This window comes from Lynx canadensis, chromosome D1 (genome assembly GCF_007474595.2).
Source record: "Lynx canadensis isolate LIC74 chromosome D1, mLynCan4.pri.v2, whole genome shotgun sequence".
Lineage (NCBI taxonomy): Eukaryota > Metazoa > Chordata > Mammalia > Carnivora > Felidae > Lynx > Lynx canadensis.
In genome coordinates this window covers 88,711,812-88,783,900 of record NC_044312.2, presented here as the reverse complement: position 1 = coordinate 88,783,900, position 72,089 = coordinate 88,711,812, and the positions used below count along the sequence as shown (strand labels likewise).

At 44.8% G+C, this 72,089-nt stretch overlaps 1 long non-coding RNA gene across 2 annotated transcripts; it reads right to left on the bottom strand.

The window, feature by feature from the left end:
- Window positions 1-21,368: 21,368 nt before the first annotated feature.
- Window positions 21,369-71,319, bottom strand: LOC115526136. Of its 2 annotated transcripts, none has more exons than XR_003972553.1 (3): window positions 70,926-71,319; window positions 48,469-48,588; window positions 21,369-21,951 (listed from the first exon to the last, which is right to left on the bottom strand). It is a non-coding gene; the product is annotated as an uncharacterized LOC115526136 (long non-coding RNA). The 2 variants fall into 2 exon arrangements; XR_003972554.1 differs by lacking the exon at window positions 21,369-21,951 and adding an exon at window positions 44,391-45,506.
- Between the last annotated feature and the right edge of the window lie 770 nt (window positions 71,320-72,089).

The window sequence follows — 72,089 nt, the reverse complement described above, 5'->3', positions numbered from 1 at the left end:
TAACTGTGATGGGTAATGAAGGGGATTAAGTTAGATAACACATGTAAAGGGCTACTTTTGCCCGTTATTTTATGCGTGATTCCTACAATGCTGAATTCTGCCTCCTTGTTGCCCAGGACTTAGCCATCTGTCTTTCACGACTTCCACTGATCACCATCTCCGTATTCCATTGGGCTTGACTCCCCCCCAAAATGCTTGTGGGAATTTTATTTTATTTTATTTTTTAATTTTTTTTTCAACGTTTTTTATTTATTTTGGGACAGAGAGAGACAGAGCATGAACGGGGGAGGGGCAGAGAGAGAGGGAGACACAGAATCGGAAACAGGCTCCAGGCTCCGAGCCATCAGCCCAGAGCCTGATGCGGGGCTCGAACTCACGGACCGCGAGATCGTGACCTGGCTGAAGTTGGATGCTTAACCGACTGCGCCACCCAGGCGCCCCATCTTGTGGGAATTTTAAAACAGAGCCAGTTGAATTGGGGATCAACCCGGTCTCGGGTTCCTGAGACATGCCAGCAGTGGGGATTGTCGTTAATCCAGTCCTGGAAATTTCCAGTGGCCCATTGTTTTAGGCATCACAGGCTAAAGATGCCCCCCTCCCTCCCCACTCTCACCCTCCTTCTCTTTCTGTGAGTGCTCAGTCTCTCACCTGCACACAGCACCTGAGGTCAAAGGCTCTTTCCATGGAAATGCTATTTGGTTACCTGCTGTTTTGCATTTCGTGACACCCAAGGCCTGGATGGGACCAGGACACGTGACCAGCACAGCTTGACAGAGTCACACTTTCCAAAATTAACACCTCAATCTCTTCGCATCTTCCTCTTCTAACTACTCTCCCTTCAAGCACAGCTAAGCTCTGTGAGCCAGAACTCTCTGTAGTAACAAAAACCATAACCATAGTAATATATTACTACTATGTGTTTAAAGTAGATTACTCTATTGCTTTAAAAAAAATTTTTTTTTACATTTATTTTATTTTTGAGAGGCAGAGAGAGTCAGAGCACAAGTGGGAGAGGGGCAGAGAGACAAGGAGACACGGAATGCGAAGCAGGCTGCAGGCTCCGAGCTGTCATCACAGACCCCGACGCGGGGCTCGAACTCACGAACCGTGAGATCACGATCTGAGCCAAAGTCGGACGCTCAACCGACTGAGCCACGCAGGCGCCCCTCTATTGCTTTTAGACTTTACGTTTAAAAATGTAGATACTCCATTTAACCGGAAGAGCCAGCTTTCCAGGTATCCTCAGGCCTGGTTCCTACCATTTTTGGGGGTAACCATGTCTCAGATGGCTCCTTCCCACAGCTGTCATAGAGCACTCTGCTTGTCAGATGAGCAGTGGAATACGGCCGGCCAGTGTTCCCCATGGGACAGTGTAATGAGGAGGAGGGTTTCATAGCTTTAAAAGCCCCAACACAACTGGTAACACCCATCGTTGATTCGGGCATGGGGAGCAGGAACACTGTTTGTGGGAGGGTATTTTTGTGCAATCTTTATGGAGAGCAATTTGGGGGTATCTATCAAAATTTTAATGCTTATATCCTTTGACTCAGCAACCCCAGTATTCAGAATTTCTCCCATAGAGATACCTACAAAAGACCACAGAAATATAGGATTCAGCAGTAGGAGGATATTTAAATACTCTGGTCCATTTACACCAGGAAGTAATATTAGGAAGACAGAGCTATATGCAGTGAAAAGCAAACTTAAGAATAAGGCTTATAATATGACTGCATTCTTTTTATTTAAGCACATGCATTTGATGTGTGGGAGAATATGTAACAAACACAGTAATAGTTGCTGCTGGAAGGGAAGGGAGTAGGACCCTGGAGAAATTCACATTCTTCTTTGTTTCAGTTTTGTGACAGGTGTATATTTACCTGTATTTGTGTCTGTATGACACAAATATCCCAACACAATGGATCTCAGTTTTTTCCCCTGCTGTCCCTCAGGTAGAATTTTTTCCCCTGCTGTCCCTCAGGTAGAATCTTCTACCAAAGCAATGCATGATCATCCAGAATAAACACTTACACAGGGCTTTGCGGTTCACCAAGCACTTTCACGAATAAAACCTCGCTTGAATCTCACACCATCCCCAGGAGACTATCCCCATCTTACAGACAAGGAAATAGGCTTTTAGAGGAGAAGTAGTTCTGCCCAGTGGCAAATGGCTGGTGGTGGTTGGGAGAGCCAGAACGAGAAGCCCAAGTTGTCCACCTCCCAGGCACTTTCCCAGCTGATACCTACAATGTTCCTTCCATGGCCCAAATCAGACAATGCTGGCCTCAGACCTTCTCTGGCACGAGGTAGAACACCAGAATACCCTGCCATTGCTAACAAAGCTGAGGGGGGACCAGGGAAGAGCAGAGAGGACGGGGGAGGGGAAGAGTATGATAGAGACAAGAGACTAAGAAGGTTTGAGAAGGACAGGAGGCTTGGCATCCTGTTTAATAATGACATGAGTAGTCCATCAGCAAACCAGGTAAGCGAGACCCTAACAGGTACCTCGTTCCCAGGACTGCTCTGTTGTTTGGGGATGAGTCATCTGTCCCCATCTTGCTCTTTGCTGGATGTGAGGCAAGCCTAAGCCCCAGTGTGGCAGTGGGACACTCCCCTCCTAGGTATGGCACGTGAAGTTCTGCTCAAGAGGCCCTTAGGGATCTGTCCTCAGAGGCACAAGCAGGAGAAGAGATCTCAGAGGCCTTTCTGTAATGCGCACCTGCTTGTTCAACATGCTTCAGTGGCTCCCATGCCCTTTGGAATGAAGTCCAGCCTCCCTAACATAATTCACAAGGCCTCTTGTGATCTGGCATCTATCTACTTGTGTTGTCAGCCACATCTCCACGTATTCTCACCTGGCATTCTGCACCTTGACTCCATTCAGTACCCTTAACAGGCAGGCCGTCCTCCCCCCCACCATCTGCTTCCCTCCCCCCACCCCCAATCTATTCCGTACGCTGTACCATCTGCCCAGAGCATATATTTACGGCCCGTCCCACTGGCTACCTTCTCCACGAGCTTCGGACTTCAGCCCTCTGGCGAAGCGTTCCAGATAGGCTCCCCCTGCCACCATCCCCCCACCACTGAGTTGCCGCCCCCATTCCTCCTGAGCCTTCGTCTCTCAAGTACTTGCCATACTGCATTGTAATGGCTTGTTTGCTTGTCTCTCTCCCTGGCTGGACCAGCACAGTTTGGCTGATGCATTATAAGGGATCCCTAAATACACAATTAATGAATGAAGAATGACAGGATATGGCTGTCACCCCATAGTAAATGACAGGTATCAGACTTCAGCGATGGAACTTCATCCCACAGCCCTGGCAGGTGTCACCTAAATCCTGCTGCCTTGATCCATATGGCCAGTTCCTCTTTGCCATTGTCTGGGAAATCTTAAGCCTCGAATGACAATGTATGTTATGATGGGTGGTGGATGTGAGGACGTGTGTTGTGAGGAATTGCCAGCAAGTTCTAACCACAAGTCCTTAGGGGGAAAAATGGAACACCCTCAGGTTTACAAGGTGGTAATGGAGCCAGAGGGCTGCAACCAGGCTCAGGAGGTCAAGAGTCCATTCCCCCGCCTGGACTGGTTCAATCACAGACAAATGGGTATCTCCTTACATTATTAACAGGAGTATGCTTATTATTATTATTATAGTTCCTCTAAAAATAAGCACTCACAGGGAAGGTGGTGTCACAATCTCTCAGTAGTCAGTAGAACATGGAATCGGGTCTCAACAGCGTGAGGTCTGACAGTGTCCCTGATGTTAGCGTGATTGCCCAATGCCAGGAGAAGGGAAGCAAGAGGGTTCTCCCTGAGAAGAGAGCAAAGAAAATGTTCTAGAGTCAGGCTTTAGAGTCATCGGAGTCAGGCATCCCCTCTGCCATTTATAATCAACTCAGCCCTCGTCCTGTGCTCAGGGCTGTAGGGCACCCAAGGTCCTTGGTCACCTGTGATCTCATTGGGTCCTCAAAACACCAGGATGGCACATGTAGCCTCAGAGTAGGAAATAGCTGAGGCTGGGCCAGGCTTTAGGTCAGTTTCCCACAGTTCCCTGTCCTGAGCGAGTGGCTAAGCTAGGATCAAAGAACCGGGACAACTGACTGCAGTCTGACACCCTCCACATCTTGACATTCTGCTTCTCCATCCAGAAGGAAGAGCAGGTGGAACCACCCAGCCCACATGCCCCCACGGTCCACGTTTTCAGTAAATACGTGAGCATTTACTATGCTCCGGGCAGTGTTCCCGGCTCCGAAACTAGGGCAGTGACTACAACAGATTTTTTAAAAAAAGAAGAAAGAGAAACCCAGCCCTCCTGGAGCTTAGATTCTGGTACTGCAGTTTGTACAAGTGGCTATAAATGATAGGATTTTAGATGATACACAGGCGTGGAGTTCAACATTATTGAATTACATAGCAAGAAATGTGTGCCCTTTCCAACTGTCTTTCAGTCCTTCCCAGACTTTGAAGGAGGCCTCAGTCGGCTGATACCCCTTTCAAAAAAAAGGGCGTGGCTGCAGGAACCAGTGAGAAGTTCATTCCATTGCGGGGTTTATGGTTAACATCTGGGCGTGGCAGGTGATGCTGATTTTCCATGAAAGGTAGTGATACAGTGACTTTTTTAAATAAAGGTAAATTCTTTGACCAGTGAGTCCTTTTAAAGACAGACCTAAGAGGGGGCCGGTGGTCAATGCACGAGATGAAGTGCTGGGGGTCTGGGAGGCTCGAAGCAGGCAGTGCAAACATGTGGCCAGGAGCCCTGCTGCATCTCAAGACCCACACACGCTCCTGGCCCCATGTTCTCCGGCTTGTAGGATCCAGACTCCGGGTAGCTCACAGGTTCACCGCTTCATGCTCTAATGAATCCCGCACCTGTCGTCGCGGTCCCCCCCCACCCCTCACCCTGCCACCACCCACCTCACTCCACATGGTCTCCAGGAGAGAGGCCAAGGGAGCCTAGCCTGGAGCCCGACAGCAAACACCCTGCCCTTCCCGTCACCCACGCCCACGCCGGTGATTTATCTCCGTTATCTCAATCTCCACACTTTCACTGAGGGCAAAGGTCACTCATTGGAAGCTCCCTGGAAATTAATCAGCCTTCATTCTCAGAAGTCAACAGGCTTCTCCTACTCTGCTGGCAGAAGAACTATGTCCCAAAAAAAAAAAAAAAACCTACGTCCCAGTGAAGCCAGCTTCTCCCCAGGTGGATGGGTCCCCCATAGGCTCAGTATCAGAAACACGTAAGGAGCCCGACCACAAGATTAAGGCACCTGGACCCCACACAGACCCATGGAGCCAGTCACCAAAGGGTGGGGGCTGCAAGGTGGCATTTTGTGCTCTTCTGAGTCAGATGTTAAGCTGGGTCTGGAAGCCCATGTCCTTGGTTGGAAACATCTGCTCCTTTCTGTGTGGCTGAGGAACAACCCACAGTTAGTTATCAAGGCAGCAAATGGAGAGATTTAGTATGTGGGCTTTGGACTTGAGCAAACCTAGATTCAAATCCTGCACTCAGCACAAGGAAGTGGCTGAATGTCCTCAGGCAAGCAGCTCAACCACTCTGAGCCCTCACTGTCTGGGCTACGAAGGGAGATAGCAATGGCTCCTGCTATCAGCCTCAGATTGTTTGAAGGATTCCGTGACGTTACGTGTGTAAAGCGTATTGGTGAGTGAGTGGCTCGGATAAGAGCTAACCAAATGCTGGCCAGTATTAACACAGGATTGGTTTTTTATCTTGGTAACCAAAAGGGAGTCGCAGCGGTCTGCAGAGAGGACAAGGGGGGGAAGAGGAAGAAGAGTGGGAAGGGGGTAAAGGGAGACCCCAAACCATCTGTGCTGTCCAGACGTCCTTTACTCCTTCCCTTCCACCTGTGAGGTCCCTAAAACCGGAGGTGGGCATTCTCGGTCATTCCTCACTTCCTGATCTCTGCTCACAGTGCATGTGTGGCCAACGTTACCCAGTGACCCACAGATGTGAGGCAGAATGTCACCAAGAGAAATACACTGAGGGGTCGAGGAGCATTGAGGGGGCAATCTAGGACCCCATGTCTTGGATGAGGGGTTTGGGACAGCCCCGCCTTTTTGCTGACAGAGGAAGCGCTCCTGTGTCTCTTACACTGAAGTACTTTTTTCTTCACTTGGAAATGGGGGGGTGGGAGACCAACAGAAAACCCATCACCATGCTGGTGATCGGCACATTCACTTACTCATTCCCTGCCTCCTGCAGCAGATGACCCACTGGCTACCCTGCGTCTAGAATTCAGCACAGGGCCAGGCATCTTCCGGTTCACCTGCCTTGTTTTGTACAACCCGGGACCCAGAGGAGCAACCTGGGACCCCGAAGGTTGAAATGACTCTGCCTTGCTCTCACCACCGGCCAGCACATAGTGGTGCCAGGATGTGGATCCAAGTCCCCTCGCACGGCCCCCGCCCCACGGCCCCCACTGTGCACATGTGAGACACAACCATCAGCTCCATGAGGACGTTTGTCTCTTGGACTCCATCAACTGCCTGGCACAACATCCACAGCCCGGGAACGCTCGGCCGATTGAGCGAATGAATGAATGAATGGTTTGGGAACCAAATCTACTACAGGGAGAAGAGTGTGTGATGTGGCGGGGACAACGCTTCTCAGGCTGCAGTGTGAACAGGCCTCCCTTGGGGACCGAGTGACAATGCAGATGTGGACTCAGGGAGCTTGGGGGGGCTGGTGTTCTACAATCCTGGCAGGCTCCCTCTCGGGTGATGCTGGCCTGGGGAGCCCCAGCCCCTAACCTGGACATCATAGAGCATCACACTCTGGGGCCGGATTGCCTGGACTCAAAGCCCAACTCTGCTACTCACCAGCCGTGTAGCCTTGGGCCACGTCCTGTGCCTTGGTTTTCTTGCCCGTAAAGGGGCGAGATGTAACACTACTACCTGCTTTGCAGGATCATTGAGAGATTTGACGAGTTAAGGTGTATTGAGCACTTTGCACCGTCTCTGGCACGTGTTAGCACTCAGAAACCATTGACTGTTCTCAGAAGGTAGAGGAGAACCTTTCTCCTAATAAGGCGGTCTTCCCGCTCCCTGTCCCGGACAGCCACCCCCAGAAGAGTCCAAACATTTTTCTCCGACATCCAGCTAGCCATATTCCAAATCACCCTTGAACAGGCCCGAGGCCACAAAGGATGAGACTACAGAACCCAGGTGATGGTCAGAACAGCCCAGGCCATCCCCCCACCCCCGCCTGTGTGAGCGGGACCGTGGAAAACGAGCCAGCAGGCAGATACAGCAGAGCCCCCACCCCCCACCCTTGCAGCTCTGAGGTTCCAGCTGGCAGTAGCTCGGATTTGTTTTCTTTAAAAGCCTCTCAGAGCTTTCAGGAGGCAGAGCATTTTTATCTCCAAGATCCTGAAGAGCCAGAAGCTAATAAAGACCGAATCCTGCTGATATCATCACTAAGAAAGCAGGCATGCTTATCGGCAGAGTTCTCAGAAGGCATAAATTAAAAGCCCTTGGGGTTATCAGGTCAGCAGGGGCTTGGGAAAAACTGGGAACCAGGTATCCAAAGCTTGGCTCCTCGTTCTCTGGCTGGGGGATCCTTTATCTCTACTCTTGACGCACCCCCCTCCCCAACTCTCCTGTCCACCAGCAACACGCCTCCCATCCACATCATTCATACTGAGGCATGAATGACGGCCAGAACCTTGCATGGAAGTCTGGGCTTTCGTTTTCCCCAGAATCCAAGTCTCTGACTGAAGAAGAAACACTCCACGGAGAACATTTTCCACATTAGCCAGGGGGCAGAGGTAGGTGGAAGGAAAGTGATGTGGTTTCAAGGTCGGAAAGCCCTGAGTTGGAATCCCAGCTCCAGCATTTACCAACTGTGTATCCTTGGGAAAGTCACCAAGTTCCTCGTCTGTAAAGTGGGGTTAGTACCTCCCATTCGAGGTGGTTGTGGGATTAGAGATAATGTACAGGAAGTACCCAGGATAATGCCAGACACTGGCAAACCCTCCATTAATGTCGTGAATATGACCTCCCCTGGTAGGCCTGACCCTGCCCTCCTAGATCCCAGCCTGTCACCGGCTCTGCCATTGTCCCGGGTAGGCGGCTGGAAGTCATTCTCTTTGTGTCTGTTTCTTTCTTCCCTGTTGCTCACTGTGAGCTCATGGAGGGCAGGGACCCTGTCTGATTGATCTTGGATCTCTGCATCGTGAACAGTACTGGCATAATAAACGGGCCGATCTGAATTCCAGACCCTGAACTTGGAGATAAAGAGAGCCCTCCCTGGCTACCTGCCCACACTTGTCCTTGGGGCTGAGGCTTGGCTAAAGGGAAAGGGTCTAGTGAAGGAGGGACAGCGGCCACTATCAGACTCTCAGGCCTGGGTGCTGCAGCACCCCAAGACTGGCATGTCGCCTCTCCCCAGTGAACCACCTCAGTCTGATCCCGGCTCCTCGGGGAGGCCAGGTCTTGGCGTGTGCAAGCAGGGAAGCACTAAACTCTGGGTTGGGCATTTCTCCATTGTTTCATTCTCTCTCTTATCTCCAGCTAGTTAGTGATTAACTACTCTTTGAAGGTTTCCCAGCCCCCGAAGCTCCCCAGGAGCACAGGTGGCCACTGGGTTGGAGCAGGAGAGCCTGACTCAGGGCCCAGTTCTCTCTGCAAGACTGGGAGGACCCAGAGGTGCAGCCCTTGGGTCATGAGCCTACTGGGGCAAAGCCAAGAGGGTTGGTGTTGCACTAAGTGCCAGGGATTGCTGGAAGGGGCACCGGGGGGCGGGGGTTGGTGTCTGAGAGTTCTGGTTGTGTGTGTGTGTGTGTGTGTGTGTGTGTGTGTGTGTTTGGGGGAAAGGGGGGTGACAACCAGAACCCGGGGGAGAGGCTTGACTTTCTCTCACCACCCCTGCCTCCACCCACCCCATTGAGCTTTCTGTACAAATCTTAACTGAGTGGCTTCTATCAGATAAGAACTACCCTTACAGACGGCCCCCAAAGTTTGGAGCAACCCCCCTCCCAACCCTTTTTAGCAAGCCTTATCTCAGATGAGCCACCAAAGAGACCAGGCTGACTTGGATGAGCACTGTCCAGAACTTTCCAGAAGACACAAAGACCATTTCCTTTCCAGGATGAGGGTCTCTCCTCCACCTTTTCCTTTCGTTTTTATTTTAACATTTTTTATTTTTTTTACATTTTATTTATTTTTGAGAGAGACAGAGAGACAGAGCACAAGTGGGGGAGAGGCAGAGGGAGACACAGAATCCGAAGCAGGCTCCAGGCTCCCAGCTGTCAGCACAGAGCCCGACGTGGGGCTTGAACCCACAAACCGTGAGATCATGACTTGAGCCCGAGTCAGACACTTAACTGACTGAGCCATCCAGGCACCCCCCCCCTTTTCCTTTCTTTAATGCCAGGATTTGTTTTAAAATTTTTTTTTAACATTTATTAAATTTGGAGGGACAGAGAGAGACAGAGCGTGAGCAGGGGAGGGGCAGAGAGAGGGGGAGACACAGAATCCAAAGCAGGCTCCAGGCTCTGAGCCATCAGCACAGAGCCTGATGCAGGGCTCGTACTCACGAACCCTGAGATCATGACCTGAGCTGAAATCGGACGCTCAACCCACTGAGCCACCCAGGCGCCCTAAGGCCAGGATTGTTTGACTTGAGGTTTGTACTTCCATAGGGGGACTTTCAGGGAGATCTATGAAGCCCTAAAAATACACACAGCAAGCAAAATTATTGGGAGGACACAGTTAAGCACATTTTTCTAGGAAAGGGCTCTGACACTCAGCCAAAGTGGTATGAATCAGACCTTATCACATCTCACCCCAAAACCCTTTACTCACTTCCGGTTTTCTCCATTGTTTTTATTGGAAGTTGGGGCAAGCCCTTTCCCTGACTAGGTGGCCCTGCCTGCCCATGCTGGATTATGTGCTCAGGCCCCACCAGCCACCTCTCTGCCCAGGTGTCAGGCCTTTGCTCTTACTGTTCCCTCTCTCTGCAGCCAGCTTCCCTCCAGTGGCTGCCCAGTCTCAGAGTTCAGGTTCAGCTCCACATCTCACCTTCAGAGAGGACTGCCCTGACTGCCCGCACTGAACCCGCATCATCCCCACCCACGCCCCCAGGCCCCCACAGCCCCCAGCCCCCTACTGTGTCTCCATAACACATATTAGGTCTTGCTTTGTTTATTTAGTGTTTAGAATATAAGCTCCCTGGGGCGCCTGGGTGGCGCAGTCGGTTAAGCGTCCGACTTCAGCCAGGTCACGATCTCGCGGTCCGTGAGTTCGAGCCCCGCGTCGGGCTCTGGGCTGATGGCTCAGAGCCTGGAGCCTGTTTCCGATTCTGTGTCTCCCTCTCTCTCTGCCCCTCCCCTGTTCATGCTCTGTCTCTCTCTGTCCCAAAAATAAATAAACGTTGAAAAAAAAAATTAAAAAAAAAAAAAAGAATATAAGCTCCCTGAGGACAGGACTTTGTGGGGCTCACTGCTGTAACTCCAGTGACTGGTTGAGTTCAAAACATTTGCAGCACGAATGAATGAAGGTGAAGCTCTCCTCGAGTTCTCAAAGGAGTTAGTTGTAAGTCCCCCCACCAGTTAACAATTATTGCTTTAAATCAGAGATCAGCGCACTACAGCCTTCGAGGCAAACTAAATCTGCAGCCTGTTTTGGGACAGCCTCTAAGTTGTTTTTTCACATTTTTAAATGACTGGGGGAAAAAAATCAAAAGAATCATATTTAGTAACCCATAAAAAATATATGAAATTCACATTTCAGTGCCATTAACTGAAGTTATATTGGAACACGGCCACACGCACCCATTGATGTATTCTCTGTGGCTGCAACAGCAGAGCTGAGGAATTGTGACAGACTGGCTAGCCTGAAAAGCCTGAAATATTTGCTGCCCGGGGCCTTTACAGAAAAAGTTTGCCACCCCCTACTTTAACTAATACTAAGAAGGGAGGTAGAGGTGGAATCCAATTAGATACAAGAAAGGATGGAGGAAAGGAAATGAATAAAAACAAAAAAGGAGAAAAGAAAAGAAAAACAATAAGGAGAAGAGATAGATTTTATTTAGCACCTACTATGTGCCATGTACTGTGTTTGGTGCTTTACCTACCTGATTTTTCAGCTCTAGACAAAACTTCAAGTAGAGGCAGAATCTGTGGTCAAGAAGCCTTCATCCCCAGACACGGGGCTTCCTCTGAGCACCTGTTGCCCGTTGACCATCCTGCCCCTTCTCCTGCCATCAAGGCCCTTAGCTCTGACCCTTCCCCATAGCATTTTCTCTTTTAGATATTTCTCTCTGCAAAAGTTCCCTCTTATTCCCTTAAAGTGCAAAGTGACTACAGAACTGAAGACGGGTTTTCTCTGCATTACGTCCACCCCCACCCATACTACCCAGCAAGACACATGGCACATAGTAGGAACTCGATAAACATGTGCTAAGTGACTAAATGAGACAGACAGACAGACACGCAGAGCCTCAGTTCAGCTTAACAATCATTTCTCAAGACAAAGGATGCCAGTGGAGGGCAATTCCATAAGAAAGATGGCCAGCAACAGATTCTTCTCGACAATGCTACAACCCACTCAAAGGCCAATCCACAGAGGCCTGAGGGTTCTCAGCTCACTCCCACAATTCCCTGCCTTGTTGTGCCCCTTCTGTGGAGCTGCCCACCTCTCATCCCACAGCCCCTGTCCCTTCTACTTGTCTGATCACCATGTTAGGCTCTTGCCTGGTCTCGGGGAAAGCAAGTAATTGAATGAGGGCTGGTGAAAATGGACAACTGACAATAGAGAGGTTATATTTGGAAACCGCACTGCCCCTGTGGTTGCTCCAAGACAGCAGTAGGTAAAACCAAGCTAGGAGGCCCAATCAGAAACGAGTTCCAGATGATCTCCCTGTGTGATAAGGAGGGGATACCACATCTCTCTGGTATTTCCTGTGAGAGTGATGACTCTTGCTTTGGTGGCTGGTTTGAGAAAGGGGACAAGTCTCCTTATAAAAGAGAAGGAAGAGATGAACTCATGAGCACTAGCCTTGGGAATGCAAGGAGAGAAGGGGAGGGTAAAGGGATGGGAACGGAAGTATGACTGATGTCTTAGTGAAGCCAATCAGAAGAGGGCTATGCAGTGTGGCTCTGGTTCTTTCGTTTTTGATGACACCACCAACTGAAGGCTCTGAGCCTCCTTGTGCCTTCCCCGCATCTGTTAGAGTGGCTTCTAGCGGCAACTACCAGTAACTCCTGGGGGACCCCGAGATTGGAAGTGAGGCAAAGACTCTGGGTCACAAAGTCCGTCTTTTCAGACAACAGGAAGTACCCAAGGAAGAAAACCAGACGGCAGCAGCAGAGAAATCCATAGAAATCATAGTAGAAGAAAGTCGGATTGAGTAGATTGCCCTGACTTCCAGATGTGACCCATCGCTTCCAGGGCAGAACGGGACCCTTCTAAGGACTGCCTCCTTTGCACCTTCAGTTTGCAAAGTGCCATTGTCTCTTCCAGGGTGAGTGGCGGTTTTTTGCCCAGATGAAATTCAGAAAGAAGATACAAATGTTTATACAACGTATTGTCTTTTTCGTTCAAATAAAAATCACTTTATTGACAGGAGTCCCAGGTTGTAAGAAATATATATTCTTACAACTTAAATTCACTGTTATAAAAAAAAGGTAGAAGAAAGTCCATTTAGAAACAAGCATCGTTCAACATGTGAAAAGTGCTTATCCTCAGCAATAATCAGAGGAACAAACTAATATTAGAAGCCACCGCCTATCTTTCAAATTGACAGAACTAAAAATTCACATGATAATAAATGTTGTCCAGGGGCTCCTGGGTGGCTCAGTCGGTTAAGCATCTGACTCTTGGTTTCAGCTCAGGTCATGATCCCATGGTTTGTGGGATGGAGTCCTGCATCAGGCTCTGTGCTGTCAGCACAGAGCCTGCTTGAGATTCTCTCTCTCCCTCTCTCTCTCTGCCCCTCCCCCACGCATGCAGGCACGCACAGGTGCATGATTTCTCTCTCTCTCTCTCAAAAATAAATAAATAAACTTTTTAAAAAAATGTTGGCTTGGGGCACCTGGGTGGCTCAGTTGGATAAACGTCCAACTTCGGCTCAGGTCATGATCTCACGGTTTGTGGTTTGAACCCCGTGTCAGGCTCTGTGCTGATAGCTCAGAGCCCGGAGCCTGCTTCGGAATCTGTGTCTCCCTCTCTTTCTGCCCCTCCCCTGCTCAAGCTCTGTCTCTGTCTCAAAAATAAATAAACATTTAAAAAAACATGTTGGCCAGAAGGTAACAAGGAAGGAATTCTAAGTGGCTTGTTAATTCTAGTAAAGAGGAAGGTATACGTGCCCACAACCTAGCAAATCCCAGATGCAAGCCCTGGGAAACCTTAGCACCTGCTCACAAGGGGACAGTACAGAGATATTCATTGCATCACTGTTAGTAAAACGAACAATTGGGAAACCCAGATGTACTTCCGTAGGAGAACGGTTAAATACTTGACAAATAAATCCCCAGGTGAGCCACATTTGTTGTTTTATTCATTTTTTTTTTCATTCAACAAATCTTCTTTTCTTATTAATATCTGTAAGAATCACCTGGGAAGCTTGTTTAAAAAGCAGAATTTTTAAAAATATAATTTATTGTCAAGTTAGCTAACACACAGCGTATGCAGTGTGCTCTTGGTTTCGAGAGTAGAGTCCCGTGATTCATCGTTTACATACAACACCCAGTGCTCATCCCAACAAGTGCCCCTGCTGAGATAAAAGGCGGAATTTCTGTCCCCACACTCAGAGTCTGAGTCTTAGGTCCAGGAAGGTGTCGAAGGAGAGGACTTCTTGTGAGGACAACATGTGATACCAATGCAGGCAGCGTTTGAGTCACATTGTATCTGATCACTTATCGTGAGGTTTGATTTCAAGCTGGATTACAAAACTCTGTGGGTCACATGTGGTCCCTGGTTACTCATCACTTACTAGGCAAAGAGTTCGGGATGGCCTGGATTGGCAGGATCCGTGGACGAGGGAGCTGGGGGCATTTCTCCTCCACAGAACTCAGTCATCTCATGTACCAGAAAGCCAAACCAGAGGATCGCTCCTTTCGTCCTTCTATTTGTCCCTTCTGTGCTTCTCTCCCTGGATGGGCATGTTGCCTAATAGGTCAGAAAGGTTTTCCAAAGGAGCCCACAGCCCTACTTCTGTATACAGCAGCCTCTCTATTCACTAGCAGTCTGTAACCAGAACTCTCTGTGAATGACGAATCCTGGCTCCTTAAAATCCTCATGTGGACCCTGCAGACTCCCAGAGCATCTTCCCCAAGGAAGTGTTGAGTATGTTTGGAGACCATTCCCCAAGTGAATGTGGATAATGAGATTCTAATGGCTTGAAAAAGTCAACACACGCATGGGGGATTATCAAAACTAGAAGACCCAGAATATCTGATTAATTATTTGACTGCTCTTGAACTGGGTAGGGTTCAGGCAAATGTTGGCAAAATTCCCTATGCATACTTACTGCCTCTGTGGACAAGGAAAAATAATATTGACTGAAGGTTCAAATAAAACTTTGATTCCGTGCCATCTTTTTTCGCATGAATCTTGGCCATTGTGGAGGCAATCTTTAAATCTTTGCCTCTGAGACTTTTTTAACTTCTGAATTTAGTCATTAATTGCCGCCGAGGTACAGGAGGTATTATGGTAGCTTTCTTAGCTCCAAGATAAATTCCATTAACACAGATCTGTGGGTAGACCTGTGTCCAGGCAAAAGATCGGAAGATATGCTTGTTCTGGCCTGTTTGCCTCAGAACCATTCCCTACCCTTTTCCCCACTGAGGCTTCCTGCCCTTCTGCTCTCTTCCTCCAGGTCTGATGCTCGATAGTGTAGGGGTTTCTCAGGCTCCCACGTCAACCAGCTTCCGTCCAAATGAGGGCACCAGTGAGAGACTGGAGGGAGGAAGTGAGAGGCCAGGGTATTTCTTCCCTCCCTCTCTGCCTTGGGCATGCCTCCAGCAGCCACTTCGTTTCCTCCATGGCTCCAGCTCCCTCCAGACAAGCCCATCAGGGAGCCTGGTGACACAACTCCCACCCCTTCTCTCTTCAGCCTGTGTATACTAGTGACTTTCAGCTCGTTCACCTTTGAGTTACTTCACCATGCTCTGTTTGGCTTCACAGATCTTCCGACACTGGTGTGACCCATTCCCTGCATTAAATTCCCTCTATTGAAAACACTTGAGCTCCTTCCTGCTTTCCTGGTTAGACTCCACTGATACAGGAGATAATGGGCCTCTTCTCTCGGCCCAGTCGATATTATAACTCTTTGGTTTCCATGCTCATCAAGGAGCTTGTCCTTTTCAAAGCCTGTTCATCTCACCGAAGCCCACAGCATCCCTGAGACATAGACAGGGCAGGGATCACCACTTTTATTTTACAGAAGAGGGAACACATCTAGAGATGCTAAAGTGATATGCCGAAGTTGCACAGCTAGTGAACTACAGAGCAAACCTAAGATCCAGGGGTCTCGTGGGCTGGTGTTAATTTCCCTGTGGCATTCAGCCTCTTGTGTCTCTCCCCAGCCGATTCTTCGAGGGTCAAAATGCAGATTCATTTGGATCTCATTTGCACCTGATGAAGAGGGGCTGTAACTATGCAAATTGCCCATCCAAAGGAGTTCGAGGGAGTCTGCGTTTCTATGTTGGTCTTTAGAAACATATTTTGCATTTAAGTCAACTAATCAGGCTTTGTCAGCATTCTGTAAATCCTAGAGCTGTGTTTTCCAAGGTCAGAATTGCATGAGGAGGAAGTGGGGGGAATGTCTGGTAAAAACTCAGATTCCTGGGCCTCACACCACCTACTGAAACAGAAAATCTTGGGGCTCCTGGGTGGCTCAGTCGGTTAAGCGTCCCACTTCAGCTCAGGTCACGATCTCGTGGTCCATGGGTTCGAGCCCCGCGTCGGGCTCTGTGCTGACAGCTCAGAGCCTGGAGCCTGTTTCCGATTCTGTGTCTCCCTCTTTCTCTGACCCTCCCCTGTTCATGTTCTCTCTCTGTCTCAAAAATAAATAAATGTTAAAAAAAATTAAAAAGAAACAGAAAATCTGAGGAATGGCACTGGGAAAATGTCTTCCTAACTAGCATTCCAGATGATTCTTATGAAAAAGAAATTTTGAGAGCCACCGTTCTATGAGATAGAAAACAGTTGTCATCTACCACAGAGAGGGAGAGGTTGGCAAGAAGATGAGAGGGCTGGTTTGGGGCCCGTCAGGTAAAGACTTCTGTCCCAATAAGACGTACCACTGATGACACCCTACTATGTGTCAGCCTTATTCTCAGACAGTGCATGTACATGTTTCCATTTACTCTTCACAAGAAACCCTATAAAAAGCAGCTATTATCATTCTCATTATAGACATAAGAAATCTAAGACTCAGATTGAATTCTTGCCACCAGCTCATCCAGCTGTCCTCCAAATTCCAATCAAGTTCTGCATGACTCCACCGTTGGGCTTTTGTTTGTCCCTGTCACCCTTCCCAGAAGGGAGCCCACTTCATCTCCAAATGATCACGGGGACAATTATATGCTGTTCTGGTTCTGGGGGGGCAGGGTGCACCCTAACCCTGTTCTCTGGAGGGTCTGGGTTTTCTTACTGCTTGCTCGCGAATGAGGTGCCAGTACGGCTGCAAAGGGGGCAAGTGAATGGCATCCAATCCCCCTCCTAACCCACCCGGTGAGAGGAAGGGATCCTGGCAGGTGAGACTCCCAGTGGTCTCTTCATTGTCCTTCTCAATTTTTCCGAGGGGCTCTTGGAAGGCCTCCCCTGCACTTGGTTCAGAAGTTTCCGCTTTTGCCCCAAACCAGTAGGAACCAATCAGAAAACCTGAAGCAGCAGATGTCTGCATTCATCCATCCAGGGAGGCTTACGGGGAAGCAGCCCAACTGTTGTTCTTATCACAAATGTTTAAAAACTTAATAACATGAATGGGCAAGTGTGCAAGCACGGGCTGCTTGACATCTGGACGGTCTTGCATCATCTGAGCTGCCTTTTCCTTTTGTCTGATACATTGCTTTACATGTCTGGTCACCATTCTGTTGACACTGCTCTTTGGATCAGCCAGGCTAACAAAACTGCCAGACACTGAGTGAGGCAGGGCAGGGGTGGGAGATTACCAGGTGATCATTTGAAGGGTGTAAGGAAGGCTGCTAACCCATAAGGAAATGTCTAGTGCTCCCTCACATCCTCAGTGTTTTTCTTTTTCCCAACAGCTGTTGGATCCCACCCTGTGCCGTTTAATTACACGTGCATGTCTCAGTAGGCATTTATCACATATGTCAGGCTTCCCCCGCGAGCTTTAGAAAGCAAAGGCCTGGGTTCAAATTCCAAGTCAATCACTCACTAGCTGTGTCTCCTCAGACATGTTAAATAACTTCTCTGAGCCTCAGTCCGCTCATCAGCAAAACAGAAGCAGTAATAGCATATTAAACTTTCAGAACTGCTAGAGGAGAACGTTTTTTTAAATTGTTTTTTAGTGTTTATTTATTTTTGAAAGAGAGAGACGGGGAGGGGCAGGGAGAAAGGGAGACACGGAATCCAAAGCAGGCTCCAGGCTCCCGGCTGTCAGCACAGAGCCCAACATGGGGCTCGAACTCACCATGAGATCATGATCTGAGCCGAAGTTGGATGATTAACTGGCTGAGCCACCCAGGAGCCCCCAGAGAAGAACGTGTTAAAAATTTTTTATATAAATCAGTTATCACAGCACCTAGCTCAGTAAACGCTTCTTGAGGGCCTTCTACATGCCAGATACTATTTAAGGACCTGGAGATAATTATAGTGGACAAAAAACATAGTCCCTTCTCCCATGAGGTTTATAAAATAGTGGTAGAGACAGACGATAAACACATACATTTACAACCATGCTGTCAGGAAAAAGTGCCATGGAGCAAAATAAAGCAGGGTGAGGGGATAGAGAATGGCAGAGGGAAGAGCAAATGCTGTTACTGATAAGGTGGTCAGAGGAGATCTCTCTGCAGAAGTGACCTTGGAAAAGAGGTGTGAATGAGGTGAGGGAATAATAAAACAGACGGATATCTGGGGCAAGAGCATTTCAGACAGAAGGAAGATCAAGGGCAAGGGGTCTGAGGCTGGCTCATGTTTTTTCATTCAGAGAATAGCACAGAAGCCCCTGTGGCTTAGTAGTAGTTGAGGTTAGGGAAGGAGCCAAAGGAAAAAGTAAGGGAGACATAGGTAAGCAGACGAGTAAATACGATGACATTCATTCATGTGTTCATAACATCTTCGTATCTTGAGTGAACTCCACTAGATACTGTGACAAATACAAGGATAAACCAGAAGGAGAATTTCTCTTTGATGAACCTTGAATCATCAGTCTGGTAAGGATAAAAATATATAAATAATTAGATAAGAAAATAATAGATGTCACAAATGAAATGTGGCTCTCATAGCTACTCCCACTACCAGAAACTTGGAAAGATTAATAAAAGACACATATTTACATAAGGACTCTAAAACAACTGTGCTTACCATGCTCAAAGAGGTAAAAATTGAACTTAAAATATTTCAACAATCAACTGAAGTTAAATAATTATAAATTTGAGGGGCACCTGGGTGGCTCAGTCGGTTAAGCGTCCGACTTCAGCTCAGGTCATGATCTCATGGCTCGTGAGTTCGAGCCCCGCGTCGGGCTCTGTGCTGACAGCTCAGAGCCTGGAGCCTGTTTCAGATTCTGTGCCTCCCTCTCTCTCTCTGACCCTCCCCTGTTCATGCTCTGTCTCTCTCTGTCTCAAAAGTAAATAAATGTTAAAAAAAAATTTTTTTAAAAAATTATAAATTTGATACAAGAATCAAATAGACAGTCTAACATTTAAAAAATCCAATAATGAAAGTGAAAATTTCAACAGATGGGTTTAATAACAGATTCAACACAGAAAGAAAGAGAATTAGTGAACCGATAGACAGGTCAGAAGAAATTACCCAGAATAAAAGAGAGAGAGACAAAATGATGGAAAATACAAAGATGAGCAGAATACAGTGAGCAGACTTAGCATATTTTTGTCAGGGATACTAGAAGGGGAAGTTAGAAAAAGAACAGCAAAATAATCTCCCAAATACATGGAAGGAAGGAAATAAAAGAGATAAGAGCAAAAATTAATGAGACAAAAACAAAATAGACAGTATTAAAAGGGCAAAATTTGAATCTTGGAAATGACCAATAAAATTGATAAACCTCTGTTGAGACAGATCCAGACAAAAAAGGGGAAGATGCAAAAAATTAATGTCAGTGTTGAAACAAAAGTCATTACAGATGTTGCAGACATTAGCAAGATAATAAGGGAATATTGTAAACAACTCTGTCGATAAGTTTGAAAATTTAGATGAAATAGACAAATCCTTTGGAAAACATTACTTACTGAAACCAACAAAAAAGAAATTTAAAAATCTGAATAATCCTATAGCTATTAAAAGAATTACCTTTTAAATTAAAAATAAACTCATCAGGGCACCTGGGTGGCTCAGCGGTTGGGCATTCGACTTTGGCTCTGGTCATGATCTCACGGTTGACGAGTTTGAGCCTCACGTTGGGCTCTGTGCTGACATCTTGGATCCTGGAGCCTCCTTTGGATTCTGTGTCTCCCTCTCTCTCTGCCCCTCCCCGCCTCACGCGCTCTCTCTCTCTCTCTCTCTCTCTCTCTCTCAAAAATGAATAAACATTTTGGGGCGCCTGGGTGGCGCAGTCGGTTAAGCGTCCGACTTCAGCCAGGTCACGATCTCGCGGTCCGTGAGTTCGAGCCCCGCGTCGGGCTCTGGGCTGATGGCTCAGAGCCTGGAGACTGTTTCCGATTCTGTGTCTCCCTCTCTCTCTGCCCCTCCCCCGTTCATGCTCTGTCTCTCTCTGTCCCACAAATAAAATAAACGTTGAAAAAAAAAATTAAAAAAAAATGAATAAACATTTAAAAAATTTAAAAACATATAGAAATAAACCTCTCACAAATAAAATATCTTTGATGGCTTCAGGCAAATTTTAAAGATGTTTAAAGATATAATGCTAATCTTATACAAACTCTTCCAGAAAATAGAAAAAGTGAGAACACTCTCCATTTTATTGTGTGAGGCTAAAGTCATCTTCATATTGAAACCCAACAAGAACAGCATAGCAAAGAAAATTACAGGCCAATTTTACTCACGAACATGTGGAAAAATCCTAAACAGAATATTAACGAGTCAAAGCTAACAATATATAAAAAGGAAAACACAACATGTTCAAATTTGGCTTATTCCAGGATGCTGGTATAAATGTTGCTTTATCGTGAGAAATCAATGTAATTTGCCACCTGTTAAGATCAAAGGGGAGAAAATCATCTATTCATCTCAATACATACAGGAAAAAAAGCATTTGCTAAAATTCAATATCCATTTGTTATTCAAAATCTTAAAAACTAGAAAAAAGCAAACACTGAAGTAATCTGGTAAAGAATAGCTACAAAAGACCTATAACAACCAATACATTTAAAATCAAAACTTCGAAAATGTTCCCTTTGAGATTGTGGAGAGTACAAATATGGTTACTCTCACAACATCCATTCTGCAGTATTTTGGAGGTCCCCTACAGGCAAGGAAAGAAAATAAAAGAAAACGCTTAAGATCAAAAAGGAAGGAATGCAATTATCATTATCTGTGGATTACATTATTAACTACATAGAAAATCCATGGGAATCTGCAGATAGTTTTTAGAATTTAAGCAAGTTTCAGAAGGTTGCTAGATATAAGGTCAACACCAAAATATGAATTAAATTTTTATCTACCAACCACAAATTCTAAACTTCTTTTTTTAACTGTGTTTTTAGTGTTTTATTTATTTTTGAGAGAGAGAGAGAGAGAGAGAGACAGGTGCGAGTGGGGGAGAGGCAGATTGGCAGACACAGAATCTGAAACAGGCTTCAGGCTCTGAGCCTGACGTGGGGCTCGAACTAGTGAACTGCAAGATCATTGCCTGAGCCGAAGTTGGATGGTTAAAACCAACTGAGCCACCCAGGTGCCCCTATCAACCACAGATTTTATAAAATGGAAAAAACTTTGAAAATAACATTTACACTAGGATTTAAACATATCCAAATTTTAGGGGAAAATCTAACAAAAGGTGTATAAGACCTCTGTGCAAAACATTCTAAAACATTGGGGCACCCAGGTGGCTCAGTCCATTAAGTGTCCAACTTCAGCTCAAGTCATGATCCTGTGGTCCGTGATTTCAAGCCCTGCCTCTGGTTCTGTGCTGATGGCTCGGAGCCTGGACCCTGCTTTGGATTCTGTGTCTCCCCCTCTCTCTGCCCCTCCCCCACTCACACTCTGTCTCTGTCTCTCAAAAATGAATAAATGTTAAAAAAAATTTTTTTAAACATTATAAAACATTATTGAAAGAAACTAAAGAAGACCTGGATTAAAGGAGAGAAATTCTGTTACTGAATTAGAACACTTGATATTTTCAGTGTCGATTCTCCCTTGATTCAGCTGTGAATTCGGGATCTTTTTCAGAACTTCACAAACACTTTCTACAATTTGTATGGAATTGCCAAGGTCTAAGACGAGCCAAGGCCTTCTTGAAGTCGAAACACAGCATCGGAGTCTTTCGTCTGTTAGGTACGGAGTCTTACTATAAAAATGATTAAGACCAGCGCTTTCAGTCAATGGTATAGATGAAGGTAGGCATAACTCGTGTTTTCCAATATCTGGTAGCCTCCCCTTCCAGGCATATGGCGGACAGCACTTCACAGCCCTTTGCTCATGAGTCTAACTCTTACTGAGAGAGTCACTGGCTAATGGGTTGTAAGAGGAAGTGAATGATGAGTGCCGTTGAGATGATGAGAGACCCAAGTCTCTCTTCTTGGGATAGAGAGTGCTCCCGATGATGCAGAGACTTCATTCATGAAGGACAGTTGCCCTGACGCATATTCTGTATCACCAGTGATCTGCTAGTAAAGAAAAACAATAACTTTAGTATGTTAATCCATGACATGTTGGGGTTATTCGTTACCCAAAACAAAGCATAGCCCACCCTGTCTTGTCCAACATACAGACAGTCCGATGGAACACAGGAGCGCCCAGAAAGAGAGCCACCGTGCGTGGACCATTGATTTTTCAACAAAAAGTGAAATTGCAGAGTAGTAGGGAAAGAATGGTCTCGATACACACCTGGATATCCATTTGGGGCAAAAAATAGAACTTGTCCCTACCTTATGCCATCCACAGATGTCAATCTAGGTATATTGCTAACTTTATCTGAAAGGCAACAACTGTATAAAACTACAAATTATTAACATTTAGAAGAAAATATAGGAGAATTTTTCATAACGCAGGAAAAGGTTTTCTAAGTAAGAAATAAGGAATGTTAAATATAAAGGAAAAGAGAGGTACATTGTATTCTATTAAATTTCATAGGAAAAAAAGTTTCATTAAGAAAGAAAATGGCAGAAGGGAATACCTAAATTTTAATAATCACTATCCCTGGGAAATTACATTATAGGCTGAATTCATTTCCTTAATTTTGCTTATCTCTTTTTGCAAATATTTTATGATGAATGTGGATCTCTTTTGTAATAAGAAGGAAAAAACAGTAAGAAGTTACTTGCTATTGTTTGTCTTTATGATCTAGAAGAGAAAATCCAAAAGTTGAGGATGTAAAATAAGAATTTTCCAGAATTACTCTTACTTGTTAACTCAAAACTCAAAGGAAACCCAAAGGAAAAGAATCCTAATGGTAACATTTCAGGCAATGTGGTGGGTGGATGGAGGTGAGATATGATGGTCTTTGTGGCCGTCCTCATGGCTCCTTTCTATTTAGCTACTAGAACATCATCAAGACAGACTGACACGACTTTTTTAAAGCCTTCCTGTTGTAGATTCATAGTCCCTAGTGTTGGAGTGAGGTGCCCTTGGGAGGTCTCCTCCCTGTCTCCCTCTTCCATTTCTGGTCTTCTTCCACTGATAGGAAATATACTTTGGCCTGAATGTATTTCCTGGAGTTTATCAGACCTGGAGACGCAAGGCCACCGGCCCCGCCCTGGGTGGCTGTTCATCCGGCCAGGGATGGATATTGGAACCTCCCCCTTCCTTTGGTGGTGCAACTCCAGACCCTTTGTAAAATCTTTATTGGATACAAGTTTGACTCCGAGCAGCCGAATATAAAGACCTTTTAAGATCTAAAGTGCTTATAAGGATACTCATTTTTATTCTTGCTTTTACAGTTTTATTGGCTCTTATTTATTCATTGAACATTTATTGGGCACAGGTAGTAAACTCCTCATAGACCATAGCTCCTACAGCCCTGAGAATTCACTGCCTAAATGCTGGATTCTGGCAAACCATGGAATGGGAATGTGGAGGATGAAGGTCATCCCCAAGACAAATGAGCCATCAGCAGGCAGAAATGGCAAGGCCCTCTGGATAAGCAGGGTTTCGGTGGGTTCAGAGATTCTAAAGTCCCCAGCAGTGGTCACAAAGGATCTGGAATAAGGGTGGGCAGCTCGCTGGAAGGGCATTAACAGTAACCACCTTCATCGTCATCATTAGTATTTACTGAACACTTATGACGTTGCACAAAATACACCAGGCAGTTCACATACATCATCTCATTGACTATCACTGTAACCCTGGGATGTATGCAATATTGCCCCCTTTTAGAAAATGAGGAAACTGAGACTCAAAGAGGTTAGGTAATTTGCCCAAGGTCCCGTGGTTATTGAGCCGGGGAATCTAAATCTGTCAGGCTGGAAATCCTCGTCCCTTTTTCTATAACAGTAACTGCAGCTCCGGGATAACTGGTTGTTATCCCACAACTTAATAAAGCATTTCAATTTTGTGCCCTTTTGAGAGAACACGCAAACCTGGATTTCTGAAGGCTGTCTGTATCTGGCATCAGTTTGTTGAGGAGAACTTCCTGTATTTGAGATATTGCCCCTGGTAAGGTGGGGACAAAGTGGTCCCTGGGGCAACACGCCGCCAGGAGTCCCAGGTGAGGTGATGCGTACTAAATGCCACACTCTGAGCCCAGCACGGAGGAGGATGGTCCCTAGAGCAGCCTCCGGTGTCATGTGGCTGTTCCTCAGGCACCACACTGCCGACTATCCCTGCCTTCACGGGTAGTGGGAACACCTCCAAACAAACACAGATTCTCGCTGCTTCTTGGATCCTGGTGCCAACAGCCTCCTTTGGGAGCATCTCTCCTCATGTCGTGCGTTCGCGTTCTGAGTGTCCTGCAGATGTGACACTGATGTCACCAAGTCTCTAGGCCCTAAGCTGGCTTGCTACCACGGAGCCCTCATGTCACAACAGGAACATGATGAGATAGTGACTGGTCCTCCAGAAACTCCGGTTAAGTTTCTGTATCAGATCCTAAAAATGGGGGACAGCGTCCTGAAGCACAATGTGGAGGCTAAAAGACCAAAGCTTGACTTAGGGAAATTAGGGTGTGACTATTGGCTCTGCTCCTTCCGTCTGTGTGACTTTAAGCTAGTTACTCAACCTTTCTGAACCTCTATAATAAATAGACAGCAGGGGCGCCTGGGTGGCTCAGTCGGTTAAGCGTCTGACTTCAGCTCAGGTCAGGATCTCGCGGTCTGTGAGTTCGAGCCCCGCGTTGGGCTCTGTGCTGACCGCTCAGAGCCTGGAGCCTGCTTCCCATTCTGTGTCTCCCTCTCTCTGCCCCTCCCCCACTCTCGCCTTCTCTCAAAAGTACATAAACATTAAAAAGAATTTAAATAGATAGCGATAGCTGCCTCACAGATTTGCTGACATTGCTATAGGATAGATACAATGATGCTAAGTGCTTAGCACAGGGCCCAGTCCATAGGAACCACTGAATAAAAGTTCGCTATTATTACGTTATTATTAAACGCAAATAAACAAATGGACCCTACTATGAGATCTGTTCTACGGGTTAATAAGCAGTTGCTTTAAATGAGTTGTCTCCCCCACTGGATTGGTGTTCCGTTTGAGGTCTTTGAGCAAATCACCCCAACTCTTCCGGTGCAGTATGTCCTGATGTGCACGGTGCAAGGGCTCGGCGGGCGGGAGGCTCGCAGGCTTAATTAACTACTAGATGCGCTAGCTGCACGCTCAAGATGAGACAGTTGGCAAGTCTATTTGAAATGTGTAAGGACAAAGTAATTTGGCTGGGAGGTAGCATTAGGAGAACTGACCCGCTCTGGGCCTCAGCTTCCCCATCTGCATGAGAAGGAGGCTGGGCTTCATGCTGCCCTCGTGCATCTCTGACCTTCATGAGCAAAGCAGTCCGATTCTGGGAGGACCGTCCTAGCCCCTGGTGGGAGCATCTGGCAATGCCTACTCCTGCGGAGCCCGGAAAAGTTGGCGTCCAGTGCGCTTCTCCGGGCAGAGTCTTGCAGGGCTCACGCGGGCCCAGAGCTCGTGCCTACCGTCCACCGCCCCCTAACCTCCCTAGGACCCAGCGTTTCCAACGTCTCCCAGCCCCCGCCTCTTCCCCTCCCTCCGCCGCCCCCAGCCCTTGTGCAATCACAGAATGCAAAACTCTAGCCTGAGTTCCCACTCCCAGCAGAGAGGAGGAATCTCTAAACAGAGGCCCTGTTTCCAGCATAAACTGCCTGAGGTGTTCAGAAGGAAAGTTCCTTCTTTCGTCCCCAGCTTTGGAGAATCATTCTTATATTTTAAATTTTTTTTTTCAACGTTTATTTATTTTTGGGACAGAGAGAGACAGAGCATGAACGGGGGAGGGGCAGAGAGAGAGGGAGACACAGAATCAGAAACAGGCTCCAGGCTCTGAGCCATCAGCCCAGAGCCTGACGCGGGGCTCGAACTCACGGACGGCGAGATCGTGACCTGGCTGAAGTCGGACGCTCAACCGACTGTGCCACCCAGGCTCCCCTCTTATATTTTAAAAAAGAGAGAGAGAGAGAGAGGGAGGGAGAGAGAGAGAGAGAGAGAGAGAGAGAGAGAGAGAGAGAATCATTCTTTCGCACTTTCACGGGAGAAAAAAAAAACTGGCTACGAAACTCGGCTTTTTTCCCAGAATGAAAACTTGCTTGGGGGTTAAGGAAACATCGCCACCTAGTGGAACGATGCTGAAATAAGTAGACTGAGTCTCCAAACAAGTGAAGTCAGAGTCCCAAAGAGAAAAGAGCTAGAAGAGCTGGGATCCAATTCCTTTCCTTCGACTAATGGAAATGCTGTAGAGAGACGGTTTGTGAATGTCACGGCTAGAACGCAGATCTCCTGACCCTTTATGTAATTCAGCCCTCACCCTCCCTACACCCCCTCCGCCAGGCTTATGCTCACCCCACACTTGAGCTTAAACTGACTCCATAATTGAGGCCAGCACAGACAGGATCACCTTCACCCTGCATGCTGCCTCTTGCTTTTTATTGATTTCACAGAATTCAGAAGAGGAAGACCAGAGGCACTTTCAACCGGCAATCGGCATAGAAAGGAGGCAGATTGGACACCAGAGGTAAGAGCATGGACAGATAGATGAGGGAGCTGAGAATTCTTTATATTTCCAACTCAGGAGTCGGTGATGGCAACAGGGCATGACTAGTAAGCTCATCTTCTCTCTCTGAGCCCACAAGAAATATATGACATAATAGTGGAGAGTGCTTCCATGTCTAATTGGAATACTTGCGTGCTGAAGAAGGCCAGCTCTGGTGACCTGAGTATGGAAATCCTGTATTTATGCAAAGGGTGAGAATCTATTATTGTGTAAATTGAGCTATTTTCTTATAGGCACAGCCGCTTCTGCCTCGTATTTGTATATAACTTTGCAGTTCACTACAGGCTTCAATCTATTTAAAATTACTTAATCTTGGGGCGCCTGGGTGGCTCAGGCAGTTGAGCGTCCAACTTCGGCTCAGGTCATAATCTAGCAGTTCGTGGGTTTCACCTCCACATCAGGCTCTGTACTGACAGCTCAGAGCCTGGAGCCTGCTTCAGATTCTCTCTCTCTCTCTCTCTCTCTCTCTCTCTGCCTCTCCCCTGCTGTGTGCTCTCTCTCTCTCTCTTTCTCTCAAAAATAAATAAATATTTTAAAACAATAAAATAAAAAAATAAAATTATTCAATCTTTACAAACACCTTTTGGGGGAATAGTCATTACCAATGAGGAAACAGAGGCTCTGAGAAGTTAAGCAATTTTCCTGAGGTCACACAGCTACCAGTCAGCAGAGACTTGGAAGGAGAAAACGATATTTAACCCAGTGTGGGCCAGGCAAGGTACAAAGTGCTCCCAACACAGCCCTCTGTGGCTTCTCTACTTAGGGAGTAGCAAGACGGCATTCACCCGCTCCTTGTTCTTCCAGCCTGACAACTTCAGAAGCACCCAGTCTTTTCGTGGCTACCACATCCTATTGTTATTTGCTCCACTGTAGAACACACTGGAAAGCCGTATGACGTGCCTTTTAATTTCAAATTGACTTCAAGAGAAAAATAAATCAATAAAATTGACTTAGAGAAATTTTGCCAGGTGTCACCATCTCTGAGAAAGTGGGGTGAAGCAGAGCTCCTCGCTATAGCTCAGGCCACCAGCCTGGGTCCAGGGGACTGTCAGGAGGACCTTTTATCTCCCCACCCCCTAGGCCATTTCCAGGTAACCCTTGGGTAAATGCCCTGACAAAGAGGATTCTTCATGCCTTCTCATTTTAGAAATACAGGATCTCCTTTGCTGGGTCCTCACCTCTGAACATCAAGACCCAAAGCCCCATCCTCAGACCCGTTCTCTTCTGTATCGAATCTCCCTCGACACTTGGGTTAGTTAACCTAGCCTCGTGCCTTTAAATGATTCCTTGACTTATACCAACAGCATCGTCCTCTCCCTCTGCATTCCAGATTCATAGATGCAGCCATCGACTCAACATCTGCACCTCATCCACTAAGCCATCAAAACTATCATGCCCACCCCCAAACTCCTGATCCTCCCTAACCCCCACCCCACCCTCCCTATGCCTTGCACCTCAGTAAATGGAAGTCCTATGCATCTACTTCCTCAGGCCAAAACCTTTGGAGTCTTTCCAGGATTCCTCTGCTTCTCTTCACAGCCCATGACCCATCTGTCCTCACCGCATGTCCAGAATTTGTGGATTCGCACCACCTCCTTGTGACCCAACCACCTGTACCTGGACTTTGCAGCGGCCTCTTACCTGGGCTTTCTGAAAAGCAATCAACTCAGAGTTGCCATTTTGACATACAAGTCAGAATGTAACACCCCCTGCTCAAAACCTTCCAAGAGATTCTTATCTCGCCCCCATGGTCGCTCCACAATCTCGCTCCTCACCTGATCTCTCATCCTGTTCTTCTGAGGCTACCTTCTGCCATGTTTCTGTCCCACCCCACTAGAAATGTCAGCGACCTAGAACAGGGGCTTCCTTTTATTCCCTGGCTGTAGTCCGGGGCCTAGACAAGCCCTGAAACATGGAAGATACTCAATAAATATGTGTTGACACACAAATGCCTTTTTCCTCCATCTGGTTTGTTTGTTAATGTCATCATTCCAGAGCCTGACCTAACTCCCTCCTCCTGCATTTTCACCCCACTTCTTATACTCTGTGCCGTGACTTCCCATGTCCTCCCACTCCAGCTTAAGGGCTGTATGGGAGCGCCCCCTCACCCCCCATCTCCTAGACTCACTCAAGCTCCTACTTCTCAATGGCTATGTTGTCTTCCCATTGGCAGTTCTACCCGTCACAACACGCCAAGGTGCCAGACGGCAGAGCTGGCCAGAACAGAGAACACACTAATTCTGACGAAACACCAGATATGTCAAGTATCAGCCACGACCACACAAGGCAGGAGCCGAAGGTTCTAGATAAGCACAAACAGCTGTAGTTTTCTTGATCCTCTCCCCACCTAGTCTATATAACACCTGCCTCACCTCAGCCACAACAGTGAGGTTTAAACAGAGGACAAGTGGGAGAGAGGGTAAGGGCTAAAGCCAAGAGAGAAGAGGAAAAGGTTGTCTAGAGAAATGAGAGCCATCAGGTGCACGTCTGGGCCAGTGCTTCCCTGTAGAGAAGATGATGACCTCCTGCCCAGGACTGAGAGATGTTGGCACCCCAGAATTCCAAAGATACTTCCTACACCTGCAGTGTGACCAGACATTCAGATTCTAGAACCTTTGGGTCGACAAGAATCTTTTTTTTTAAATGCAGCCATTTCCAGGCCTATTGAAACAACCAACTTTTTAAATGTGTATTTATTTTGAGAGAGAGAGACAGTCAGAGTGCGAATGGGGGAGGGACAGAGAAAGAGACACACACAGAATCCGAAGCAGGCTCCAGGCTCCGAGCTGTCAGCACAGAGCCCGACACAGGGCTCAGACCCACGAACCGTGAGATCATGACCTGAGCTGAAGTCGGACGCTTAACCAGCTGAGCCACCCAGGCGCCCCAACCACCAAGATTTGATCAGCTATCCCTTGTTGTGAATTTCTGTCAGCTATCTGAGACCAGTTCTCCTACAGAACTCAAAGTATTGTGAATGCAGATGAGAGGGAATGGGGCGGTGTGAGAGCAAGATATCAAAGACAGGAAAAACGGGGGTCCCTGGACAGCCAGAGGGTCATTAAAAGGGCACAGGACACTTCAGGAGCCAGGTGTGCTGGGAAGACGGGGATGTCCCCCAGAGATGGGGGAGAAAAAGATGGCTGGGCACTACAGGAAAGCAATCGAACCAGCTCATGCCGAGGGATCGTTACGTGCTCCGAAACTTTGAGGACCACTTGTCGTTAAACACAACCATTACTAAAAATTCAATGATATAAATCATAACTAAATAGATTATATTTAGAAACAAAGATAAATACTCAAAGCTCTTCAGCTCTTCATTATTTTACCGTGATGGATGCTCTTGAAGTTATGTACTATGTACTGTGGCCGTACAGCTAGAGCCGCTGTTGGGTGTTCAATCTTCCCGACTCTGTGGCTGGTGATGGCGCCTTGCAAGAGTGGAATTAGCCACCGTGGGAGTAGTTATACCACAGAAATCAGCAAACAGCACCGGATCAAGGCCTGATTTCCTGTTTTATTGACTATCCAAACCTGGAGTCGGCAAACTCTATTCAGTAAAGGGCCAGAGAGTAAATATTTTGGGCTTTGTGGCCAGTCTCTGCCTAACCTACTCACTTCTGCCACTGTAGGACAAAAACAGCCACGGACGATATGTGAAACCATGGGGCATGGCCATGTTCCCATAAACTTTATTTACAGAGAGAGGTTGGGGGGATCGGATTTGGCCTGCAGGCCATAGTTTACTGGTCCCTGGTCAAGACTTTTAAGAAAGGGATGGAAAAAAATGTTAATAATGCTGATTAAATTTTCAAATGTGTTTATGGAGATCTACGGGTTCCTGCCCCCCTTTTCAAAATGAACTCCAGAGGTTCCACTGGAAACACATACAGTTGGCCCTTGAACTACAACGGGGGTTAGGGGTGCCGACCCCCTGCACAGTCAAAAATCCACATATAACTTTGACTCCCCAAAAACATCGCTAAAAGCCTACTACTGACCAGAAGCCATAATAACATAAACAGGCCATGAACACATATTTTGTAAGTTATATGTATCATATACTGTATTCTTACAATAAAGCAAGCTAAACAAAAGAAAACATTAAGAAAATGATTAAGAAGAGAAGTGCATTTACAGTACTTTACTGTAAAGGTTGAATACATTCAATACATTATGAATGGTGCAAAAAAACCTGAGGAAGTATTCCTCCAATATTTGAAAAGTATCATTTCGTTCAGCAAAGAACTTGCTCTTATCATTGACAAATGATTGAACACCCGACATACAGCTTTGTTGTTATATCAACCCACATTCATGTGGGTACTGAGTTTGTTCATCAAGTGAAATAATAGATTGGCTACACTCTGGATATAGGAGCCCAGAGCAAAAATCAGAAGCATTCTGTGGGAATCCACTAGCTATAAGGAATTTACAATAAAGATTATTGTATCATTTGTGATCTATAAATTACATTTGCACATTCTTTAGGTCAATAAATATTTACCAGCTTGCCACTGAACTTCATGTGTACTTTCTTCGTGTTCTTCAAACTATTTCATTAAGGCCTGGGCCAGGTAACACGGAGTTTTACAACCTTTGAAAATAAATCATGTTCCATAAACAATACTTTTTTTCACTCAGCCCTGCCCCATCCATATGGCAGCTAGGAGAGTGTCCCCAAAGGGCACAACCTGAATTCTCAAGGCATCTGCAAGAGACTTCCTAGTCTAGGAACTTAGGTCCATGGGTTTCTGCCTCCCTTTTGAAACTGAACTCCAGAGTTTCCATTGGAAACACACACAGTTGACCCATGAACAACAATGGGGGTTAGGGGTGCTGACCTCCTGCACAGTCAAAAATTCACATATAACTTTGACTCCCCCCAAAACATTACTAAAAGCCTACTATTGACCAGAAGCCATAATAACATAAACAGCTGATGAACACATATTTTCTAGTTTATATGTATTACATACTGTGTTTTTTTTTTTTTTTAGTTTATTTATTTATTTGGAGAGGGAGAGAGAGACAGTGGGAGGGACAGAGAGAGAAGGAAAGAGACAATCCCAAGCAGGGTCTGCACTGTCAGCATGGAGCCCTATGTGGGTCTCAATCCCACGATCATGACCTGAGCTGAAATCAAGAGCTGGGCATTTAACCAACTGAGTCACCCAGGCATCCTTTATATGCTGTATTCTTATAATAAAGCAAGCTACAGACAAGAAAATATTAAGATTATTAAGAAGAGAAATACATTCACAGTGCTTTACTGTATTTATCGGGAAAAAAATCCACATATAAGTGGACCCATGCAGTTCAAACTCCTATTTTTCAAAGGTTAGCTGTACTCTTAAGTTCCTACACACTTTGCCTGGGAGGTGAATTCTATTTTCAAGCTTAAATTTGGTACATGTTCTAAAGATGGTTTTTATGTATGGAAACTAAGAATGTTGCAGGGAATTTAGGTCATATGGTTGGTTAAATTCTCAAACTTCACACCTACTGGTCCTGTGACCAAGAAGTTCATTAATGAGGTTTTTAAGCATTGATCAATAAATCCGTGAAGATCAATTATTTAGGAGAATAGTGAGACTTAAAACATAATAAAATAATTTCAAAATATGTCACCATTGTTTCCGAGAAACACAATTTCTGGCCAGGATTGAGAATCAGGGTAAGGCCAAGAGTGATGTTATTTTAAGTCTGTTTAGGAGGATGTATGGTTCCAGGACCACAAAGATATTGCTGGGTGTAGTGTAGTCAAAGAGTCAAAAAGTGTAGCACTGGGATTGTGATCTTAAGAGCTGTGTGAGATTCTAGAGCTTCTACAACTCCCTCGTGTTTAGTATTGTTTGAGGACCCTGTTTACATTCCTATAGCCTTTATTAGGATGTGCACGCTCTTAAAAGCAGTGACTGTTTTCTTCTTCTATCCCAGATGACGGACATATTACACAGCCTAATTTAGGAGCTCTATCATTGCACAAGGAAGAGATTCTTCACGACTATTGGGTTATAACTTGGCATCCCCAACCAGTGCCCAGGGAGAGAATCTGCGTGTGTACCCTCTCACCCTTGCACAGAATAAGAAGCGGTTCTCATGTATCAGAAAGAGTGCTGGCCTTTCCACCACAAGGGCTGGGTTTAGCTCCCGACTCTGCTTCATGTGACCTTGAACAAGCCTCTTGCCACAGACGTCCTGGGTCCCTCCCTTGTCCTCATCTCCACCGGCACCCCCTTTAATGCAAGCAGCTGTCAGCACGGTTGTGACATCTGGAGCAGCCTTTCCTTGGCTCTCCCCATGTCCACTCTTGTCTCCTCCAATGTAGTGTCCCCATAACAACCACAAGGAGTTTTTATAGAATAAATCTCATCATTTCATGCCCATTGATCAAAACTCTTCATTGCCTCCCTTTGTCCTCAAGAGAGAGTGTTCAGGTCCCTCAGAGAGAGTGTTCAGGTCCCAGCACACAAACCCTTCACCATCTGCTCTTTGACGTGTCCCCACTGAGCTTTATGCCACATCATTCCGCTCGGTTCTGGTCACACTGGCCTGTTAGTTCCTCACTTCTGCAAACCCCTTCTCACCCCTGAGGCTTAGCTCCTGCTCTTCCCTCCCTCTCTCTCTTCCTGACATCTCATTTCATTTGGCCAACTCTCACTAATCTTACAGACCTACTATGCTGCCTCCAGGAAACAGCCTCCAATTCCCCAGATTAGGGGACACGGCACTTCATACTTCTGTCTCATGGCACTTGTCTCGAATGTATTTAATAAACTATTTGTAAAATTATTTGCTTGATGTCTGTCTCCTTTGGCTCACCTAGACTCTCCGAGAGGCCAGAGACATGTGGGCCTGCCCCTCACAGTATCCTCCTCACCCAGCACATAGTAAGTTCTCAGTAAATGTGGTGAATGACTAGCTGAAGAAGCTTTATTCTCTGAAACTGTTCCCTCACTTAGAATTGGCAATAATGCCCACTTCGCAGGATTGCCATGAGGACTAAATGTTAAAGCTCTATCATGGTGTCCTGTATATGGTAGACATTTAATAAACGTTTGTTAAGTGACTGTCAGCACGACAGCTTCTAAAATGGCACCTCTTTAAATGGGCCTCATATGAAGACTAGACTAGTAATTAGCACTTGTGAAGGTTTCTTTATTAGGTGATTAATACAACTGAAACCTTGGGTGTTGAGGCTAAGGTATTATTAAGACAGGTGCTGTTGATTGGCACTTACTGGGCATGGGCAGTGGCCTCGTGCCAAACGAGGACACTCAACACTGTTGTCCTGGGGGATGGGTGCACGGCGAGCTGGGGACATAGAAGGGGGACTATCTACAGTGCAAGGGGAATCGTGGTGTAGCAATAAAGGCTTCTGGGCTGGTGACTTCAAAATTCAGTCCAGAATTCAAAAAACTTATCTTTCAGTCTTTCTTAGGAAGTTCGTAGGTGGTGAATTAGACCCAACGAAGGGAATAAACTCAAGAGACAGAAAAACATGGGATCCAGGACACAAGTGATCGAACACAGGAACAGTGAGACCAGAATTCCTGGGATGATGGAGGCAAGGTCAGAAATCCCAGGAAGACAGTGGAGCAGCCAGTAGGGATGACCACCAAGTGGAAGGTTCTGGGAGAGACGTCTACAGGGAAAAAGGTGGAACTGGTAGGCTACCCGATGAGATAATCTTATTGAGAGGGAAAAAAAAAGTCTTACTGAGATTTGGAGAAAGGAGTTGAGAGAAAAATTAGTGACAGGTACTTGGAAGATCAAGCAAAGGAAAAATGTAATTGTGCATGCTGGGGGAGGTGGAGGGCGGGGGTAGAGGATGAGGACTGGTGAAAGAAATAATATCTCCTCCTAGTACATTAAGTGGCTCAGCTGTGAACATTCTGCGTAGTTATCGCATAAATAGTGACTCTTGACTACTCGACATGGTGATATTACTCCCTGGCAGACGGGCAGGACTGTGAATACAGATGGGGAAAGTGGGCACAGCGAGAGGAAGGCGCCATAAGTGATTGATCCAAGTCCTCATTTTGAATGGCAATAAACTCAATCAATCAATAAGAAAAGTCATTTAAACATGTTGGGAACAATGGAGATAATGACCAGAAGCAGCACCCGAAAAAACTGGAGTGCTGAGCTGGGAAGGACTATGCTTGGCCGTTATAACCCTGGGGCACTATTTGAATGTTTAAGCTATAAATGTGTATTTGTTTGATTAAAAAACAAATAAAAATGAATTTTAAAGAAACAAAGGGGAAATGTGGCCAAGTGTTTGAGTGATTTATTTTTGCTTTTCTGTATTTCTCAATTAAAAGTAAGTCCACCTAGGGGCGCCTGGGTGGCGCAGTCGGTTAAGCGTCCGACTTCAGCCAGGTCACGATCTCGTGGTCCGTGAGTTCGAGCCCCGCGTCAGGCTCTGGGCTGATGGCTCAGAGCCTGGAGCCTGTTTCCGATTCTGTGTCTCCCTCTCTCTCTGCCCCTCCCCCGTTCATGCTCTGTCTCTCTCTGTCCCAAAAATAAATAAACGTTGAAAAAAAAATTAAAAAAATAAAAAATAAAAGTAAGTCCATCTTTATATTTTATACAGGAGGAAAATGAAATCAACTCCTCGAAAAAGAACATCAGATTTGAACACAAAGAGAAACTGGAAAGTGGGTCTTGGAGGGAGATTGTAGAAGGGGAAAGGGGAGTTCCATGGTGATGGATTAAGTGATGAGGGATAGGTTTGGCCCAGAAGAGCAGCTTTCTTTCTCTCACGTCCCTGCCCACCAGTACCCCACCCCTGAATCACAGCCGGGTCCCCCAAATTACAGGCCCCCAGGCGCTCTCTGCACCACCCCCTCACTGTGTTCCAGCACCGAGTCAATGGGCAATGGGTGTGCATTTCCATGATTTCTGACCTGTTACACTCAACAGGAGTCATGGTGCGTTGTGCCCACCGTGATTCACCTTTACAGCATTCAGCACAGGGCGCAGACAATTAGGCCCTAAGAGCACTTCGCGAAGATTCAGAGGACAAGGCCAGGTGGCAAAACTGCAATGGCGAGCACACGGGCCGAGGGGTCTCCTAGACCTGGTTTGAATCCTAGTTGCACACCTCCAGGCTGCTGGCCGCAGGGCCCTGGGCAAGTCACTTCCCTCCCTGGGTTTACTCATCTGGGAAAGAAGAGAGGAAAAGAGCCTCCTTCACAGGGTTGTGGTAAACATTCATGGAGACGGTGCGGAGAGGCTAGTATATTATAAATGTCCAGTAAATGCCACTCATTTTTATCTGGGCTCATTCGGGGTGCGAATACAGGGAAGTCACCAAAACTGTCTAGTCTTGGCATTCATCCATTGACACCCTCCACCATGGCAAATATTTTAAACTAGTTTTTATTTTCTACAAATACATGTTTTTAACATTTTCAACATTATTGAAAACCTGGTTGATGGCACCAAAAGGGTCACGATAACAACAAGGAAACAGCAAGTTCCCGTTCCCCCCGCCATCACCTGCTAAATTCTGTTTGCAGAGGCAAGCACTTTTGCCTCTCTTGGCTTTTCTTCTGGTATTTGCAACCCCATCTCGAAATAATGTCCCTGTGCTGCCATCATTCGACGTCAATTTTAGACATTATCACCAATGAAGGTTTAGATTTAGCTCTTTTATACCCCACTGTCCCTGCCCTTTCCTCCAAAATGTCACAACTTGGGGTCAAACCAAACTCAGTGACTATGCACATTATTATCCACCAATTAGTCAGGTGGTATACCATGACTGCATTTCCTTTCTTTTTTTTTTTTTTTTTAATGTTTATTTACCTATTTTGAGAAAGAGAGAGAGAGAGAGCATTAGCAGGGGAGGGGCAGAGAGAGGGAGAGAGAGACAATCCCAAGCAGGTTCCACACGCCACACAGAGCCCAACGTGGAGCTCAATCCTGTGACCCCAGGATCATGACCTGAGCAGAAATCAAGAGTCAGACACGTAACTGATTGAGCCAACCAAGAAGCCTGCATTTCCTTTCTTGAAAGCTTTTTTTATTTTTGTTTTTCCGGGAGTTAAGCATTGCCTTGTTTACTCTTCATTTGTCTGACTTTCTTTGTGTCTTCTGTTTTTATACAAATGTTGTGACATATCTGTTATACAGATTTTGAATATTATTTCCAAATGCTTAAGGTGGTCAAATATCCCTTTTGTTTCTTCCTCTGGTGCTGTCCATTCAAGAACCATTCATCCTTGCCATGTTCTTGGGAACCCACCCCCACACCCTGGCTGTGCCCTGTATTGTGTGGCATCCCTGGTTCCCAGATCCCACTTCTACTTTGTTGATACACGTCCTTGTTTTGGCGAAGTAGATTTTCCAATACCTTCTGAGATCAGGTGCATAGGAGGTAAAATTTTAGACTCCTTCTATGTCTGATAATATTTTAATTCCTCCCTTACATCAGGATTTTGGTTGAACTGGATATAGAATTCCGGTTAAAAATCTTTTTTTTTTTCTTGGAAATTTTAAGGCATTGCTTCTTTTCTTTCAGCATTCAGTATTGTCCAAGAGAAGTCTGATGCCATTCTGGGTCCATGTCCTTTGTATATGACCCACTTTACCCTCTGAAAAATTTTGGGTCTTCTTGTCCTAAACTTTCACAGGAATGGGTTTCAATGGAGTTTTTTTACTCCGTTTTTTTCTGAATACAAGGTGAATCTTTTCGATCTGGAAACCTCATGGCCTTTTGTTCCAGAAACTTTTCTTAGTCAGTTAAACATCCAACTCTTGACCTCAGCTCAGGTCTTAATCTCACGGTTGTGAGTTCAAGCCCCATGTTGGGTTGAGTATGAAGCCTACTTTAAAAACAGATAGATAGATAGATAGATAGATAGACACATAGACACGTAGACTCATAGACACATAATAGATCCCTCCCTTTCCTCTAGTCTCCAGAAATTTCTTCTGGTTGCACACCACCTCCCAAGTTGATTCTGCATTGTTTTTGAAATCTGAAGTTTTATTCTTTCAACATTATCTTCCAATCTTATGTCTAATTTTTCACTTTTATTTTGTTGTTCACTCTTTAAATTTCCAGGAGCTCTTTTCTCTCGTCTAATTTATCTGTTTCCATAGCAACTTTTACTTCTTTCAGGGATGCAATATTCTCTTTATGTCTCCAAAGGGTATTAATTATATAAAAGTTTCTGTTTTTTAACTTATTTTCTTTTCCTGCCAAGTTTCTTTTCTGTTTATACTACCAAGGTTTTTTTTTTCCTCTTTATTTTATTCTCTCTTTCATATTAGAAGCTTCATCAAAAGTGAGCCTGTCTTTCCATAATTAAAACTAAAGTATCATACAACCAATTAGAAGGTCTGGGTTCATGGTGGACCCTGACCAGAAGCATCCCCAGGAGCTGATGTAGTGAGCTGCCTTTTTACTGAGGAAGTCCCCCAAATAAGGGTCTTATTAAGAAAATGGGTGTGTTCTTTTGGACTAGTCAGTTTCTTTGGAAAGGAATATTCCAGTCTTCTTCTTGGGGCAGGAAAATCTAAGGGGCTGGTTCAATCCTGGCTGTGGGCATTCTAAAGACAGCTGGTGTCTCACCTGTCAACTTGAACTTCTCCCTTGTTTTTAAGATGGGATCCCACCCTGCGCTTGACTGTCGCTAGGTCTTTCCAACTCAGAGAAAGGGGCAGGAAAGGATCTCCTGGCTGCTTGGCATAGGGGAAAAAAAAGACCTTAGCATCCAAATTCTCTATATCTTGAATTTCAAGAAATCTCCCTGTTTATTGCTACCTACTGTAGCACCTGGTATCTCCAAGCCTCAGCCTTTCTATGGTTCTGACCAGTAATGTGGCTCATTTCTCATTGGTACCAACCCCCTATCCTCCTCCCTTAGTCACTTAGGTTATTGCTTCCTCCACTCTGTTAAGTCAATTGCCATCTCTTCAAATGTCTTTCATATTCCAAAATTTGGGAAATGTCTGCAGTGATGTCTCCTCTTGCCCCTTTACCTGTTTTTATCAAGGTAAAATGTACACAACATAAAATTCATTTTAACCATTTTAAATTATACAATTCAGTGGCAATTAGTGCATTCACAATGTTGTGCAACCATCACCTCTATCTAGTTCCAAACATTTTCATCACCCCAAGAGGAAACCTCATACCTATTAAGCAGTCACTCCCTGCTTCTCCTCGGTCCCATCCCCTGGAAACCACCAATCTGCTTTCTATTCCTATGGATTTGCCTATTTGGGGCTTTTCAAATAAACAGAATCGTACAATATGTGACCTTTTGTGACTGGTCTCTTTCACTTCGTGTAACATTTTCAGGATTCATCCATTTTGTAGACGTAGACTTCATGTCTTTTTATGGCTGGATAATATTCCATTGTGTGGATGTACCATATTTTGTGTATCTGTTCATCAGTGGATGGACATATTTCTTCTCTTTTATTCTTTCCTATCATCAGGGGTTGGATTTGGAAAAGGGAGATGATACATGTGACTGGCAAGTCCGCCATGTTTAGCCCAAACAATGCTCCTAAGTATGGACGCAAGCTCCATCTCTCCAACCACACAGCAGCCTGGCTTTCATTTTCACCTCTGCTTGAGAAATCAGTCCCGTGACCAGTGCTCGTTCGAGTGACTATCCAAAGGATGCAGTCCACTTCATCAGAGTCACAAATAGAAATATATTTCTCTTCCCTGGCCTAGAGTCTCCCAGCCAAGGAAACTTCCAAAACCGTGGATGGGAAGGCAATCCCAAACTGTTTGGAATAGCATGACTGTTTGGTTATTAGATAAGTGTATTTTAACCCCAAGAATATTTAGAATTAAGTATCAAACTGATAAAGTATTTGAAATCATTAGAATATTTGTATTAAAGAGCAATTCCCCCCTAGCTAGTGTTTTAGGAGCACATAATCTCATTCTACAGAATCACATACTCCATACTCTAGTCATTTTGAGACACGACCAACATCCCAGTTGAAGAATTAGTATGAAGAGATAAACATATATTCTTAGGTGTCAGTACTCATTTTCAGAATATTAGAGGTAGATACCACATGGTCTATAGACAAAGATTAAAAATGGAAGGGTATGAGGTGCCACTCTATTTGGAATTCCTTAAAGAGATTAATTCCCAAGTCAATATCTAGAATGAAAGAGTTCAGGGTGCTTCCAATGAAATGTCAACCTCAGACCTTTGAATTTCTTAAACATCTAAAATCTGAACCACTCCTGGAGGGGGTGGGGCATATCTCCCAAAAGCCCAGCCAACGAGGTTCATGGGAAAAACACAAGCCCCCAGAAAAAGAGCCTAAGGCAAATTTTTATTGTAATTACCCTTACTTTTGGCACCACTGGGCACAACCCTAGCCTTCCTTTGTCCTGATTTTGGAAAGGAGAAAGTCCTTCCTCAAGAGCTTTCTTGAGATCTCATGCCAGTGGGGATCCCGCCCTTCTCAGGAGCCCTCTTCCCTCCCTTGGGAAGCAGAGGCACAGAGCTGGATGGCAGACTTCCTGAACAAGAGCATTCCAGGAACCTCTGCCTGATCAGGTTTGGGCATTTGCAGATAAGCAGATGAGTTTACTTCTTACCACATCTGCCCTTTTTCACACCTGAAAAGACACAGACCATAAAGGCCATGTGGTCTTGCATAAGGCCATAAAGGGCCACACTTCATAGGTTCTAGCACTACCCATAGTCCTCAGGGGCTGATAGGCAGGTTCTTTGACATGAGAACCAAATAGCCACTGGCAAAGAAATGGCCCTGCACTGAACAGGGGCTGGTTCGTCTCCTGGACCTGTGTGTGGGCAAGCGGAACAGCAGGCTCTACAGAGAGATGGAGACACGAGAGCACAAGAGGAGGGCAGAGCAGCACAACAGATCAACAGGGCAGAGAGGCCAGGAAGGGAGACAGCAAAACAAGTTAGTCAACATATTTGTCAGATGGGTAAATTCTTAGGAAAGACAAACGCAAACACTGATGATGTAGTTCCAGTAGGGAATGCAAAAGGGCTTCTGCTGTTGGTCATATTCACCACTCTCAATGTGACCGTCCCTGTAACCGTCATCATACTGTCACCATCATCATCAATGCAAATAAAATCGAGCGAGTGACGATACGTACGCTGTGTTTTTGATCATCAGTATGACCATCCCCGTAACTGTCATCACCCACACCACCATCAGCACACCGAACACTGAAATAAGTGCCAATAAGTGTGTGCCAGGCACTTTGTAAAAAGAGGAAGCCAAACCTTGGTCCAGCCCTCTAGGACTGCATTATCATCGTCATCATTATTAGCTAAAATGTATTGAATGCTTACCACACAATGGGCACTGTGCAAGGATTAAACCTTACGATACCCTATAAGGCATGAATGCCTTCGTATTACAAATGAGAGGACAGATTTAGAGGAGCTAAGTGATGTGTACAAAATCACACAGCTAAGGAGCAGTGGCACCAGGATTCAAACCCAGGCAGTCCTGCTTGACAACTGATACCTCGCTATGATGTATATTGCCTAGCACTGCCTTCTCCAGTTGTCTTCAAATTGGGGCACGCACAAGAATATCCACTGAGGGCAGGAAGAAAATATTAGACCTGCTGTACCTATTAGACCTGCAGATAACCTATTTATCAGTTAATTCTTTAGTTTCTATTTTATATGTGGTTTACAATATACTTCACTTACCACCATAATAGAGTATACAGACGATTTCTAAATAATAATTCATACTATGGATACACGCTTAATTCTTTACTGATAGAAGTATGCAGTCAAAAATGCTTGGAGACATCTAGACAAAGCTAACATGACTAACCCACCGTCACGCAAATGGAAAAGTCAATCAGTTGGACCTGAGCTTACCTCTGGTGAGATACATTCAACGTATAGAATTCTGAACCAAGTGAATAATTGTGTCTGCAGAATAAAGCCTTGATTTTAACAAGTGACTAAAAAATTACAACATATCCTTCTGAATGACTTCTCTTTAATTGTATCTATTCCCATTCCTATTCCTAATACGTCTGTCCTAGTAACAATTAATGTGGCTTAGTTTAATCAATTTTTAATTAAAGAGAGAATCACCCTTCTCTCAATCCTCTCTGAAAATGTTCCACATGTTTCTCCATTTAAAAAGTAGAGATAGACTTTTCAAGGGAATGTTTATCTTCTAGAGCCACATAGTACAAAACTTAGGTGTGAAATGACAGGATGTCTAAGATATGCTCCAAAGGAATCTGGAGTCAGCTAGTGGATGGAGATCAGAAGAGGCAGAATTGGCCAAAGGTTGATCAACACGGAGCCTTGGAGGTAGCTATCTAGGGTATGTTGAGTTATTCCACTTCTGCCTGCTTTGGTTCCATAGTAAAGATTTAAAAATAGTTAAAATGTAAAAAAGAAAATCACAACCTTATCTTTTTTGTACTGAGCACTGTCAGAACTCACCTCTCAGCTGAGAAAGGAGAAGAACGATCAAACATGGATTTCACAGAAATTATCATAAGCCCTTTCCTGTCTTCATAAAATCATGACTTTGTCTAGGAAATGTGCGTCCACTGTTTGCTATTATGTTAGAATCGACCTCACATAAGAAATAACAGGAATGACAGAAAAAAAGAGGTTCTAATTTAAAAACAATCATTGCATTAGCTGTGCAGGGAAAAACTCAGAAAAGAAACAGATGTCACGGATCATTGAAATGATGTCCCTTGAAAACACTCTTCAGCTGATATTGCTGGTGTGGGCAGCACTTGTAGGCCTTTACACACACAGGTAGCTCTCAAGGCTGAGACCATTGGTTTAGATCTGATTGGAATCTGGGTGGGCGTCACTCAGAGGGGCACGTTGCAGGTTAAAGGACCCCACACAACATCTCAAGGGAAGTACAGTGAGATGCAAACCAGCGTTCCCACTGGGACAAGAAAAACCAGCAAATGCTAACTGCTCTGCCATTGGAATTAAACCACAGGGCAGTTCACCTGCATTCTCATCAAATAATGCAGAGAAGGCCGGAAATGGCAGTGTTCCCCATGGCCCATAGCTACTGAGAAAGCAGAAAAAACAATTTCCTGGGCAACACCCACCTGTTGGCCATACCACCGCTCCGAGAAACCAGAGCCATCTCTGCCAAGAGGAGTCGGGCAAGAGTCCTTCCAGAGTTCAGCCTCCGAGTTCTCTTCAATCCTTTGTGTTCTGAGTAAGAATTTCCACACTGAGAGCTCAATTCCAATTATACCCGAGATAGTATCAGAATGATAGGTAAAAATAGGCCCAGCTTTCTGGCCAGGCAGCCAAAGCACACAGTGCCACAGGGAGAAAGCAGACTGATTGGGATCTTTCGCGGTTGTGACGTCTTCTCGGAGGGCAGCTGAGGGCAGCTAGAGCAGTGTCATCCGATTGTGCTACCGAGAAAGCACTGGGGAGAAGCACAGGAGTGCTCATTGCAACACGGGCTTTCCTGGGAAGGGAGAGGGTGGGTCCACCTCTCTGTGACACTTGGGACAGAACCAAAGAGAGGTTTGGATGACCCACGCTGACATGAGAAAACTAAAGTGGATGAGTCCAGCCAGTGGACCTGCACAGTGGCAGAGCCCTGGAATCACAAAAACACAGAGATGGGAAAGATTTAAAAGGTCACTAGTGCCCATCCCACCAGCTGGAGGAGCCAAAGGTGGTTTAGGGTGGGAGAAGGCTCTAGACTCTCCATAACCGCCATCAGCACACCTCCAGGCTGCCTCCGAAAAAGCACACGTTGAAAGGGAAAACAGGGCTTGTTTCACATGTTCTGCTTCCCCCCTAATGAAGACATCAGCATGTCTAACCCTCTCCCACACAGGAATTTTGGAACTATCCTTGCCCCTCCCACCACCACAGTCAGTGCTTGAATCAACCCTACAAGCGGTCACCGTCCTAAGAGACTAGGACCTCACAGCCCCAGAGGAAGCCCACCCAGCTGTCAATGACATCATCTGAAAATTTTTCCTAGCCATTCGGTAATGTAGATCACGAGCCTGAAAATGTTCTCATTCCCTTCAAGCCAGTCATTAAGTTCTTGAATCTGCCCTAAAGACCGTGAGCCTCAATATGACAAAAGCTCTACACAGAACTGTTTTCAACACATTCTTTAAAATAGCAAGCAGTTGAAACTATGGAGGAATAATAATGAATGATATATCCACTCAATGTGATAATGCCCAACTTTTGTGGGTATGTTCATATAGAGGATGTAGCAATACAAAAAGATGTTTATAATATCTTATAAGATGTTTAAAATGTTAAGAAATCAGGATGCTGAATTACATATTCATTAGGCTAAGTTCATATTTTTTAAGAAGACCCATTTATAAAAATGACTAGAAACGGTCCCATTTATATGAGGCATCTAGAATAGTCAGGTTCCTAGAGACAGAAAATAGAATGGTGTTTATCAGGGACTGGGGAAGAGGAAAATAGGGAGTTATTAGTTAATGGGTAGAGAGCTTCATTTTGGCAAGGTGTAGAATTTAGTGATTTCATCACCTACATGTAACACCCAGTGCTTTTCACAAGTGCCCTTGTTAATATCCATCACCCATTCAACAAATCCTATTTTATCTTTTTTTTAAGTTTATTTATTTATTTGGTCAGGGGTGGGGGGGGAGTGTGCACGTGTGGGGGAGTGGCAGAGAGAGAGGGAGAGAGGGACAAAGACAGAATCCCAAGCATGCTCAACACTGTCAGAGCACAGCCCTACACGGGGCTCAAACTCGTGAGCCATGAGATCATGACCCGAGCCAAAATCAAGAGTCAGACGCTTAACTGAGCCACCCAGATGCGTCAACAAACCCTATTTTAAAAATAAATTTCAACATGCAATTGAATAAAAATATTTTTAATGTCTTTCTACAGGTTTTTTAGGGCAATAATAATCCACTTTCCTCACTTAGGTTAAATACTGCACCTTGCCTGATTATTCCGCCCATTTTACAGAGGAGGAAACTGAGGCCAACAGAGGCTAGGTGACCTGCCAGGATCCGTGTTTTGGCAGGGACAGTGTGGATGATTCTAACCATTGCAACCTCAGGCTATTTGTGCTGGAATGGCCAACACAGATCATCACAACTAAACATTTTGCCCTCAGACATAAGTGCTCCAAGACTTCGAGAAAGAGCTTATCCATTAAATGAAACTCTAACCAGCCTCTACCTTCATTAACTTTACGGTTTTCATGAGAAAAAAAAAAATGGTTTAAAAAAAAAGTCTTGGATTTAATACCAACAAAGACAATTTCTTAATAGATCCCATAGCCAGCCAACAAACTTCAGCAAAATTTCCCCAGTCTCTGCTTCTCAGGATTAGGACCCTGAGGCTTTGAAACTCTGAATCATTAAGGAGTCAGTTATGTTCAAGAGGTGGGACACCCTAAGGTAGGAAATTTAGGCTCATCTATGTTGGAACAGTTTTTTACAACGAGGGCTATTAGTGATTTAATATACTGATATCACTCATTTAGCTCACAGAATATTGAGCTACCTGGGGCACCTCCCACATTCTGGTTGTTTTTTACTTTAAATAAGGCAGCAGAGTGTCCAGGGAACGTGTATCAAAGGATCTGAATGCTTCAATGATAAAGGTGAATTTCATACTTGTTGATGCTCTAGGCGTCACTTTGCCTTGTCTCCCTTCAGTGACCTTTGCAGGCCGGAAAAAAAAAAAAAAAATCAAGCAGTTCATGTCAAGCGCAAGAAATATTCATAAGTCTTTTCCTAAATTCACTGAAACAAAGGAAATCAATTCTGGTATCCAGCACCTAGTAATTAAGGAACCACGCCTCATTAGTAATAAAGAGAATATGGAGTAAGGAGAGGTCTCAGTCAGGACTCCTGCCGAGCCCAGAGAACCAGCTTGGTTGGGGGAAGAGACCAGTGAGTCAGTCAGCTTTGGCACACACCGAAGGTCATCGATTCAGAGAACATTCTGTGAGTCAACACCAAATTGTGTTCGGACTTTCCAGGTTCTGCGAAAGACACAACAATAAGAGAAGATACCTCAGGAAAAAGCTACCATAAAGAACTCACAGCAAAAGGCCTCTAAACAGGCACAAGGAGGGGACTTCATCTCAAAGGCCAACTATGATGGATGGAGCCTGCATGGAATGCTGATTTGAGAAGGGTCTGAAGACAATACATTTCATATATTAAAAAAAAAAAAATGAGAAGGGTCTGAAACTACCATCCCAGTGGCCAGGAGAAGGTGTGGGGAGAAGACAGATGACAGCAAATGTGCCAGACGTTTGTCACCCCTGGCCCAAACCATCACGAAAATCACTTTTACAGAACTTACGCTGTCTAGGCAACACCCGTCTTAGGTAAAACGGAGAGGGGGTGAAATTTGTTTTTAGGACACCGAGCTTCCCTCTACCTTTCCCCTTTTCCCAGTCTCCGGCACCAAATAACCTTCTGTCCTCTATTGCTTTAGCCTCTCCATTTCTCCAGGGGGCTAACGAAAAACTGTGTCAAGTCTCAAGGGTTGCCACGCCAAAGCAGCAGCCATTAGATCTCTGGCGGCCCAGTTCAGGTCTCAGAAGGTTGGCTCAGAAGCCACACACTGGTGCACCTGAAGGTGGGAGAAGGGATACCCAGCAGAAGAGGAGGGGACGACAACCAGAGGCCATCTTTCTTCCTTCAAGACAGAAGCTTGGACAAAAGGCAGAAGAACGTAGATGTGGCTGTCCTCCTTTCATGACTGGGGTAGCACAGAGTCTGGTCCAAAGGCAAGACTCATGCTGTTCGCTGAAAACTAGATCCAACCCTAGCAGAATGAGCTCATCAGAGGAGAGCACCTTCTCCGTTCTCGCTGCACATGCTCACTTTATTCAGGAAACCTGTCCAAGGGCACCTGTCCTACTCCATTCTCAACCAGAGGAGTTTGGAGCCTACCCTTACAAACCTGGACCAACTTCTCTGCCAATATAACTAGGATATTTCATAAACGATAAATACGTGCAAGAATCAATAGCTGCCTCTGGCCCTGCAAGACAGCAAGGTCTACCCAGGGATGGACCTTTCCACATAAGTCCCCAGCTGATAAAAATAAAAAGGCCAGTCCCCCCACCCTTACTATGAAGGCAGCTGATGTTATCAAACCTTCCTATAGTTAAGTCAGCCTTCCCCAAGAGATTCTCTGTTACCGCTGAGCTGGTTCCAGTCTATCCAGTCAGGACACAGTACTGCTACTGGGCCAACCAACCCAGCTCTGCCTCTATGAGCCTGTCTACACCTTCATCTCTACACCCACCAGGGAGAGAATGGCACATACGTGGCACAGGTGGACTGCAAGGTCTTTAGGTATAAATTGTGGCTCAGTCCTTTGGGGCTGAAAAACTCAGCAAGTTACTTAGCCCTCTGTGTCTCAAACTGTAATAGGAGAATTTCGCCCACCTTGTTGGTATTCGATTACATCTGCTAGAATGAGAGCACCGCAGACAGGGGCCGCCAGGCTGCTCAATACACAAAGTAGCCCAGGCATCATACGGTGCCCCCTAGAGTGATGTGTTGTTAATTGCATGTGGTGGCCCTGCCGCCGGGACCAGGGTTTTGTCTGTCCTAGCCTTTGGTCTGCCCTAAGTGCCTAGGGTAGTGCCTGACTTAAGTAGAAACTCAATAAATACATGCTGGGTGAGCGGATTAGACCTTCGTCAGGACTTCAATCGATAACTTCCATACTGGCTTTGGATTAAACACTTAAGAAATAGTAACAGTGATTATTGTTATTGATGATGTGACTAAGTCTAATAGGAAAAACTTTTCCTTGAGCCTGGCTTTTATAAATTCATGGGGCGCTGGATTTGAATGTCGAGTGATACCCTCCTGACGAAAGTAACTTTTCTCACATCCTACCACCCAGGGGCTTTGCCCTTCTCTCTTGCTTGGCCTGGCCTGGCTTCTTTCTGCCCGCAGCCCGACTTTGACCCCATTCTGCCCCCAAGGCCGCTGCAGGACAACAGGACTGCCATCCAGCTACCATGGGGGGCGGCTGTCTCATCTTTGTGTGACAGTCGTGACTTTCTCTTCTCTGCCTCTTCTTGGCTCCTTCACTTGGCACTGGGGCTGCTATTCAGTAGCTCAGTCCTACTCAAAGGCCACAGCTCCTTCTTGGAAATGGCACAGACTTGAAAACAAGGGGCCCAAACACCTCTGCCAACAGGGACATTGCATAATGACAGCACCACGTTCCAGGTGAAGAGAACCTGGTTACAGAGGGGAGACAGGATCTCTTCACCACGCTTGGGGAGGCTGTGTGAGTGTTTAAGCCACCTCTCATTCTAAGGGACAGATTTGTTTTTGAAAATCAGACCACCCTGGCTCCAGCCTGAATGTTCTTCTCTTTCCTCATCATCACCGCACCCATAGGGACAATCTCCTTTAGGGGGACAATAGGTGGCTGTCAACTTTATATAATATAAACAATGTCAGGAAGGAACCCACCCAAGAAATATGACCTCCTCAAATGCCTGGGATTCCACTATTAGTGATTCACTCTTTTGGTTCAGTACCACCCACTCTCTGGCTGTCCTGAGAAATACACATTCTCCTGGGAGGTATTATGCATTAAGTTCCTAACACCTGGAGTGAATAACTTCACCAGACACTTTATTTTCTCCTGATAGGAGAGATACATGGGTGCTTGGCCCACAGGGCTGAGGTGGGTCTCAGAGAGCCAGAGAGCAGGGGAGGCTTTGCAGTCAAACTTCCTAAGTGTCACCAGGTTTCTAAGAGCTAGGCCTGACTGTCCCCTCCAATGGTAGCTGGCCCTGGAGCTGTTGATTTCCACGAGTTAATCACCTAAGGATTCAAAGAGGCAATATACATAAAGGGCCAACTCCGTATGCCATGTGTCATCAACGACAAATGTGAGTCTGCTCTACTCCTCCCATGAATAGAGAGACATGTGTCTTGGGGGAGAGTGCTGGTTCATACCTGCTCCTCATCTTCTGGGAAAGACAAGCCAAAGAAATCAGGTATCTCCTCTACTCCCTGTTATAGCGTGGGGACTCCTCTGCCCAACAGCCCACTTGGTCCATGGTTTCTTTACCACTGCTGTGGGAGAGAAACAAAGAGAGGGTCAGCCCATGTTTGAGCAACTGCTGGGGGGAGGGGTGTCCTGGTTTCTTGGCTGTGAGAGTTTGAGGAGCCTCTTGCTTGGGGTTGATTCTGCTCTGCTCCCCAGCTCTGCAAATTCTCTTCTGTGGACCAGGCTGTACTATGGGCCTCAAGAAGTTGACCTCTATGGACTCCATTCCCAGCCTCCTTTACCCTCTGCCTTCTAGTGATGCTCAGCTGGTGGGAGATGTCAGGAGGAGATTGGGAGGCAAGAGAAGAGAGGGATGAGCAATTAATTGCCCTCATTCCCTTACTACTGGGCCAGGACTGTCTCGGTAGCTGTGTCCCCTGAGCCATGATCATGGATCCCATGAGACAGCCCATCTCCCGTGGCTCCAGTGTTCACTGGGTTCATCTGCCGAGGGCTAGGAAAGACTTCTCACTCTTGCTGGTCCCTGGGGACACTGCCATCTCTTACTGACCATCACCCCTTTGCTTCCCATCCACCAGGTTTGTTGAACAGACCAAATGGGATTCTACATTTGGTTTTATCACCAATGCTTGCTGAGGATCTTCTGATTCTCTGCTAAGTGCCTAAAATGCATTTTCTTATTTAATCCTCACACCAGAAATGTAGAAATGTCATGTAACTTGCTCAAGATCACACAGTTGTATTTGAAACGTACCCAGGAGTGCCAGTAAGTATTATTTAAAGTCAGTTTTGGGGGGTGCTGAGGTGGCTCATAGGCTAAGCGACCAAATCTTGATTTCGGCCCAGGTCATGATCTTACAGTTCATGAGTTTGAGCCCCATATGGGGCTCTTGCTAACAGTGCAGAGCCTGCTTAGTATTCTCTCTCTCTCTCTCTCTCTCTCTCTACCTCTCCCCTGCTTGTACTATATCTCTAAAATAAATAAACAAACAAATATTTTTAAAAAATAAAAAAAATAAAGTCAACACTCAGACTCTGTCCAGAAGCCCTGGACTTGGGAGTCAAGTATTCCATTTCAGCCTCATTCTGCTCACCACAGTCTAGTTGGATAGATATTTCTGAATTTATCTTCTAAAAGCAGGCTCAGTTCAAAGAGACATTTATGACCTTACTGGATGCAGTTGGGGAAGGCTGCCCCAGAGGCCAAAATAAGTCAGGCCCTTGGCAAAGATGTGATGTGGAGACTCTGCCTAAAGCCCCCTTCTCCTCGTCCTTGGGGTCCCTTGCTTACTCCCTTCCAGCCCCCTGCTCTCCATCCTCAAGCCCCTCTTGCTGATCTACGGAATCCACTGACATCAGTCTACTTTTCTCATGCCTCAGTGCATGCCTCCTGTCCATTTCCCACACCCTGCTCCCTGCTCACTGAGAGTGTTCCAGTGCAATCCAAGATGACAAATTGCCTTAACTTATTTAAATATGCATATCTTTAAGGGAGTACACAAAAAGTAATGTCAATGGTGGAAGTTTTAAGTGCTAGTTTAGGCCAGTGAGAGAGATATTTATGGAGAAGGAAATCTTTTTGCTGATTCCTCAAGGATGCCATACAGATATCTAGATTATAGCTCTTTTAATTATGTAAGGCAGGCACATCTGTATTTGAGGAGCCCTGGGATCTTTGTCTTCAGAGGCTTTCACAGAGGGAAAGGGAGACTGACAGCAGGATCAACCCACTTAGAACCCAAGTGCTCCCTTTTTTCCATGACTGAAAATAAGTATTCACCAAGTATTTTAGGTACTCTCCTAATTTTCTAGCCTGCCTCCCAGCTTAGTTTGCAGCAATAGGGTTGGCTCTGGCCATAGACTGTGGGCATAAGTGACATGTGGCACTCCTGAGCTGAAGCAGCTAATAGCTGATGTGCCCCCTCTACCTTTCCCTTCCCCTGCCTTAATGTCTTGAAAGTCATTTGTTCTAGACGGTGCACCTTTGAGGAAGGTCAACCAGCCTGCAACAGATATTTGGTGAGTAAGAAATCCATGTTTATTGTTTTAGATCACTGAAATTTTAGGGTTGTTTATTACGGCAGCATAACAGAGCCTATCCTGACTAATACATCATGTAAGATGAAATCTGAACAAGTGTTCATGCTGAATAGGACTGTTGGCACTAATTTCCCATTCCCTGTAACTCGAGAGCTAGAAAGGAAAAATCAACATTTCCCAGACACTTTGAAGGTATGGTTCTAGAAATAAATTAGTTTCCCCAAATAATGCCCTTGTGTGAAGCAGCATTATAGTAGAAACATGAATGCTTAGAGCCATTTCGGCCACTGGACTCCTCATTCCAGAGTTTAGTCACGAGCTTCATGGGTGCCAGAGGCACTTGTGGTGAAAGCAGCCAGGGCAGCAGTTTCCTAATCTCTGGATCACAACTACAATGGGATCACTTTGAAATAGTGCTCCCCAGTGGAACTCTCTAGATTTCCACGTCTCCAGCTCTTACAACAGTTCTATAAGCTTGTAATTCCCTGGACTGAATTCCTTTCTTCTTGAAATACACGGAGGGGTGGCTATTTCCTTCACTGAACTCTGGATCTATGTTGCTTTAAGAAGTTTGAAAGCTTTTGAAAATAGATAGCATAGCAACAAAGACGATGTAGACCATTCCAAAGACTCAAAACTGAGAGATGGCAGATTCTCTGAAACCTCAGAAGTTTGGAGGAAAAAATGTGGTAGAAAGAATTGCCACACAACCATGAGTTCATTTTTAAAATGTAGCATCAATGATTTAATGCAACTCTTTCCCATTACAATTGAAGATGAAAAGGAGGCCCAGTGAATCTAAGTCCCTTCTCCAAGGTGGAACAGGCAGTAAAGGCAGAGCTGTAGTTCAAACTGAGGTCTCCTGAATGTGGATTCTACTAACCATTTTGTAGACTCCATCAAGAAGCCTAGCAACAAGCTGCTGGGACTGTCTCATCTGCATATTCCCCCAACTGTCCCAGAGGCGCCCCCAATGTTCTACGCACCCCACCTACACATACCCCCACCCAATGGCTGGCTTCCTATGAAGGAAGCAAGGGCAAGCCTTTGTAGACAGCTAGTGAGCATGCAGAGAAAGCCAGCCCAACTCTGCAGGATTGGGAGAAAGTTGAGATTAAGCACTGTCCTAGGGTAAGCAAATGGGAATCTGTCCGTGGTGGCCTGGCTTTGCAGGATTGAGAGAAGGCATACAATTTTAAGAATCCCCCTACCACCAGGAGGGTGCAAGAAGTGTAAAGCAGGTCAGTCCCTAGAAAAGATCTGAGAAAGGCAAAGAATCCCTAGCAGGGCTGAGACAGAAGGTATTTCTCTCCCAAAGCCAGTCGGTAAAGACTGGAGGAGGTGACTGCTTCTTCAGATGTGAAGATGGTATATGTAAGATTTCAAGGAACATGAAAAACCAAGGCAATATAACACTACTAAAGGGACACAATAATTTTCCAGTAACTAACCACAAAGAAATGGAGATCCATGAATTGTTCAATAAGTAATCCAAAGTTGTTATTTTAAGAAAGCTCAGTGAGCTACAAGAAAACACAGGACAATTCAATTGAAATCAAGAAAACAATATACAAGTAAAACAAAAACTTTAACAGAGAGATACAAATCATAAAAGAGAACCAAGCAGGAATTCTGAATCTGAAAAATACAATGAATGAAATGAAAAATGCAATGGAAAGCATCACCAGCAGACTTGATCAAGCAAAAGAAAGAATCTGTGCAAAGACAGGTCATTTTCAATTATCCATTTAGAGGAGAACAAATACAAAAGAATGAAAAAAAGTGAAGAAAGCCTATGTGAATTAATGGGATGCCATCAAGCAAAACAACCCATGCATTATTGGAGTCTCAGATGGAAAAGAAAGAAAAAGGTGGTAACCTTATTTAAAGAAATAATGGCTAAGAAATTTCCAAATCCGAGGAGAAATTTAGATATCCAAGTTCATGGTGCTCATAGGTCCCCCAAAAAATCCAACCCAAAAAGATCTCCTCCAGGACACATTTTAATGTAACCATCTAAAATCAAAGAGTCTTTTTAAAGCAGAAAGAGAGGAAAAAAAACTCGTCACAAACAAAGGAACTCCCATAAAATTATCAGTGGACTCCTTTTTATTTACTTATTTAAATCCAAGTTAGTTAACATACAGTGTAGCAATGGTTTCAGGAGTAGAATTTAGTGATTCATCACTTACATATAACACTCAGGGCTCATCCCAACAAGTGCCCTCCTTAATGCCCATCATCCATTTAGCCCATCCCCCCACCCAACTCCCTTCCAGCAACTCTCAGTTTGTTCTCTGTATTTAAGAGTCTCTGTATTTAAAGGGTTTGCCTCCCTCTGTGTTTTTATTTTATTTTTCCTTCCCTTCCCCTATGTCCATCTGTTTTGTTTCTTAAATTCCACATATGAGTGAAATCAGTGGGCTTCTGAGCAGAAATCTTGCAGGTCAGAAGAGAACAGGATGATGTATTTAACATGCTGAAGGAAAAAAAAAACTTCCAACCAAAAACACATTACCTGGCAAAGTTGTCCTCCAGAAATGAAGGAGAGATAAAGACTCTCCCAAACAAACAAAACTGAGGTGGTTCATTGCTGGACCTGCCTTACAAGAAATGCTGCATGTTCTTCAGGCTGACATGAAAGGATGCCAATTAGTAACATGAAAACATAGGAAAGTATAAAGCACATCAGTAAAGGTAAGTGTATAGCCAATTCAGAATACTCTAATACTGTAATCTGGTGATGTGTATATCACTTAACTCTAGTATAAAGATTAAATGACAAAAACATTAAAAATAACTATGGCTACAATAATTGTGAATGGAAAGACAATATAAAAATATGTAAATCATGATATCAAAAATAAGATGTGAGGGGGAGAGTAAAAGGGTATACTTTTTGTATGCAATCAAAGTTATCAGCCTAAAATAGACCACTATAACTAAAAGACATTTTATGTAAGCCTCCTGATAATCACAAAACAAAATCTATGAAATACATAAAAGATAAAGAGAAGGGAATCAAAGCACACCACCACTAAAAGCCATCAATTAACAAAGGAAGACACAAAAGAGAAAGAAAGGAAAAAAGGAACCACAAAACAGTCAGAAAACAATCAGATGGAATTAGTAAATCCTTGTCTATCAATAATTACTTTCAATCTACATGGATTAAATTCTCAAATGAAAAGGCATAGAGAGGCCAAATATATATATATATACAAGACCCAACTACATGCTGCCTAGAAAAGATTTACTTTAGTTTTAAAAGCATATATAGGTGCAAAGTGAAAGGATGAGAAAAAAATATTCTATGAAAAATGGAAAGCAAAAGAGAGCAGAGTAGCTATAATTATATTAGAAAAACAGATTTTAAGTCAGAAACTGTAAAAAGAGACAAAGAAGGTTAGTTTATAATGCTAAAGGGATCAATTCATCAAGAGGATATAACAACTATAAACATATATGCACCCAACATCAGATCACCTGTGTAAGCAAATACTAACAGATTTGAAAAATAGAATAATAGTAGGGGACTTCAATACTTCACTTTCAACAATGGATACATCATCTATGCAGAAAATCAATAAGGAAACATTGGACTTGAACTATATTTTAGAACCAAATGGACTTATCAGACATACACAAAAATTTTTATCCAAAAGCAGCAGAATATGAATTCTTCTCAGGCACACATGGAACATTCTCCAGGATAGATTATATGTTAGGTCACAAACAGGTCTTAACAAATTTAAGGACATTAAAATCATACAGGTATCTTTCCTGACCACAATGATATGAAACTAGAAATTAACAATAGGAGGGAAATTAGAAAATTCCCAAATATGTGGAAATTAAACAACACACTCCTGAACAAAGAATGGGTCACAAAAGAAACAAAAAGGGAAATCAAAAAAATATCCTGAAGCAAATGGAAATTGAAACACAGCATACCAAACCTTACAGGATACAGCAAAACCAGTTTTAATAGGGAAATTTATAGCAATAAATGCCTACATTAAGAAAAAAGATTGATCTCAAATAAACAACCTAACTTGATACCTCAAGGAGTTAGGAAAAGAGCAAACTAAGTCAACAAAAGGAAGGAAATTAAAAAAAAAAAAAAAAGCAGAGGAGAAATCAATGAAATAGACAAGAAATACAATAGAAAATATCAACAAAACTAAGAACTGGTGTTTTAAAAAGATAAACAAAATTGACAAACCTTTAGCTAGACTAAGTAATAAAAAAGAGTGAAGACTCTAATAAATGAAATCAGAAACGAAGGAGGAAATGTAACAAGAGATACCATATAAATACAAAGAATCATAAAAGACTACTATGAACAATTATAGGCCAACAAGTTGCATAACTTAAAAGAAGTCCAAGAATTCCTAGAAACATACAACCTACCAAAACTGAATCACAAAGAAATAAAAAATCTAAACAGACCAATAGTGAGTAAGAATATTGACTCAGTAATCAAAAACCTTCCAACAAACAGAAGCCCAGGCCTGGATTTAGTGGTGAATTCTACCAAACATTTAAAGAAGAATTAATACCGGGGCGCCTGGGTGGCGCAGTCGGTTAAGCGTCCGACTTCAGCCAGGTCACGATCTTGCGGTCCGTGAGTTCGAGCCCCGCGTCAGGCTCTGGGCTGATGGCTCAGAGCCTGGAGCCTGTTTCCGATTCTGTGTCTCTCTCTCTCTCTGCCCCTCCCCCATTCATGCTCTGTCTCTCTCTGTCCCAAAAAATAAATAAATGTTGAAAAAAAAAAATTAAAAAAAAAAAAAAAGAATTAATACCAATCCTTCTCAACCCCTTCTCAAAAACTGAAGAGGAAGGAACACTTCCAAATTCACTTTTTGAGGTCAGCATCACCCTGATACCAAAGCCAGGCAACAATACTACAAGAATAAAAAATTATGGTCCAATATCCCCAGTGAATATAGATGCAAAAATCCTCAACAAAACACTAGCAAACAGAATTCAACAACACATTAAAAGGATCATATATCATGATCAAGTTGGATTCACCCCTGGGATACAAGGATGATTCAACATCTGCAAATCAATAAATGTAATACACCACATTCACAGAATGAAGAATAAAAATCATATTATCGTCTACATAGAAGATGAAAAGGCATTTAACAAAATTCAACCTTCTTTCATGACAAGAATTCTCAAGAAATTAGGTATAGAAGGAAGGTACTTCAGTATAATAAAGGCCACATATGAAAGCCCAACAGCTAACATCATACTCAACAGTGAAAAGCTGAAAGTTTTTCCTCTAAGATCAGGAACAAGATAAGAATGTCTACTCTTGCCACTTCTATTCAGTGCAGTACTAGAAATCCTAGGCAGAGCAAGTAAGCAAGAAAAACGAAACAAAACAAAAGCTATCCAATCAGAAAGGAAGCAGTAAAATTGTCTCTGCTTGCAGATGGCATGATCCTACACATAGAAAACCCTAAAGATTCCACCCAAACACTGTTGGAACGAATAAATCATTTCAGTGAAGTTGCAGGATACAAAATTAATATACAAAAATCAGTTGCATTTCTATACACTGACAACAAAGCGTCAGAAAGAGAAATTAGGAAAACAACCCCATTTATAATATTATAATAGCATCAAAAACAATAAAATACTTAACAATAAATTTAAGCAAGGAGCTGAAAGATCTGTATGCTGAAAACTGTAAAACACTGATGAAAGAAATTGAGAAATATATAAATATTCATGAATTGGAAGAATTAATTGTTGAAATGTCCATACCACCCAAAGCAATCTACAGATTCAATGTAATCCCTATCAAAATTCCGTTGATGTTTTTCATGGAAATAGAATAAACAATTATAAAATATATATATATATATATATATATATATATATATATATATAGGAACATTATTTCAGCCATGAGAAAGAAGGAAATTCTGCCATTTGCAACAACATGGATGAACCTAGAAGACATGCTGAATAAAATTAGCCAGAGAAAAAACAGTATGATCTCACTTATATATGGAATCTTAACCAAAAAAAAAGGGGGGGGCACCCGGGTGGCTCAGTTGGTTAAGTGTCTGACTTTGGCTCAGGTCATGATCTCACAGTTCGTGAGTTCAAGCCCCACATCAGGTTCTGTGCTAACAGCTTGGAGCCTGGAGCCTGCTTTGGATTCTGTGTCTCCCTCTCTCTCTCTCTGCCCCTTCCCCACTCTCACTCTGTCTCTCTCTCAAAAAATAAAAATTAAAAAAAAATTTTTTTAAGTCAAACTTACAGAAATGGAGCAGAATGATAGTTATCAGGGACTGAGATATTAAGGAGGTGGGAAGAAGCTGGGCAAAGGGTATAAGCCTTCAGTTACAAGACGAATAGTCTCCGGGGATCTAATGTACAACATGGTGACCATAGTTAATAATATTGTGTTGTGTATTTAAAATTTGCTAAGAAAAAAATAATAAAATAATGCTAAGAGAGTAGAACTTAAGCATTCTCTCTCTCTACACACACACACAGGCACACACACACATAAAGAAAAGAAAAAGAAAAAGAAAAAGAAAAAGAAAAAGAAAAAGAAAAAGAAAAAGAAAAAGAAAAAGAAAAAGAAAGGTAACTCTGTGAAGTGATGGATGTGTTAGTTAACAGAATTGGGGTAACCACTGCACAAAATAGAAGTTATGTCAAATCATCACGTTTTACGTTCTAAATATATACAATTTTATTTGTCAATTATACCTCCATAATGCTGGGGGAAAACGATAAATTGAGGCCCCCCTCCCTGAGACTTTGACCAATGTTCCTTCTGTCATACAATGCCAGCTTTGATTCTTGGTAGAGAGGGTTCACCTTCCTGAACCACTGGGGATCCACTGAGTATTACAAAGGACTGTGTGTGGAACAGGCTGTTTGGAGCAGGGGACTATCTGCCACATGCTCACAGCATTTAAGATTGTGAAAGACATGCTTGAAATGAAATCTAATGATCGGTATTCAGTTTTATGGCATGGTTTATAAAAATATACCGTCCTCATAAAGAGCAGCCATTGCCAACCTAAAGCCTGTTAAGTGCCTACAGATTTTATTTCAGAGCTAACGACTTGAGTTCCTCACATGTCTCCACTAATGATGCCTCGCATGACCTTGAGCCTCTAGCTTAAACATCTTGTGCCTCATTTTCTCTGTCTGTAAAGGGAGATAATGACACTAGCTGCTGGATCATGTTGGCAACATGCTTAGAAATCCCCAGATCAAAGGTGATCTGTCTGGACCAAACAAGATGATGATGGTGCTTGCCATCATTAGTGTTGTTATTATTATTGTCGTTATTTGGGGCTGCCATCTTGCAGCCCAGGAAGTAGACATGACTCCCGTGGCTGATTCAGCACCAAAGCAGAATAAGGAAGCGTTTCAGCACTGCAGAAGCTATTGATATAGAGACCACCCATTTCATCGACATGACACGATGGCACATTCCTAGGCTGCCATGTGGAGTGAGGTATTCACCTCCCTCAGTGTAGGGCCATCCCTAGAGTGCCTCCAAATGGTAAATATTTGTCTTTGGAGGAAGGAGGCCAGGGAAGAAGATCCCATCATTTCTTTGGCTATACGGTTTCTATCATCACACAGCCAACTGAAAAGTCCTGGGATCATAGCCAGGAGGCTTTAGATTTGAGTCTCAGCTCCACCAACTAGAATCTTATGGCCTTGAACATAAGCCATAATTTCTCAAGATCATCATTTCCTGATTGTAAACTAGAATGTTTCACTAAAGTGATTGGCCGGTCTCCTAGTTTTGATTTTTACAGTTACCCCAAAACAAATCACAAGGGATTCTACCCAGGGAAAGTCTTGCCTGGCGTATTTCTCCATAGTTTAATGACAGTATCAGTTACTGCTCTTCCAAAAGGCTGCTGGCCCCTCGCCCACACTTGAGCAGTAATGTTCTAAGTCTGGGACAAGGAAATGTACTGAACTTGTTTTGAAATTTAGCAGCAAATGGGGAACTCAAAATAGAAAGCCAATTCTATATACCAGTAAACACTTACTGTTGTTTTCAAAGTACGCTCACGCAGGACCATTAGCTGCCTTTATGCGGCCCATGTAAGGTGCCCCATCTGGGTGGCTGAATTTGAGAAGAAATCTTCTCTGATACATGCTGTTCTATGGACACATGGCTTATAAGCAGACTACACTTTGGAAAAAGACAAAGGCAATGCTATCCCCAGGTAGGTACAGCCCTGTGCCAGAGGCTGAGTCTTGATGAGTGGTACATGAGCTAGATTTCAGCTCCCAGGGAGCACTTTGGCCAACACTGGCATTCCATACATGGCAGCCTTGTATCTGTTGAGTCCCAAGGGTTCCATAGAGGCCCTTTATGAACCTCAGATGACTGAGAGGAAGCATCCTTCCTCCCCCAGATCTGATTTTTATTTGCTTTACATGATATTGGCCATCTATGAATGTTTTTGTTTGAACAAAATGCGATTTTAAAAAAACCTCAATAATCACTGTGCACATAGGTAACACAAATAAATAAAAGGAGATTTTGCTTGGGAATATGCAAAGGCTTGAATCTAGAAAACATATTTTCTTTTTTTTTTTTAATTTTTTTTTTTAACGTTTATTTATTTTTGAGACAGAGAGAGACAAAGCATGAACGGGGGAGGGTCAGAGAAAGGGAGACACAGAATCTGAAACAGGCTCCAGGCTCTGAGCTGTCAGCACAGAGCCCGACACGGGGCTTGAACTCACGGACCGCGAGATCATGACCTGAGCCGAAGTCGGCGGCCCAACCGACTGAGCCACCCAGGCGCCCCTAGAAAACATATTTTCTTAGACCATGGTAGTTTAGAGAAGTAAACTTGGTAAGGATTTTCAGTCAATGTGAACTCAAGACTACAAAAATTCCTCTCCCCGCCCCCCCCCCCACCTGCCCCTTTCTCAAACAGTGTATTTTCTGCCTGGGATCCCTATTCTGCCCAATGTAGCATAAGTAATCTAGTTATTTGCAGGTAAACAAAGTCAAAAAGAGTGCTTTTTAATCACCATTTGGGCTCAAAGTGCATGTATGTGTACATACAGGTGTTGTGGGTGCGTATTATGGGGATGTGACCCTGCATCTAGGCTGATAAAGAAGTTACTGCACTGTCTGCATCTGTCTTGGTCCCATTCTGACCTCTGGCTTCAAATGTAACTCATCTGATCCTTACTTGTGTCTCATGCTAACAAATTATCTGAGAGGCAACCATGTTCTCATCAGATGCCTGCAAGCATGACCCACCCTTCAACTTCTGCCATGGGGTCCACAACATTCAGGCAAGGAGCTCTTGTAGGCCTCTGAGCTTCATTTCTCATTTCCTCTCTCTTCCCTCCCCTCCTGCTTTCTCCCCTTCCCCTCCCCTCCTCCTTATATTTCCTCTCCTCTTTCCTCTTCTTCTGTACCCCAACTTGATGCCACTGGGACACTCAGATATCTGACCATCAGCACTCTAAGGCTCTGGGAAAATTGGAAGGCTGTCCCTACACTGTCCCCTCACCAGAGACATCATACCACCATTTCCTCTCTATGGTAGCCTTTCCATGATGAATAGAGAACTGACCTGAAACTTGATGCCTCCCCAGATAACACCCTGGGAAGCCTGAAACAGGTTCTCTTGACTTCAAGGCAGATTTTATCATGCCCCTCCCTGACCAAGATTCATTTTGTGGGGCGGAGGGATACATGAGATAGGGCCACTCCTACTCCTATCTCACCATCTTACTTCATCTCTACTTTTCTTCTCCCCTAAGGACCAGAGGTCAGCGGTGAGGGAAGGAAATGGCTGATCACATCTACTTCCGGAATCTTCCATCTGAACCCTCAGCAGTTGAACTTAAAACTGCTTGCCATCTCAGTTTGGAAGTCCCACCATGCCACGAATGGTAAAAGAGCCTCAGGATGTAAGCAAGTGGAATATGGAAGGTGTTATAGGGGCATTGATTTGTCACATATCATCCTGCCACAAGCTAGCACTAGTGGACAGAGAGAAGCAGAGGGGAGACTGAAGGGGTAATGCCTGTTAGTGAATGAGAAAACTCGAGGGGAATGAGAACCAAGCAATGGTCCTACAACTAGAAGCAAGATGGAAAGGATAAGTAAAGATATGCATCAAAAGCTCTTTTTAAAAAATGTGTGTCCCCTACAGCCCAGCAATTCCATTTCTAGGGGGTTAGTTTAAGATAACCAGACAAGTACCCAATGATTATCTACAAAGATGTTCCATGCAGAATTGTTTACAGTGGACAAAAATTGGAAACAATAGGGATCAGATATGTAAATAACTGTGCTCTTGCAATGGAACCTTATGTAACCATCAAAAAATGATGATCTAAGCTACATTTATTTGAGTAAAAAGATATCAGGGTATCTGGCTAAGTGAAAAAGCAGGTTACTAAGCAAAAAATGCAGTGTGATCACATTTTTATTATATGTGTGTGTGTGTGTATGTATATATATGTATTATATATATATATAACTAGTATATATATAATACATATATATAACCTATATATATAACCAGTATATATATTAATTATATATGTACTATATATTATATATATAGTACATAATATATATATGATTATATATATATAGTACATAATATATATATATATATGATTATATTGGGGCACCTGGCTGCTTCAGTCGGAAGAATATGCAACACTTGATCTTGGGGTCATGAGTTCAAGTCCCATATTGGGTGCAGAGATTATTAACATAATAAACTTTTTTTTAATTATGAGAAAGTTTTTGTTTGTGTTCAGAAGACAAGCTGTATGGTTCGGAGAAAACAGAGGAAAACCACTCACACACAAGAGAACTACCAATTCTCAAAACGTATTGACAAGACCAGTGTTCCCACTCAAGGGGGAACTTGGCCCCGTCCTTCTCAAAGGGAAGGGTTCTACACTGCAAACAACAGAGCCCCCTGTGGCCAGTTTCAGCAGAAAGACAGTTTAATAAAGGATGTTGGGACTTGCTCTCTGGGAACAAGGAATAGATAATACTTCTTTCTCTTCCTTCCACCAAGTACAACTAAAAACCATAGACATTATGTATAAAAAAAAATCATCAGAAAATTCTCAAAGGTGGGGAGAGGAAGGCAGATGGGTGAGGGACTTCGGACCCAAGGAGTGACATGGAGGTGAATTTTCTGGGTTTTCTCTTTGTCTCATATATCCCAGACTGGGAGCTGAAGAAACATGTGGCCCAGAAATGCAAATGATCCCAAACATGAAAAAGCCCCAACAAAAGCCTCCTCTCTCTAGCCAGAAAAGGGTATGAAGACAGAAAACTCTCAGACAGTAACCACGTACTCCATACTAACATCATGGGGAGAAAAGTGCCTCTCCTTACCCAAGCCAGCAAAGACAGAGTGAAGAATCTAGACTCCTCCCTTGTGGAATGTCATGAGGCTCCCCAACCATCTTGCCAGTGTGGTGTCAGAGAAAGCCAAGTAAGGAGCTGGAAACTAACCCCCCCCCCCCACTAAATGGGAACAACACCTATGCCCCCATGATGTCAGTGGAGCCCTCATGGGGAGTCTGGACTTCCACCCCTACCTACAACTATGGAGGTGCTCCGTTCCCTCCCCTCTGGTGTTAGAGAAGGCTTAGGGAAGAGTCAGGACTTTCATCACCACCCAGAGGCAATGAGGCCACCTCTCTTTACTGTAATGTCCAGTGGAAGACAGGTGTGAGCGGTAACAAGGCACTCCTACCCTTCCCAGTCAGAGTGATGTCAGTGAAGGCCTAACAGAGAACCAGAACTCCCACCTCTGGCCTAGAATGAGGAATCCCTCCCCAAGTCAGGTAACAACAGAGGCCAAGTGAGGAGTATGCATTTCTTTTTTCTTTTTTTAATTTAAAAAAAAATTTTTTTTTTTTGGTGGGCATCTGGGTGGCTCAGTCGGTAAGCGTCCGACTTTAGCTCAGGTCATGATGTTGCTGTTCCTGAGTTCGAGCCCCGCATCGGGCTCTGCGCTGACAGCTCAGAGCCTGGAACCAGCTTCGGATTCTGTGTCTCCCTCTCTGTCTCTGCTTCTCCCCCGCTCACACTCTGTCTCTCTCTCAAAAATAAATAAACATAAATTTTTTTTAATGTTTAAAATGTTTTTATTGATTTTTTGAGAGAGAGAGCATGAGCAGGGGAGGGTCAGAGAGAGAGGGAGACAGAGAATCCAAAGCAGGCTCCAGGCTCTGAGCTGTCAGCATAGAGCCCGACATAAGGCTTGAACCTACGAACCGTGAGATCATGACCTGAAGTGAAGTCGGACGCTTAACCAACTGAGCCACCCAGGCACCCCCTTCTTTTTAAATATTTTTAACGTTTATTTATTTTTGAGAGAGAAAGAGACAGAGCACAAGCAAGGGAGGGCAGAGAGAGAGGGAGGCACAGAATCCGAAGCAGGATCCAGATTCTGAGCTGTCAGCATGAAGCCCAACCCAGGGCTCGAACTCACTAACCGCAAGATCATGACCTGAGCCTAAGTCGTATGCTTAACTGACTAAGCCACCCAGGTGTCCCTGAGGAGTCTGTATTTCTAACCTCACCTGGCAGTCACAGGGCAGCACCCACTCCTTCCCCTGCCCAGAGCAATGTCAAAAAAAAGTCAGCCGAAGCAGAAAATGTAAACAAGATTCAGAGTATCAGACATAATAACAAAAATGTCCAGTTTCAATAGAAAATAACTGTTCACACCAAGAACCAAGAAAATTTCAACATGAATGTAACAGAGACAATCTATAGAGACCAATCTCAAAATGACAGAAACGTTATCATCATCCAACAAGGATTTTCAAGCAGGTATCATACAAATGCTTCAACGTGCAATTATGGACATGCTTGAAATAATTGAAAAAAAATAGAAAGCTTCATCAAAGAAATAGAACATTTGGTGAATAGAAGATATAAAAGACAACCAAATGGAATTTTAGAACTGAAAAATACAATAACTGAAATAAAAAAAACTCACTGGGCGGGCTCAACAGTAAAATGGAGGGAGGAAAGAAAAAAATCAATGAACTTGTAAGTACATTGATAGAAATAATCCAGTGTGAACAATGGAGAGAAAACAGGCTGGAATGAAAAACTCAACAGAGCCTTGGGGGCCTGTGGAACAACATCTAACATTCACATCGTCAGAGTTCCAGAAGGAGAGGTGAAAGAGGGCAGGGCTGGAAAAGCATTCAAAGAAACTAAAGGCTGAAACTTCCCAAATTTGGCAAAAGACATAAGCCTCAGTTTCAAGGAGCTGAGCGGCAAGCCCCAAGCAGGATAAGTGAAAAAAAAAAAAAAAAATCCATTCCAGGACACATCATGGTCAAACTTCTGAAAACGAAAGGCAAATAAAAATATCTTTAAAGCAGCTGGAGAGAAACAACACCTTATCTATAAAGGAAAAACAATTAAATCATTGTGTATTTCTCATTAGAAACTGTGGAAGAGGGAAGGGAGTAGTACAACATTATTCAAATGCTGAGGAAAACAAAACAAAACAAAACAGCACAACACACACACACACACACACACACACACACACAAAACAAGCAAATAAATAAAGCAAACCCTGTCAGCTCAGAATCCGGCAGAAATATCCTCAGAACAACAAATAAGAAATCAAGACATTCTCAGACAAGGTTAAATGAGACAGACCGTCAGAGAGGATTTGAAAACATGGTCTCTCACTTCCAACATAACGATACAGGCAGGTTGAAAGTTAAAAGGATGGGAGAAGATACGTCATGCCAACTCTAATCGAGAGGAAGCAGTTGGCTATATTAATATTTGATAAAGTAAATTTCAGAGCAAAGAAAATGATCAGAGACAGAGAAGGACATTATATAATGATTTTAAACCTTCAGTCCACAAGAATCCTGACCAAACAGTGGAGCTGCAAAATATGGAAAGCAATGTTATCACTAGACCTTGAAAGGGAAACTAGACAAATCCACAATTATAGGTAGAGGCTTCAACATCCCTTTTCAAGAACTGATAGAACAACTAGACAGCACTCAACAAGAGCACAGAACCAACACCACCATCAACCAACAGAATCCAATCGACATTTAGAGAACACTTCAGCCAGCAACAGCAGAATAAATACTCAAGCATCCACGGACCATGTATGAAGATAGACTGTATCCTGGGCCATTCAGCAAACCTCCACAAATTTACAGGACTTGGGGGTAGCTCACAAATCTCCTGGGGGGTCGGAGAGTCAGACACGGAAGCTCTGCCACCAAGAGCAATTAAGAATCAAGCATTACCACAGGCCTGCTTCCTGCAAAGATGTCCCCGCCACCACCACCTGCCTGGACCACATGCTGCCTCCGCCAGGACCCCAACCATTGCTGCCCCTGAAAATGGATCCTTTGCAATGCCACCTTCCTGAAGATCAAAGTCCGTTTCTGGGGGGAGTGGGGGAAGGGAGGCGGTGTCTCATCAAAGCAGCCTAAGTCACGACTCTCTACTCCATGCACAGGGGTGGTGAGAAGGCAGACGCCTAGCTCCTCCATTGGGGAATCAAGAGTCAGAATGCAGAGACAAACTTAAGAAAATATCCCAGAAAGTCAGGTGCCACCCACATGGGAAATGCCCACTCACTAGCGAATGAAAGCCCCTGCCCCCCTCCCCAGGCCTGCATCCGTCACTGCACTCCACCCTCCACTCCTGGCCCAGGGTCCAGGCTCCTAAGCGTTTGCAGTAGGAAGGTCCAGCTCCCCTGCAGAACTCAGGGGCTTTTCCAGCTTCCTCTGCATACCTTTCCCAGACCCAGACTCCCTTCTGACACATGAGAACTCTTAGGTGGAATAAGTCACCAGTTAAAACGAACTCATTGCATACTCCACATTATCTCTCCTTCCAATCTTGCTTGAGTGAATTCTTATCTTCAGGTCGGGTTGTTTTTCATTAGAAATGAATCAATTTCAGGCACAGGACCAGCTATCTGTCAGGAGGAGCAAGTAAGGGCGGAACACGTGCATGCACACGCATACTGGCACATGACAGAGCTGTTGCTGTCGAGCCGAGAAAGACAAGTGACACATTTACATTCTGCCCCAGACAAACGCTACAAGGTCTCCCTGGTCCCAGATTGAAGAAACCACAAGCACACCGTGGGCAGGGAGAAAAGAGCCACTGGAACAGCTCCTCTTGTCACTCAAATCGTCCAAGTTCTCACCCATCCGTGCAACGTTTTGGACTTCCGGACGAAGGGAGGATGGGTAAGGAGAGAAATGGAAAGTGGTACAGACAGTGGTTAGGAGCTTTGGTGTCAGACTGACCTGGGCTCAAATCCCAGCTCGGCCACTGCTTACCATGTGGCCTTGAGGAAATTAATCCCTCTGCACTCAGGTTGTTCAACCATAAAAACAAGATAACCAAAGCCTTCCCCTCAAAAATGTGAAGAGAATTAAGTGAGATGCTGTTTGTGGAATGTTTGGCACATAGTATGTGCTCAATAAATCACTGCTGCTCATTTCATTATTAAGGCAAAGTTTTGCGTTTTTTTTTATCTTTTTTTTTTTAAGTACAGAATACAAAGGACAGAATGCAAGGACAGAATGCTACGGTATTCACACCCTCTTGAAAGCCAGGGGACTGAATTAAAACTTGCTGGGGAAAACCAGAATCTCCCTTCCCTGAAATATAAGCCCCAGGTGCATGGGTGTAGATACGACACGGCACCCAGCCCCAGGCTGGGATGCTGTGCCCACTGTGGCCAGGTTCCACAGGACCAGAGCTGGGCTGGTGGCCCCAGGTGGTCAGAGACTCACGAGGGTTCTCCAGCCATCTACGACAGGGTTTGGGTCCAGCTCCTGGATCTGAGATCTGGGGACACAGAGGCAGCCTGTGGAGGAGAGTGTGGCCAGAGGACAAGGCAAGAGGTCACAGGAGCCTGACCTCCTGCAAAGGGAGCCTCCGCCTCATTAAAGGAGGGCCTGAGAGCCCAGCTGAGTGAGTATGTAGGGCCAAGTTAAACAAAGACCAATCCGAGGAAACCTACAGGCGGAAAGAGTAAGCACCCTCTCAACATCAGTGAAACTCCGCATACCAGGAACAACCCCTTCCTCAAGACGAAGTGACAGGAGAGTCATTCCCCAGGGAACGTTCCCCCATGGAACACCTCTTGTGTCAGCTGCCAACCGGAAGCCAGGTCAGGAGGCACAAAGACCACATCTGCTTCCAGCAAGTTCTGCCAAGTAGCTTCTGGGTCTGACCGCATGGTTCAAATCCCAGGTCCACGGTGACTAGCTGTGTGACCTTAGGCAAGTTGCTGGACTGATCTGTGCCAGTTTCCCATCTGCAGAAACAGGAAGAGTGATAATCCCAACTGTACAGGAGTGTTGTGCGGATTAAACTGAGGTAAGGTCTGTTGAGTTCTTGCAACTGTGTCTGGAACACATGGAGTGCTTGGGACACAGTGCTCAATGTGATAATTATTGCTATTATTATTATTATTATTAATTTTAGTATCACTGCCACTCTCCTCCCAACGTGGCTGCCAAGCAAACAGCCTAGGAAACCACCCTCTCTAATTGTTCAGGACCTAGGAAATGGAGATGAGATCCCTACAAAGTGAGAGAGTAAACTGAAGACACAGAGAAGACCTCATTTCTCAAGGTCAACAGGATACATTCAGCAAAAGCAAAGCAGCAGGTGCATCTCAGGCCAGACAGACTCTGGTTCAAAGTCAGGCTTCAACACTGACTCTGTGACATTGGGTGTGTTGCTTAACTTCTCTGAGCTTCTGAACCCTCCCCCCCAACCCCAAATTAGGGATAAAAATCCCTACCACCTCCCTTGCAGATTTATTCCTGCGCGTTAAATAATGTACAAGTGTCCCCAAAAAGGGTTCGCGTGCTGCCTAGCACCTAGTCGGTCCCAGCAGAAACTGGCTCCTTTTCCTCTGTTCCCAGGATGAAACTCTGCAGCGTCTGGCTTAAGTGTCATGGCTCTGAATACATCCTCCAAAGTAATAAGGAAATTCTTCCCCACTCCCCACACCTTCTCTCCTCCTGTCTGAATCCAAAGCAACATCCAGAAAATAGTAATAGCTAATCCACTCTTGCCCTCTTACTGTGGGAGGCCCGAGTTCAAAGTCCATCTCCTTTGATGACTGTGGAACATTGGACACGTTTCTTCCATTCCCTGGGCTTCAGTATTCTCATTTATAATTGAGGGATAACAAGCCACAACAGCTCGTTTGCTGCTTTAGTTCTTTGGGTTCAATTTTGCATTATATATCAAAGGGCCTTAATTTAGGACATGGCAGATAACCGTAGGTGCCCCACATTTTGCACGTATTATGTCATTTAATCCTCACGATAATCCTATTCCCCCATGTTTCGGCCTGAAACTCAGGCTCAGAGAGGTCACGCCAGTAACCCAAAGTCACACAGCTGCCCTTCCAGGCTTAAACGGTGATTGCCAGACTGATGCTTTTGGGGGTCCCACCGAGAAAAGGGCTTGGTTGCCCTTGTGGGGAGCAACTCCAGGGCTCCCCAGTGCGAGCTCGGAGACCTGCCCGCAGCGTCAGAGCAGTCTGTGGCTCTCAGCCCCACCCCCTACACAATGTGGGGCCCCTGTTTCTCCAAACGGCAGTGCTCACGGTTCATTTCCAGAAGCCGGGTGCACGGGGACGGGTTTCACAAGGACGTTGCTGGCAGGCCCTTGGTCTCTGTTACTAGAGATTTAGTTGCGAGTGAAAGAGGTCCATTGTGCGTCCTCTGAATGAATACCCCATTTAGACAAAGAATTCAACTGGTTTTTCACAGAGAAAGAAGACAGCCCTGGTGAAAAGAGAGAACAATGTAAATCATTCACCAGAGTTCTACTTAAACATCAAAGCTGGGTGGCCAGCCAGGTTAAGGGCCACAGCACAGATCAGGCCGAGGCCACACCGGTGTGCAAGACTCTTCCTTGGCTGAGGAGTGGGGTACAGGAGCTCTCAGCCCAGGCCCTTCATGGGCCACCTTGGCCAACTCAACTCCTGGCCCCTCAGGGATAAATTAAGGCAACTGGACTGAGTCAAGAGTCTGCCATTGGGGTTCCGTGGAAATACTTGGGTGCACTAGATGATCTACACTCAGCTGGTTCTCAGCTGTAGCTACACATTGAAATCATCTGCAGAGGTTTTTTCGTTTTATTTATTTTTTAATCTTTATTTATTTTTGAGAGAGAGAGAGAGAGACAGTGAGAGCAGGGGAGGAACAGAAAGAGAGGGAGACACAGAATCCAAAGCAGGCTCCAGGCTCTGAGCTGTCAGCATCGAGCCCGACGCAGGACTCGAACTCATGAACCGTGAGCTCTGAGTCAAAGTCAGACGCTTAACCGACTGAGCCACCCAGGGACCCCCAAGTCTGCAGAGTTTTTAAAGCTACTTCCGCTTGGTCGCATTGCCAAGGATTTTTGAGTTCTCTGGTATGAGGCACGGCCTAGGCATGGGGGAATTTTTCAATAGTCCCCATATGATGCTAAGGTCCAGCCAAGATTGAGAACCAGTTAGCCCCAGGGGCAGAAACTGTTTTGGCCACAGCTCTATCCAGAGCTGAGCACAGGGACTGCCATATACTTGGTACCTAAGTAATATATGTGGGATGAATGTGCGTATGCTGCCCTAAAACATTAGAGAGAAGCCACCCAGCCCCAGCCTCAATGACAAGACCTCCGTTGATCACTCTATCATCTCTTGGGATTTCGAACAGGTTTCATTTTGTTCTAAAGGTTGTCATCTTGAAAACTTAAATACATACACACACACACACACACACACACACACACACACCACTGGATCATCAAATCTCTTGAGATTCAGCTCCAAAGCACACTGATTTCAAGATCACAAACCCCTTCTTGCCCTTTGAGAGCAATAATGCTTTTTGTTTAAGTTATCAGGGCAGCCAAGGCCTGGGAAGGGCCCCACTGAAGGCTGCTGTGCGTCCTACCTGCTCAAGCCAAGGACTTGGCTCACATGGGCAGCCCCTCCTGGTCTCTCGTGCGGAACCCTTCCTCAGCCCCACCCCCAGCCTTCGATGACCTCGCCATTCCATTCTTGTTCTTCTAACACTTCACGCTTCTTCCCTGAGTGAACTCAACCACTCCCAAAGTTCTAACTCTCATTTATAAGTTCACAACTTGGGATCCGTATCTCTGGCCCTGCCCTTCCTAGCTGAGCTCCAGACCCGACTGCCTACTGGGTATCTCCACCTCAACTTCCCTTAGGCACCTCAAATTCAGCCTGTCCCAGAAATGAACTCATTACCTCCCCCACCCAAACCTGCTCTTCCTCCTGCCTTCTCTATCTTGATGAACAGCATCATATCCACCCAGTTGCCCAAACCAGGAAACTCTGGAATCATCTTTGTCCTCTCCCATGCCTCCCACCCCACCCTGGGTGTTTTTTCTCTGAAACAGCCACTGACTCTGTCCTTCTCCTCTCCTTCCAACTCTCTAACCTCCACAGCACTTCCCAGAGTAGCTTTCTAAAACCCAGATCCAAAGACGCCAGTTGAAATTAGTTCCGGTTCGTGAGCGAGGCAGACGGATTGGGAGCCCACACAGGGCTCAAGCTACTTCCCCTTCTCCCCGCAGCTGTGCTCTGTCCCCTCCCTCTCACCTTGCACGCTGCCTGACCTGAGACACTGCTTAGTAATAACTTATTTGCCACGTAGTGTTCCTCTCGTGTATGCGAGGTCCCGACCCAGGGCCCGAACGTGTGATCTTTCCCCCTCCTTCCCTTGCTCTTAGACTCAAATGCCCTGCCCCTCCCTACGTTCTTCAAGGCTCAGAGAGCACTGGCTTTCAAAGCTTTGCCTCACCCCTTACGAGGCAGGCTTGATGAAGGGGCTACCTGAATAGCAAATAGCAAAATAGATTTCTTATATGCCAAGCATTTTTCTAAGCGCCTTACCTATTTTAACAAGTTTAATTCTCACAACAGCTCAGTGACACGGGGGCTATAATTATCCACATTTTACAAAGGAGTAAACCGAGGTATGGAGAGGTGAAGCCCAGACACCCAGACCTGAACTCATTCAGACGATGCTCATAATCACTGCGTCCTAAGAACTTATATCTGGATGCATGCTCCTGTAAGAACATGCTTACTGCATGTTTTAGCTGAGGATGCCTTCCTTCAAACAAAATCCTACACCCAGCCTCTTGCATAGAAAATAGGAGGCTGATGATGACAAGAGAGGGAGGGAAGCTCCTGTACTCCCCCATCTCAGCATCAATATTCAAAAGAATGCCAACAAGCCCCCAGGGCTCCATATGAGTTCAACAAGCCAGGTCCTAAAGACATCTTTTACTTACCATTCTGTTGTGTATCGGTGAAAGTCGTTACGAGACTGCAGAACCGTCTCCAGACCCACAACATAGTTTCCGTCTTAAAATGTCCAAGTAGCATCCTAATGACTGAACTGTCCCATGCCGTTTCCCGGTGACTGAAACTTATTCCACGAAAAATTCAATCGGTGTTAGAGCTTTGTTTTCTTAAGCAGACTCTTCAAAGTATAATTTAAACCTTCAGTAACTCAGGCCATCCCTTTTGAATGTCAGCTGTTGGGCTGTGTAGGAATATTCTGTGCGGCTTAAAGCTGTTTCCCTGTGCTCAGGTGCCCAGTTGTGTGTTTTGTACTTTTTCTGTGCCTGTCACTATCAGAGGATCAGGTGTTTCAGGATCCTTGTCTCTAACACCTTACCTCCATCCCTTCTAGTCTGTTCTTTCTACCAGCTATGGACTTTCTAAAAATCAAAATTATTATAATTGTGCCCAAAGTAGGCACATATATCTGGAAAGAAACAGGAACAGAGAAGTGTTCCTCTTAGTAAAATGAATCTCCTTTAGTACAATGACTTTGCGACTTTTCTAGAGAGTTCTTAGGACGTCTTTTCCCATCCTCTTCATTCATTCGTATAACATTTACTAAGCACATATTAGATTCCAAAAAAAGAAAGAAAGAAAAGAAAAAGGCTGGGTGCTGAGGATAAAAAGATAGATACAGCAAAGTTCCTGCCTTCAAGGACTTGCCAGTTTAAAAAGAGAGACAAGTAAACAGAAATAATGGCACTGCCATGGTGTAAGCCCTGTGACAACAGTCTCTAAAAAGCACAACCGAAAAACCACTTAACTCTACCTTGGGGAGTGGCAGCAACCAGGGAAGTCTTCCTGGAGGAGGTGGCGTGTGAGCCAATTCCTGAAGCATCTACTCATAAGAGGTCAATCTGTCCCACCACTACCAAAGACAAAAAAAGATAGATTGGGGAAAGGGCATGCTGGCCAGATACAGAGACAAGGAAAAATGAGAAAGTCTAGTGAGTCTTGGAACTCTAAATAGTTTTTTTTTTTTTTTAACGTGTATTTATTTTTGAGACAGAGAGAGACAGAGCACGAATGGGGGAGGGTCAGAGAGAGGGAGACACAGAATCTGAAACAGGCTCCAGGCTCCGAGCTGTCAGCACAGAGCCCGACGCGGG